Below are 51,316 nucleotides of genomic sequence, written 5' to 3' on the forward strand. Positions count from 1 at the left end.
GAGGCCAAAAGGCATTTGGTGATTACTGACTATGTCTTGTTCAGCATAGTCACTTTACTTTCCACCTTATTTTTTTTTTTGAGGAGTAAGCTTCATCCAACTTGAAGCCAAGAATGTTTGGAAGGGTGGGGTGGCTTTTTTCCATTTTATATATTGCACATTTTGTGGCAATGTTTTTCTTGGGTTTAGTATGTTTTTGATTGTAGCGCAGTCATTACTTCATTTTTCTAAACATATGTATTTAAAACCCACAAGGGCCTATGAAATCTGATACTAAAATAAGACATCATATATATCAAAACCATGGTTTCTTTTAAGAAATTCATTTTTTAACCTCTACTCCAGAGTTCCTTTCATGTGGCAGGAATTCATTTTTTACCCTTCTTTATAATTTTGTCATTCATGATCATTGGTATTAGAGTAGAAAATGAAAAATGTACAACTGCTTTTTAATGAAATCAGTTAAAACTATTAAAAGGAAATACTTTATTAAAAGAGGAAAGAAAAAACTCATATTCTTGAATAGGAAGTAGCTGTCAGAGAGAACTGTATTGTTTGACCAGTATAAGAATTTGTTGTACAAAGAAATCAAATGGTTTCTTTCAAGTGATGTTGAATGAGGAGGGTGTTTTCAGTGCGGAGAACACCTTCACTGTCATGACCATCTCTGACGCATGCTGGTCTCTTGTTCTTTTGAGATAATTTTCTTTGTGAAACATTTTTCTTAAAAGATGAATGATTTCAAAAGGTCCTCTTTAATCTTTGCCCGTGTCTTTCAGAAACACATTCAAATGCTCTTTTTTTTTTTTTGTTAGCACTGCTTTTTTCTTACTATTTGTACTACATCTAACAAAATGGTATAGATCTAAAGCGCAGAGGTGCATTTACTAGTATTGACTATGAGGATTTTCTTCACAAAGAAGAAAAACTTGAGGTTTTCCCAGGTGTTAGGGAACACAGAAAAGTGTAAACATTCTCTATAAAACTTGTGTTCTCATTTCCTTTCTGGTTGAGGAATGCTTGTTGCCATATGTGAATATCATTTAAGAGGTGTCATAGTGTTTCAAGCGTGCTTTTCAGAACATTCAAGATATTCAGGGAGACCTACTCAGAGGCATGGCTGGTGAAGGACAAGGGAAATCAGCAAAAGTAATGGGAAGGGATATTTTAAGTTTTAGGAAAGCATGTTTGTATCTTTCTGTCTGCAGTGTACAATGTGGCATTGTTATAATATGTTTGTATGCTTTTCATTTTTTCTTCTTATGTGTACTGCTAGCATCTTGTTTTCAAATGCACTGTAAACCCAGAGTAAATTTGTATCTCCACAGGATACTTTTCCTTCAAAAACGTTTTTGTGAATAAAAGATATTTTCAGGGAAAATCCATGGCAATAACTCTGTAAAATTCCACTGAAAATCCATGGCAATAACTCTGTAAAATTCCACTAAGGAACACTTTTAATTTTTATACAGGTTCTGGAACTTGTGTATGTGAAGATTTTCTTGTGAGAGAAAATGGTTTTAAAAAAATAAAAGCTTCACTGGCTTAAGGAGTACCAAGATTTGTGATGAGCTTTCATTCCCAGGGCTTTTCATTTTATTGTTTTTAGTGAGTCATAGTAAAGCTCTGGTTTCACTACAGAACTCCATTTGCTTTTTTATTTTTCTGGAATATTACTGTGGCCATTGTTGCCAGGTTTGACACCATCAGAAGTATTCCCAGGCTGCCAGCACCAGGAGATACAATCTACTTTGCTCTCGATATCAAAAGGATTCATTAACAGTGTTGTAGGGTGCCACAACTTTATACACCCTGGCCTGAGACCACAGAGTGTTCTAAAGGTAAAGGTGGAAATGCTGAACTTGACTGCAGTGTCTATCAAAGGCCATGGAACAGAGCAGAGGGCAGATCTTACGTTTTTTCAGTAGTCTTTAGCTCTGAGGAAAAAAAAAGAAAAACCAGGTATACCATACTGCTGCAGTACAGCTGAGAGGTGAAAAAACCCTAAGTCCGTGCCATCGTTTGCAAAAGTGAGCCAAACTCATGGCTACTGAGAGGGAATTAGAACAAAAATGTATGGGTTGTCATTGTCCTGGGTTTATCTCTAACAGTTATTTTTCTCCTTCCTAGTAGCTGGTGCAGTGCTGTGTTTTTGACTTTAGTCTGAGAACGCACCGATGTTTGAGTTGTTGCTAAGTAATGTTTACTCTGATCAAGAGCTTTTCAGTCTCATGCTCTGCCAGTAAGGAGGGATGTGGGAAGCCAGGAGGAAGCAGAGACAGGACACCTGACCCAAACTGGCCAAAGGGGTGTTCCGTACCACAGCACGTCATGCCCAGTATATGAACTGGGGGCAGTCACCTGGAAGGCTCAGATCGCTGCTTGGGTTGGGCTGGGTATCGGTTGGTGAGTGGTGAGCAGTTGTATTGTGCATCACTTGTGTTTGTTGTTGCGGTTTTTTTTCCCCTTCCCTTTTTAGTTTTATATTCTCTCTCCTTGTTATTTCCCTTATCATTATCATTATTGGTGGTAGCAGTAGTGGTTTTGTATTATACCTTAGTTACTGGAGTGTTCGTAGCTCAACCCGTGGGAGTTACATTCTTTCGATTCTCCTCCCCATCCCTCCTGGAGTGGGGAGGAAAGAAAGAGGGGAGTGAGCAAGCGGCTGCGTGGTTCTGAATTGCTGGCTGGGCTTAAACCACTACAAAGTCATGTATGAGAGCTTTGCTCTACCAAGAAACCTGAGTATCATCTTAGGTTGTGTGGTCACTTAGTCACTTGCATTTTGCTGGGGTAAATGCAACCAGTCTTGTAACCTCTTAAACTAAGAAACAAAACCACTCATAATTCTCGTGAGTGTCCCCTGTCTTTTTGTCTTGTTCTCCTTCAGCCAGCAGTTTCATTCACTTGTCCACCTTGGTTTTTACATGATGGTATATGGCTAGAGGTTTATTACTTTTGTGCTTTATTGCATGTACTCACTGCACACAATGGCTGTACGTAGGTGTACAAAAGGCCTGGAGGGAGATTGGTTCATGTAGGAGAACCTGCAGGTGCTAGAAATAGGTCTTAAGGGTAGTGACATAATCTCCAATATTTGCTTATTATGTATATATCCTTTCACAGAAGACTTGAATAATCTTCTCTGATTGAGGTTTGGTGAATTCAAAATTTAAAAACAGACTAGGTGAGTTTGTAAATGAGATTTCCCATTAAGGAATGAAAAAAAAAAAAAATACCCTCTCATCTTACCTGGCTTGAATTTAGTATCCGTATTGAATTTATCTCTGTTATATTGCTCCAGATTATTTCACATTTGAAGGACAATGAAAAGATTCAGTTTCTTGGTGATATTTTAGGCACTTAAGTCAGCTGTGATTCTGGCTGCTTCTAATGCCCTTACAAGCTACAAAGGGCAGAGTTCAAGTTCATTGCTATATTCTTCTGCTTTAGATATTTGGGATTCACTACTTGAGTTAACTTCAGTGAAAGCTGATGGTAAGTTCTGCTAGCTTGGGAGACAGATGCAAGGTATCTATGAATGGGTACGTTACATTTTAGCATGTCTGTAATGGTCCTTGTTTTTTCTATCATACTAATAATATCCTTGCCACTATCTTCATCTGGTTCAGAAAAACAAGAAATCTACGTGAGGGCTAAGTATGAAGTGATGTAAGTAGTATACATAATGGATCTTTTTTCCCTATCAGCTTCTGGGGTTTGGTTTGCAGTCTATGAGACTTCTGGGGTTTGGTTTGCAGTCTATGAGGCTATGGTCAACAACTATCTGTCTTGTTGCCTGATAGGTTTCTGGCTTACTCGCTCAGCTCAAGAATAGTGGCTGTGTTTGTGATATTTGAAGGCTGAAGGCCAGGTACCACATGTGAAGCATAAGTAGGACTAGAGATATAAAAATTTTCTTTAGGCTGGTGCCCAAATGAGAACAAAACTGATGTTAATTTTGGCTAACATGGATAAAATTTATTATGAATAAACTTTAAAAGTACATGTATTCCTTTTAAGAAATGTCTTTTAATCCATTAAAATCTATTTTAAGATCCAATTAAGAGAGTTTATATTAGGAATAAACCTTAAGTATAGTTTATTCAAACTGTATAAATAGTATTCAACCTGCGTGCGTTTAAATTCCTATAAAGCTTTAGCAAACAACTTCAGGCCTAAGACTTTTTTTATTATGACTTTATTATTTAAGTGGTTAAGACTTCAGAACATAAATAGTTTTGACAGTCACACCAACTGTAGGTATCAAGAGTATTTTATTTAGTTCTCATTAGTAATCCCTATAAAAATTCAGAAGCCAGTTGGAAGGTCAAGAAGTAAGTGCTTTTTTCTTGTTCCAATTTATGAAAAAAACTTTGTGTGAGAGGCTGATCTACCACCTCTACCATTTCACTAGTCTGTGTATAAACAAAGTAGATGGATCCCTAGCTATGCACTGCCCACATACCAAAAAAGATAATATTTTTATGGTTTAATAAATTATGTTGGATATGTAATATTTTGAAAAGTCTCTCTTTTTTCTTTTTATATGCAACACATCTAGTGTATTTTTTCATTCAACATTTAAAAAACAATCTTCTAATCAAATTCTAGTTTCTTTCTAAAAATGACAACAGAAATAAGTACACGTGTAATGATTTAGTAAATAAGATGTCATTGCTATTTTAAACATCAGAAAATATGACTTAGATTAATTTTTGTAAGTTAAAGTAGATAATTGATGAATGCATTTACAATCTCCCGATCAGCAAAAAAGTAATACTACATTAAAGCTCTATTTATTTGCTGATGGAGGTATTTTAATCATTTCAAGCAATGAATGAATTAACCTTGCAATAGGAAAATAAATGCAAAAAGTTCAAAAGCAAGATTTAAATTGATTGTTCCAATCAAGTTTTCTGTTTGATAATCTAAATTGGTTTATTTTGAATTAACATGTTTAGTCAATTAAAAGAAGGATGACTCTGAATGAAATTTTACCTGGACTGTGTAATCGGTATTTAACATTGGATGAGAAAGCAAATGTACTGCTGCTGGTATTCCTCTGTGTATTGGGTTTGCGTGGCAAGGTTTTTTGCGGGGGGAGTGTCATGCTATGACGGGTGGTTTCCCCTGTGTCAACAGAGCCAATGCCAGCCGGCTCCAAGACAGACTGTCCAAGGCTGAGCCCACTAGTGATGATTGTAGTGCCTCTGGGATAACAGATTTAAGAAGAGGGGAAATAAAATCCAGCACACTGGCAATTGCAGCTGAAGAGAAGAATGAGAATATGTGAGAGCAACAACTCTGCAAGCACCAAGGTCAAAGCAGAAGGAGGGGCAAGAGGTGCTCCAGGCACCAGAGCAGATATTCCCCTGCAGCCCGTGGTGCAGACCATGGTGAGGCAGCTGTGCTCCTGCAGCACGTGGAGGTCCATGGTGGAGCAGATATCCACTTGCAGCCCATGGAGGACCCCATGTCAGAGCAGGGGGATGCCTGAAGGAGGCTGTGATCCTCTGGCAAGCCCACGCTGGAGCTGTCTCCTGGCAGAACCTGTGGCCTCATGGAGAGAGAAGCCCGCACTGGAGCAGATTTGCTGCAGGACTGGTGACCCTATGGGGGACGCACACTGGAGCAGTCTGTTCCTGAAGGACTGCACCCCATAGTAGGGACCCATGCTGGAGGAGGGGAAGAGTGTGAGGAGTCTTCCCCCTGAGGAGGAAGGAGCAGCAGAGACAGCATGTGATGAACTGAGCACAACCCCCATTCCTCATCCCTGTGTGTCACTGGCAGGGGGGAGGGAGAGGAAATTGGGAGTAAAGCTGAGCCCAGGAAGAAGGGAGGGGTGGGGGGAAGGTGGTGTTTTACTTTTTTTTTCCCATTATCCTACTCTGATTTGATTGGTAATAAATTGGTAATAAATTAAACTAATTTCCCCAAGTTAGGCCTGTTTTGCCTGTGACGATAATTGGTGAATGATCTCTCTGTCTTTATCTTGACCCATGAGCCATTTGTTGTATTTTCCTTGTCCAGGGGAAGGAGGGGAAGTGATAGAGTGCCTTTCATGGGCACCTGGCATCCAGCCCACCACACTGTGTACAGATCTACAAAATAACCAGGGAAGACAGTGGAGTCTTCATCATCATGTCATTTGATTTGTTTAGATTAACTTGGAGGTTTTATTGCTGAAAAGTTTGTAAGTGGTTGGCAGCAAATCTTGCAGTCATCACCATTGGTTTCAGCCATGCTCTGTGCTCTCTACTTCCCTCTGTGCAAAGGAAGGATCTTATGCTTGTATCATTTGAATACAGTAGAGTATCTGGGGTTTTTCAGTCTTCTGTTCACTGGACCTCTCCCAGTTCTTCATCCTGAGCCTGGGCTGGAAGAGCTTGCCTCAGCCCCAGCGCTAATGACTGCTGCAGGGAGAGCAAGCAGTCAGTGGCAGTTTTCCTGTCTTCTTGTCTTGATATCGGTCCTTAGGTTCCTGGTGGGTTTGTGTGTCTGCCCCAGTTTAGGTCATGGCTACAGCAAGTTCAGACATTTTGCTGGCAAGGCCATGGACACACACTCTCTGAAGATTGGGGAAAAGCTGCTTCTTTGGCTTCATCACCCTGGGCATCTAGTACTGCATGCATTATTCCATGAAACACTTCAGCGAGGAGAGCACTTCTAGACATCTACTCAATTCTTCAGCATTTCTGGCTGCTGTATACATTGGAAAAAAATATACTTAGGGTGTATCGTTAACCGCAGCCTTACCCAAACTTTTATTTATTTGAGATGAAGAATCCTAGGATACAGTGCTGGACGTATGCTGAAAAGACCATTCAATACAAACACTATCACTGGGACAGGTTCCAGTATATGTACCAGCCAGGACTGGTATGTATTTGATCTTCTAATGAAGGTCATTTTTCAAACTTCCCTGCTCTGTTCTGGTGTTGATTAAAACATCAACAGCTACATTCACACTTTTAGATGATCTGTGAACTTTCTTTTTCTTCCCCCAGTGGCCGTGAAGAACATTTATCTCCTTCAACAGCCTTTTACATTTTTCTGAAAAATTACAATTACATCTTCTTTAACTTTTATGGACCACACAAATGTGTTTTCTACAGCCTTTCGCCATAAGTTTTATTTTCTTTATCTGCTATTGCTCTTGTGTACTCCAAACCCGGTGTAACTTACATTCATTATAAACATATTTTATTCTGTGTGACTTCATATTGAGTCTAGAAATTAGTTCTGAAGCCTTTTGGTTTTACTTCGTTTCCAGCAGTGTGTAAAAATTGTTGCTCCCTTGTGACTATTTACGGATCTGTATGAAATGAGCAGATGATTTCAAACAAATAAATACTGAGCACATTTACGATAGCTGAGTGCTTCTCTTGTAACAGTTGTTTTTCAATTTGGGAACATGTCCTAAGTTCTGGGAGGGGGCTATGCCATGTGCAGGGGAACTGAGTGGCCAAATGCTGCCTGCTGCAGGACCCAAGGTGCCTTGTCTGCATAGTGTCAGGGAACTTTCACTGTCTGCCACACTCCATTGGTTGGCTTTAGTCAATATATTTTCCATATTTAAAACATTTTTTTTTCCAATATCATAATCTCTTTCTCTTGACACGCAGTCTAGCAAAGACCATTAGAATTAGAAGTATGACCATAGAAGTTTTCAGGGGTTTTTTGAAACAAAATTGTGTTTGAGAAGTTTACAGTATAAAAATGAGTAGTGTTTCCACCAGTGTTTTTACAGATTTTTGTAGGGTGTTGGGAAAGGTGGCAAGGGAGAGAGTAACTGAAATCTGTGCTTCCTCTACCCGGTTTTTGCAGAGCTTTTCATGTAGAGACTGTCTAGTGTGGCATTTCGTTTTAGGTAACGCGGGCTGCATGGCCAGTAGAGGGAGCCCAGAATCACAAAATATTGGAGATATTTTTGACTGGGGGAGTTGGGGTGAGAAACTTGCTTTGGTGATGTACAGGAATTGTGTGATTAGATTTGGAAGGATGTGTGGAATACTACCAAAGTGTAGTGGTTCTGGGAAAGAGCATTCATTACACATCGAAATAACTGATGTCTTTGATCAAAGTGTATTAAAAATCTTATATTAGAAGGCTAATTATTTTTTTTTTTCTTTTTCCTATGTTGCTGGTTGTTGTAACTTCATATCACCTTTACAGAAAGTAAGTAACTTTCCATTTCTTAGATCTATTTTAAAGTGTGTAGGTGTGGGTATACTGCTTGTATGTATATATAGATATATAGGTATATAAAATAAATATATGACCAGCAACCTGGTCTAGTGGAAAGCGTCCCTGCCCATGGCAGAGGGTTTGGAACTAGATGATCTTTAAGGTCCCTTCCAACCCAAATTATTCTATGAATTGATGATCCTATAAAATGGAGCAGTCTTAAAGGCATACTTTGTCTACAGAGAGTGACTCTCATGTTAGAATGACTTTTAGAATACTGCAGTGGTTTAAAGCAATCTCACTTAAAAGAGGATAAATAGTGTGAAAGTTCTGTATCTTAAAGATGTAAATGGTAAACATATTCCTCATGTGTAGAAAACAAAAAACTTACAGGATATGAATTTAAAATATGGCTCTAAAAATTCATAGATACTAAGTTACAAAGTAGAATATTATTATATCCAATTTGATTTAACTGAACCGATGTTGAACTGACTTGAAATATTTCAGGAACCTAGGTTCTGCACTGTTTTTGACATCCAAAGATATCTAGCCTTGTATTTGGCAGGCTTTGGCTGCTGTATTTATACACGCCAGCAGCACTCAGCTGAACGAATATGTCCTTAGGTTGTGGGAGAATTTAGAAAACATGCAATAAGTAGTCTGGATCCATCAGAAACTTCTCTGTGATTCAGACATAAGACTGCATCATGGGATCTTTGGTTGCTGGCTTTTCTAATTGCAGTCACATGTGTTGTGATAGCATATGTTGCGAGCATTTCCAGCATCCCTTGTGGGTAACATCTGGGAATTTTAATGCAGTGTTTTAAGGATCCCTGCACTGGCACAAGAATATACAAGTCACTGGTTGACAGCAGTGATAAAGGACACCATGGAATTCCAGTTTGAGCTGCTAGCTCAAAATATATCCCACCCCACAATGTCCAGATTATTAGTTCATTTGTTAACTTTGTTAAGTATGTGTAGTTTGTTTTGTGCTCCTTATAGTCATACCCAAGTCCAATTTTTAAGAAGGACGGATATGACCCTTTGGTTGCATGCCTAATTATTTAGGAACTTCAGATATCTGTATGAAACAAGCATAACAGTAGTTGAAAGTACTCCTTGGCTCAGTAGCTGCTATGGATTTCTTTGTAAGTCAGTGAGTATTTTCTATTGTCCACTTGCCAGTTGGCTAGACTTTGAAGATTAAGATATCTGCTGTGAGCACAGTAGTGGTCATAAGAGATTGCCAAATCCTCTATTTTAGGTTCATTCATCTTGTATCATTTTAATTGGTTAATGATATGTAAAAATAAGTGTGGTGTCCAGAATATCTACATCTGAATAGAACAAGGATACAAACTGTGCATACATGCACACACAGTTTTGTTTCTTGTTGATACATTGAGTTTGTCTTCCACTGCAGAGTCAGCAAGTTCTTTCTATCTTGCAGAGAAAGTCTTAGTCTGTGATAATGTTTCACTAAAAAGATCCAAGACTGTGAGAGCTGAAATTGCTTCACGTTATATATGTTAACATATGGAAGGAATTATGCAGCCAGAACTGCTGTTTTAAACGCTTTGTGTCGTTGCTTGTCAAACATTAATACAATAAGGAAAATGTATAAAGAGAAGTATCCTACTTATTCCAAAACTGTTTTAAGTAATCATTAAACTCAATGAAATCTCTTAATGTTTTGTATGCTACTGCTAGCAGTATCATTATATTTCTACTCTATTTAGTTTTGTGTTCTGCTCTAGTGCTATATCAAAACCAGATGTGGAATTAGTTTTATTTTCATGAGGGAAAAGAAACAACAAAAACTCACTAAAGTTTTCATATTGCATGATTGTGTTTAGAATACTTCGTAAAATAAATATCTGTTAAATATGCGATGTGTTTATGTACAAGCAGCATTTTTATCTGTACTTTTTGATTTTAGATGTAGTAATGTGATACATTAGGTGACAAATAGTAAATAAATTATATTGGACAGGACTTCCTGTCCTGAGGACACTTTATAGTTTTAATTTTTACTGGAAGTGCAATTATCACACCCTTCATCTTGCCATGAAATTAATACATTTACAGTAGGGAAGAATTTTGTTGTAACAGAGCCATGGAAATCAATAAAAAGTGTTACCATATGAAAGATGACAATTTCAGTCCAGTTGCATTTGTAAAAAAAAATCAGTCATGCAATTTTCAACAAAGATTGAATGTTGTGTTACAGTATTGCATAATAAAGAATGGTAGTTTCTTTTGATAGACTTTTGAAGTCATGTTCCTGGTTTATAGTTGAGCATATAATTAATCCTGAAATACATAGCAACACACTTAATTTAATGCACAGGCATTGTTCCACTTAACTAAGTGGAATATATTTACGTGGCTAAAGATAAGCGTGCGTGCAGGCTGGGGACCCCGGGGAGGAAGCACAGTTTCAGATTCAGTCCCTGAGTACACCGTGTACACTAGTCAGTAAATGGGGACAAAGATGTGATAGTACATCTATAAACCTTGTACTTTAATTTTTAAATTAAAATTAAATAAAATAATTTATAACTACCTTCTTCCTCACCATTTTTTAGATCAACTTTTCTGAATAGTGTAAGTGTAGCAAGGGTAGAAACATTTGCTTTCTTTTTCTGATGTGAACATGTGTATACTACAAAGACATCTCTGTACAAGTACTCTTTTTATTTTTTCTTAATGTGTTGTGTTTCTTTTTAAATAGTCCCTTAACATGCATTCCACAGTGGTGTTACAATTACTACCTTGAATAGGTCAATCTCTTAATCTCTAAAACAACTCTAATTAGAAAAGATAGTGATTCATAGAAGGCAGAAATGTGCTTGTATTTATGTGTAGTAATTCAGGCTGTCCATGTTAAGACAGAAGAAGGCTTAACTATGTACCACTTTTAATTTTAAATGTGTTCTTCCTGGGCTCTTTATTATTCTTTTGTTGCCTTTCATCCTATGGGATGCAGCTGCCCTTGAACTTGGTACTGTTTTGATCATTCATGTGCAGCAGCCACATTGTCTGTAACATTTTAAAAACGAGGCTTCATGGTGTTATTTACGAAATAATTTCACATAAATATTTGGACTTTGGTTCTCTTAGAATGTGGAGCTGCTTGCTGTATGAAGAAAAGCATAATTATAATTCACAGACTTTTTGCCTCGAGCCTAAGGGACAGATGCATATGATTAAGTTTGAAACTGGCCTGTTATTGTAATGTAGATGTTTTCAGGGTTGAGAGAATTAAAAAAAAAAAAAAAAAAAGAAGGGGGGGGGGGGGGGGCAAAAAAAAGCCAGGCAAGCATGAGTTTAAAAAAAATAGAACAAGGGAATAGTTTTACAAGAGGCACTCAATCTTGGACTGCACAATTTTATTTTTCAGTGGAACCTCTCCATTAGCTTGCCTGAATGCAATGCTTCATACTAACACTCGTGTAGGTGATGGAACATTCTTCAAAATCCCTGGGAAGTCAGGACTCTACGCTCTCAAAGTAAGTTTAAATTTTGTATATGGAAAGTACATAGCACTATTAATCCGTTTTATGAATGTCTCAATAGATATAAAGGTAAACAGATAGATTCTTTGGAGAGGAAATGACCTGATAGTAATTCTAACTGCTTTCAGATGTCTTTTAAAGGATTTATAATGAAAGTAAACATTGAATGTTTTATCCTAGAAAGCATAGACATGTTCTTGAATTTGGCGTATGGTATTAAATGCATATAGTTTAGCTAAAATGCTGCTTTTTCAGAGTTGTTCACAGAAAGGCCTTTGTTTTATGGGCAGTGAGCTCAAAAGGATAACTGACTTTCTCATTAAATAATTATATTAATGTTTGATTTTTAAATAGTGCAAAATTATTTGCAAGTCTAATATAAATCAGCTTTTAGTTTACAGGTCACAGCATTGCTTTTGAGAACAATTGTAATTAAAATGATAGCCTTTTTGCTTTTTCTATGCCTCTCCTCTTTATTTTTCTTTTTCTGATATGCATATGATGACTACTTTGAGTGGAAATTTTTTGTTGCTGTACATGATCGAACTTAGAGTAGCTTCACAATAGGAGTGGAGGAATGTGAGGCAGAGGTGAGAAACAACAAAGTGAGAATATGTTTGGCAATCTAAACACAGTCAATTAAAATTTTAGGCTGGGGGGAAGGATCTTTTGTAATTTATGGCAGACTTACTTGATGCAAGGGTTTAAAAACTAATACTAAAAAAAAAAAAAGATTTGACTGCTCCAGATCAGCAAAAATTCTGTATCTGAGACTGAATTAATAGTTTTCAGAAGCTGTCTTTCCTAATTTACTAAACCAGATGCTGTTGTTTTTCTTTAAATCGGGAGATATTCTTGGCACAAATCCAGGTATTCACAATCACTCCCATGCTTGTGAGCTCCAGGTTGCTTCAGCTATTTGAATTCAGGAAACAGGCAAAGGCAGAAAAGAAACATTAAAGGATTTGTGTTTTGCTGCAGCGTTGCGGACACTCAACTGGAAAACTAGGATATTAACAGCCAAACAAGTCTGCTTTTGTTAAAAAAAAAAAAAAAAGTGGAAGTTCTTGCATTATTTTTTTTTTTTTGAGAGTATGTTATGACTTTACAAAATAGCTTTTTTGCCTTGCAGGTTGTTTCATGGAGGTCTGTTTTTTTGTCTTTCTCTGAAGTAACTCACAATCATATCAAGCATATTTATTCTGTTTTTTGAAATGTAAGCATGGGAGCACACTGCAGGAATCTATTTTCAGAGATGCATCAGGATCATGATTGATTTTTTTTTTTCCTGTTAATTTTAGTTTTCTTTTCCTTTTTTACCTGTAGAAAGAAGAATCATCATGCCCTACTGATGGAACATTGGATTTAGGATGTGAATCTGAGTTAGATGGCACTGACATGGCTGAGACAAACAATAACAATGGAGAAGAAAATGGTGGTAGGTGTTTTAATTTCAGTATAAGAGGGTGGGAAAAGAATAAGTATTGTTTACTTAAGATTTTAATAGTGTGATTACTAAACAGTATAAGTAATGTTTTTTACTCAGCAGAACTGGTTTTGAGTGACTCCCTGTCTTTTTTGGCCTTATAAAGAAATCAAGAACACCAACTACCTTTATTTAACTTAGATCTGTAAAAGACAGTGAGCAGTGCTGTTTAGTGTGTTTTGTGTAGATAATGTTTTGGCTTACAAATTTTTTGCTCTAGCGCCCACAGCTGTTTTCTAGTCCCACAGTAATTTGCCTTACCAGGCTTCAGACTTGCCATCGTCAGGCAGACATCTCACTCCTTTCAGTGCAGGCATGTGGGGTTGGTCCCTCAGCAGAGTTTTGGGCACAGGACAAAGGTTTGTATTTTTTTATTTCAGGCAGAGATTCTCCTGGGTGCCATGTTGACATAAAGACATGTTGAAGTATGAAGTATCAAATCCTGTGCATTTTTTTTTCCTCTGAGATAATGGCAAATTGAAACATTGCAAAAACTTAAAAAAGGAAACCTTGGAAATATTTTTTCTTTTTGAGAGGCAATAATTGCTCATGAAGAAAACACAGTTCTTCAGTCACCTACAATTACCTGCAAGTAATAGAAATTAATATTCTTCTTATTAAAACTACACTCATGTAATATTTATAAAGTAAATGTTTTATAGAAAAATCAAGGTTCACAGGACCTCTGATATTAACCTTTCCTTGATCAGTTTTCTCTTCTGCTGTCCTCTCACAACGTGCCCTACTGCTGGACTGCAGCCTGCTGTTTTGACTCACTTCATATCTGGTGAGAGGGTGTCCTGTTTACAACTAGAACATGAAAAGGCTCAGCTCACCTTGTTGTTCTTCTACAGACATCCCTTTTGATCTTACTTAGTTTCCATGCTGCATCTATGCAGGACTGGTGCTGCTGTTTCAGTATTGCTTGCTAGCAGCATTGAGAAAATCACAAAATGCTTAGCGACAGGAGTAAGAAAACTAGCTAAGACAGGTGGTTGTGAATCTGGTGGTGAAGTTTTGAAGCTTAGTATTAAAAACAAAAGTCAAGTACTATTAATTGGCTCTGTTTCTTCATTTTCTTTGATATGTTTATAATTCAACTGAATCTGCATGTGCAGTGGTTTTACGCTATGATGTAGTATAGACTGCCTGTATGAGTGAACATATATATTTGTAGTTCTTGAACAATTCCCATCTGATACACAGATAGTTTGCTGATGTACACTTCTGTAAGTCACTGGAAGAATACAGTGGTGAAAAGCAGTGTAAGTGTGTGGATAGGAAGGCAAAAGTTGGTGTTATTTGTCATAAACAAATAAAAATCAGGGCAAAAACCTGGCAATTATTTAGGAGTGGTAGGATGTAAATAAGGATGCCAGAATGCCAGAAGTAGAAAATTGCAGGGTTTTGATTGGGAGGAGGCTGCATGCTAACTTCACAGTTTACAGCAATAAAAATGATTCTAGCACTTGTGGTGACATAAAGGAGCAGCTGCTAAAATTAAACATTTAAAAATATTTGGGTTAGAGCAGTAAATTACACCTAGATCGTTTTTAAAGCTGAGAACTTTTCTTCATGTTTCATCTTTAACAAATCTTGGAAAACCGCAATATATTTAACTTTTTCAAATATGACTTCTTTTTGGTGTCATGTGGTGGATATATTTAAAAAGAGTAAATGGGATAGCAGTAGTGAGTCTATATGACATATAGGAAGGCTGATGCTGGATGTGATTAATAAGGAATTGTAGACAGCAGATCTTGTATCAACCCATTGATATAGAACGTAATTTTGTGAGACATGTTTGATAATACCTCTTCTTGAGACTGGAAGTTTTCTTGTTAAAGGTATATGTTGAGATATATGTAGAATTTGATAGGTGATATTATTTACAGTATAGAATGCTTGGCTTAAAAACAAGACCAAGCCTGGGAAACACAGCCAGTTTTATGTGGATTGAAAATTACTAATTGTGAGATCTGCAAAGGCGCAGGAATGACCATCACAGTAGGTATTGTTGCTGTTCTCTTAAGGATGTGTTGACCACTCTTCATTCAGTATCTTTGTCAATACTTTCTGAAAAGTAGAAAAGCCTTCTTGATTAAATTTATTGATGATATATAATAATGTTGAGGTCCCTCTTGATTGCCTTGTAAATGATTACAGTTCAACAGCATGAATTTTTTTTAGCCTTTAAAGTGAAGAAAAAGGGCACATTTGCACAGTGAAAACATGTATTCAATAAACCAATAAATCTGCAAAGCATTTAAGGATCGTAACAGAAAATGAATTGAACATGAATGAGATGCTTTTGCTAATTAGTCCAATGCAGTTCTTGGACTATAAATCTGGTAGTACTGATTAAAGAATATAGGCACAGTGTTTCCTTTGGGTATAGCACTAGTTAAATGATTAGTAGTGTATATATTGCATTCATTATAGCTGTAAGAAGAAAAATAGGGAAGGATTTAGAAAAGACATGCAAGAACTCCTGAGTAAACAAATACTCTGCTCTGGGAAATTTACTAGGGACAGTCTAGTTAGTTTATCAAACATGAGGTGGTGACTGGATCGGTTTGTAAATATTTGAGGAAACCTATCTGAAGAAAATATTTGGTCTAGCAGACCAAATCTAACAAGATGTCTATCAACTAAGCTTTGCCCACTAAAGCCTGGATTTTTTTCTTTCCAGGAAACTATTCTGTGACATAAAAATCCCGTTTCATTCAGTACAAAAAACGCATTATGCAATTCTCTAACTTGCCTTCTAGAAAAGGTCAATAGCTACAATGTCTCCTTTCAGCCTTAGTATCTGTGATACATATGATGATGGACATTGCTTGCACTTTGTATTCTTAATTGCCCAATTGATTGCATTTTTATTTGCTCTTGTTTCCACTATGATAGAGTCCAGAAGCCCCAGTTCTGACAGAGTGATCAGGAATTGTTTAGCAAGAGTTTGAAAAGTGACACTTTAAAGTTAGCTGGAAGCAGGGGATGAAACCCCAAGCAACCGCCTCAGTCGATTTGTGGGCTTTTAGATGATAGTCTTCAGCTTTCACTGTAAAAAGAACCAGCTGACACTCAGAGAAGAATCACATTATTCCCCAGCAGGCACATTCTTCCCAGTATAAATGCAGGCTACTGAACAATTTTATTAGCATAGTAATATAAAAATTCCTCACAGTTATAAACACATGACTTGGCAAAAGCTGTTACTCCACATCAGTGTTGCTAAACTGACAACTGGAATGATAACACCTCAGGATTTTTCAGATGCTATAGAGAAACCTTTCTTCCCCCACCTTCTCCAAACTCTTATGTTAAGGAAACTCTTTATGCTACAGCTGGGTTTTTTTTGGAATGGCATTTCTATAGAAGGTTTCCAGCAGTCTCATATCTTTTTCATAAATTCCATTTCCCTCAAATACACTGGCGGCATGTAAAGATGCAGTCAGTTACAGAATTAAAATCCCAATTACTATTGCCTGAGAAAATGATGACTATAATATCCTTTTGCCCATCAATAGAATGTTCTGTTCTCAAAAAGCATTTGTCCCTAGGGTTTCTGTAGCCAGGGCTAATCTCTCAGCCATGGAGCGCAGTTGATTAAAAATTATCTTCATGCAAGCCAATGGAATGCACAATGATGTAGCAATTCCTCTGTAGAGTGATTTCCCTCACTAACCCAACCCAAACATAGGTTCTGATGTTTGCCCAAATATGAGCAACATATGTCTCCTTGCTGAACCCAGGACACTCCTCTTGAGACACTTTGGTTTTCAGCACTTCCTAAAACTCTTAAGATCTTCAATTGCGAACATGAAATGGCAGAATTAATTTCTTAGACAGTTTTCTTAGACATAGTAGATGAAATGATGAACGATAGCGGATCAGATTCATGCTGAATCCTGAATTTCTTTCTTTGTAGCTACTCTGCTCTTAACATCTTGTGCCTTGTGGAATAGGAAGCCACTAGGATAACTCCTCTAGTGAGGAATGATTATTCATCATTGTTTGAAACCTGAGTCCACATTTAGAAGTTCAGTTCCTTTCTGCAATGGAACTTCAGGCAATTCAGGGAAACCTGTTATCCTTACCATCTTGTTTCTTGGGAATAATACTACATGATTCTGCTGAATATGACTGTTGCATGTGGCAACATCTGGATGTGGAATAGGCTTTTCTAAAAGCAGGACAGTAACAGAATAGCAGCTCGAACATAAAGAGGTTTTGATGACACGTCAGAGAGATTTTTTCACTTTTTTTTTTGTTGTTGTTGTTTGTTTGGTAGCTTGAGTTTTTTCATCTGTCTGCAAGTAGCCATACAATAAAAATACCATACCCAGGATCAAGTTTAAGTTCTATTTGTTTCATTGTCACTGGAGGGGAGTCATAAGGATGAGAGAAGATACTGTGGAGCTTGAGGGAGAGATCTTTCTCGTCTGTTTTTGAGGTTTTTTTTGCTGTACAGTAGAGTTAATGAGGCCTAAGAAATTGGTGGCTTAGTGATGACAGACTGTATATTTTTAGTGGAAAATGTTGACTTACTTCGGAACGAGGTTTCACAGTTTTCAAAGCTTTGTGAAACATCTAGGCTCAAAAGCATGCCAAGAATATAATGCAATTCAGTGGAAGCTACCAAGCTCATGTGGAATTTGATGTCTTTTTCCAAATAAGACTATTCAGTATTATTTGTCATTTCACAGTACTAGTATTGCTTTTCAAAAAGAATATTACACTCACAGTAGTGCCCTTGCTATATGCATCTGGTTTTGCTTTCTTTGGCAAACTTGTACAATTAACTAACTCTCAAACTGGTTTTCATTTTCAAGAACTGATGGCAATAGTCGAGTTCTGAATTGTTCAGATTTTGCAAGTTGGGCTCTAGAGATCAAAGAATGATGGAGGCGAATTACTTGATACATCTGTGTTGGCAGAGTGTAACTGTTTATGTCAATACAAGTATAGATTTATGTCACCCAAAGAAAATATTGAATTTTATGGATATTTTAGAGAGAGATTTTGTGTGTATGTTTTCCTGAGGGAGATCTCTCTGAAATTTTCTATCTCTAGAGTGTGTGTGTGCATTTTATGCTTGAGGTAGACTCTATTCTTTAGCATATGGTAGCAATATTAATTTGTGTTTTGTAATGTGGCCATTAGTAAACAATCCTTCTCATCTGCTGTGGTTTCTGTAACAAAGAAGGGAGTGAACTGCTGTTGATTTTACTGGTTTGATTTTAAATCAATATGGTCTGTCCGAAATGAGAATTAATTGTGCTATATATTTTGGGAAAATCAGCCGCCTAAAACACTCCAACAATTCTTCTGTCCATCTAGTTTCATAAATCTGTTTATAATTATTCCTAATAACTTTCAGTGGCAGTGAAACAGAATTTTAAGTTGTATTCTTATAAAAATTGTTTCTTTGAAGAAACACGTCCTCTAATATTTTTTGAGTAGATGTCATATTTCTTGGGTGGGAAAGGTAAAAGGTAATAAAAAATTACAGATGCAATCTTTTCATTACAGAAATTAAAACATAGCATTGCTGATTTTTATAAAGGATATCCTTTTATAGGATATCCTTTTATAGCAATTACCAAAACTGGTCTTGGAAAAATGAAAGAGAGAAAGTTATTTTAAATGGAGGTTGTTGAAAACATTTTCAGTATGCTCTTTTTGCTAATTCTAATTCTATCATTCAAGTTAACACTCTCTGAACACTCACTAAGGAGGTCTTATCTTCAGAAACCCAGCTGCTCTTCCAGCTCATAACCTAACAGTTTATGGCTTAATAGTTGCTTTTTGCTTTATTCCTTCACTCAGTCCTGGCCCTAGAAGAAGCCGATTTAAAGAATGGAGCCTAATTATTCTCCACTAAGTGGAAATGCCTCCTGTAGGCTTAAAACTGCTCTTGTTCACTTTTTCTGTTGTAGCAATAATGGTGAATCCTCTTTATTTGCTACCCAAATATTTTTCCTTCATCTGTCACATTCTTTCAAGGTTCTTTTTTTTCTCCCCAGCATACAGTTTATTTTTAGCATTCTTTTCTGATAAAGCTTTTCAAGCAAACATGGATCTGATAAAATTCATACCTTTTCAGAGCTTATGGATAAAGTAGTTGCAGATTTCCAATGTTATACAAAGACCACTGGCTCTTCTTCAGTTTGTTTTGAGGTTACTGTGTTCTTTGGTTTCCATAGCAGAAACGCCTGCTCTGTTTTTAAGGCATCGAATTTTTCACTAAGATCATCAATGTTTATTTCAAACACTTACATGTTTTCCTGTGATATTTTCCTCTTTTTTTCTTCTGACCCATTCAGAGAAAATAAGTTGGATGTTATCCATATAAATGAACCAATAAATAAATGCCATATTCTGTGGTCATAGGCATTGTAGTTTAGCACAGATTGATTTAAATGACTAAGTTGCAGAAGTTTTAAAGAATAAATTTATTCATCGCCACATATTTGTATTTAATTTTCTACAGAAAAGTCAATTCATGTTGTTTTGTAAACAATTAGTATCTTGGTTATCCTCTAAATAAGGCGTGTATATTAAATATTATGTAGCATTATTGTTTGCTAATAAAGTTAATAAACTGTATGGTATTAAGCAATTATATAAATTAACATAATGTATTTAGATTTTTAATGTTTTTATCTTCTACTTTTGGAAAATAGGCAATGACATCTCTTATTTACTAGATGGTTAGTTTTATAGCCATGATTTATATCAAGCTGGTTTGAAATGGAAATTTAATTAAAACATGGAAAACAATATTTAAAATAGCTTCTTACTATTTTAAGCTACTTGATTTATAAAGGAAAGTATTTATAATATACAAAATATATTTTAGAAAGGAAGTATCATTTGTTGTTAGTTAATGAAGTTGGCTTTCTTTAGTCACAATGTAATTTTAAAATTTTTAAATAGCAGATTTCAGCCTCACATATCTATTTCTTTAATCATAGACTACAGAAAAAAGTTTGTTTTCAAAACTCTGAAAGACCTCAGTTTGGGTTGCTCTAAACTGAACCAGCCTGAACCAGTGAGGTTTTTCTTCTGTACCTGCGGAAGAGGTTGCAGTGACGGAAAGCTATTTATTGTTTCAGTGAGTTTCATTTCCAGTTGCTTCACCGCCTAGAACAATCCCTATTTCTTGGTTTAACTTTGTTGTCAAAGCTTTAAGGAAACCAAACACTGATAATACTTTTATGTAAAACTGAAGTAGTGATAGAAATAAGAACTAATGGGCCCTGTCACAATGTCACAGTTTATTGTTAAAAGAAAAATGAATGAAAGCACAAAATTAATCTAGAACTATGCATATTTTTATTCCTGTGCTGTATCATGATTTTGACATTAAATATTGTGGTGTTGAACATCATCAGTTAGTGTTGCCAGACCTCTGCAAAGTGAACTTTACCACCAAAATAAATAGGACAGACTCTTGGAAAATGTCCTAGATCAGAGTAACGAAAATCAGAATTTCGCGTTTGAACAAGAAGGTGATAGGAGGGGCAGTTATCCTGGAGAACAGGATTAGGTTTTTCATGACAGGTCATGTTATATCCACTCTTAGGAGGGACAGTTAAGTATGGAACTGTTTCCATTCTTTAGGAATTTTAAAATTTGTTCTCCGATCCTTAGCTCTGGGGTTTGTGTATTCACACTATTTCTTTTTTTTACTCAGTTCTTTGAGTCTCAGACCTTTGTTGGTAAAAAAACTCTCTTTGAAGGAAAAGACAAAGGCTGGGTAATTTGAAATGTCAGGTTTTTATTTTGGTGTAGTTGCTCATTGTCTTGGGAGCTTAGCTGTTGCAGTGATTTAGATTATATAAACCAGCTATTGTTTGTTTTTTGCTGGCACTTTGCTTCTCCTTTAAGTTGTCTTTTTTTGATAGTAAGCTTTGCTCACCATGTGGAAAAGATTGATCCAAACCAGGTGATGCTGTAAACTCAGAACCTGGTTTGTGTTGGAGTTTCTTTGTATATTTTGACAAATCCTTCGTGTATAAGGGAAAAAAGTGACAAATATGAGTTAAAAATATTTTGACAAAATAGGATTTGTCTTATGTGCTAATGAAATTTTTTAAGGTAATATGAAAATCATCTTGACATAATGCCAATGCCATAAAACAGAGTGTATTCTCTGTGAGGCAAGTATTAATTATTTTTTCTTTCAGTGTGAAAACTAATGTTTTATATCACGTGCATCTTATGGTGGCTGTTAATTATTGATAACTAAATTGTGTCTATCTTTTTTCCTTACAAACGCAAAATAGAAATTCATTACAGTATTTCTCCTATGAAACATTGCTGAAGGCAAGGGAGTTAAGAGTGCTACTTCAGGTGTCTGCTTGTCCCAGTGAAGGATGGGAGGAGAAAACCAGAAAACCGTAGACAGAAACATTGGGCTAAAATTGTTTCTGGGTTGTGCCTACAGCTGCTTTGAGTGTCATTGAAATGTTCTGGTAGGTGTGTGAAGTGTGGCAATCCTTAGAAAACCATATACAGCTGCAGAGATTATAAAGAAGGTATGTCAACATGCAAACCAGCTTTGTGCAGTGCTGGAAGACAGACTTGAATTGAGTCAGCAGAGGAGAAAGAAAAAAAGCTGCTTAATTTCTGGATCCATGCTAATGCTGTTGTAGCAGAGCTGTCTTAGAACACTGGTGAGAGTAATAGTAATGCAAGGCATTAAGAGTGGAAAGGTTTTTACAGCCCTTTTAGTCAAGCTTGCTGACTACCAAGACTAATAGGATCCTCCAGCTATTTTCACAGCTTTTATATCTATTTAATAAAGCTGGTTTTTTAAAACAATTAATCATATTTCCTTTTATTTTTTAACAACGGGACTTTTTCTGTCTCACATAACCCAATGTATAAGAGGATGTTTAATGCAAGTACTGTAGTATTTGTTCATTAAAACATGTATTATTTAGAAGGATGACAAGTAGCAGTGTGTGTTACCTGAGAGACCAGAATTCCTCTTTGCAGAATATTATTCCAGTGTACCTGTTAAATAGGAAAGTGTGTGTTCTTAGCTTTACGAAGAAGTATTTATAAAACAGATGAGTCTGGCTCCTAAGAAGCCATTACAGTCTGGCATGAAGTTACATATTTATAAATATTTCTAGAACACAGGGTCATCAGTGTATTTTGTATAAATACACACTTAGACACATACTAATCCATTAAAAATGTCTTATTAAGGAAGATAATTTTTGTCTAGCTAATGTATGAAAACCATAGTTAAACTATTTCAGTTATCTTTCAGGACCTGAAAAGTGAAATATGCACGTCTTCAGAACTGCATAGAAAAGGTGTGATGAGGTACAAATATTTGTGAAGCAATGCATTTATTTGGAATATGTCCAGATTTCCAGCTCATCTGGACCTCAAGATTAGTTGAATTGCTTAGAGTTACATTTTTGTTTTCAGGCACCTTTCTGTCCTCAGGACTTTCCAAGATACAGGGAAGATAACCCCTAGAACAGTATTCTGATTATTTTTTTTTTCTTTTCCTTTTTATAAAGTTTGCCCAAAGCAGACATCTGAAGAAATGTCTTCCAATCGTGATTCGAGCCTTACTAATGCACCAGTGCAAAGCAAGCTAGTATCTTCCTTCCAGCAGCACACAAAGAAAGCACTTAAGCAGGTAAGCTTGTATTGACTGATAATCAATTGGCTTCCCTCTAGCATGTGTGTCAGTCCTAGATCTCAGCAGAATTTCAAGGCATTTCTGAGGATTTTTAGTACTTTGTTTAGTGGTGTTTGTTTGTTGTTTTTTTTCCACGATGGTGCAGTCCTTCTGACTATTGTGTTTAACAGTTCTTAACTGCTTTTCACATAAGCAGAGTTGGTTACCTTGTCACACCCACACTTTTCCTATATAAGCATTTGTGTTGGAAATCTTATGTGAAGCTTAAAAAAAGATTTTGAAAGAAGTTCTGCAGATAGATAAGAATCTGGGTATACTTGCTGTTCAGTTTTTCTTTATGGTCTCTTAAGTAATTTTTGTTTCATACTGTATATGTCACTACAGTTTATAAAAGTGGGGTAGATTTGGGGTTTTTTTTAATAACTTACAATTTGGATGATTTAGGTTCCAATAAGTAGTAAAGCCTGGCAAAAGTAGCTGATTATTGAAAGTCAGATGTTAATGAAAAGCATAACAATGTGAAAATTATTTTCCAAACAGTGCCAAATTGGTTTACTTTACAGCTGGGCAAATAAAAAAGCTAAAATATTAAAATTAAGAGGCGGTAATGAATTTTTGACTATTTTTTTTTTATTTGAGTGTATAGGAATTCTTTTAGTCTTGTAAAGACTATAAAAATGAAATACAACTTTTCTAAAATTCTAGCATAATGAGATGACGTTGTTTTAATTTTTTCTCATAACTGCTCTCTTAGTTACGGTTAATGGAGGTCTAATATTTCATGGGGTAATTTGTTGCTGGGTGGTTGATTTAGGCTTAAGTTAAACAAAGCCTTTCCACATCTCCTCGAAACACTTCAGTACTTGTGCTTAGTTTTTCATCGGGTTTGAGTTTAAGTTCACTAAAATTAAGAGATCTTTATCATTCACGTAAGGCGATCTTGTACTTAAGGCTTTGAGGACTGGAAAGGATTGTTGGATTGGGCTCTCACATCTGTTTGGTCAGGAAAATTGATCAGTGGGCACATAACAGCTTACTATCTGTGTGGATAATTGTGAAAAAGACACACTTTTTGGAAATTCTTCTGTACAGATCTTTTGCAGTATGGGAACTTTCTTAGGGCTGGGGGGAGCAGGCAAAGGGAAAGGAGGGGAAAAAAAAGAGCAAAGCCATTAATGTTTGACCTTGTGTAACTGTTTAAGCTGTACCATTTGTCACTTAGCAGATGTATAGCATCAAGAATAATTTTTCAAAGGGCAAACCAATCAGAATAGCTTAATTAATATAAAAAGTCGTAACATTGATGGAAAGCTTTGCAAACATCCCCTAAGGCAGCAGGGTTAGAGCAACATCAGAAAGTTAAGTAATCAATAAAAAGAAATCAGTTTTAATTAAGTTAATGGTAATTAGATCCTGTACTTCAGAGTATGAGAGTATTATTACAGCTATCAGTAAAATGTTTTCTCTATGCACAGTGACAAATGGACATTCGTATTGTGGAATAGTAGTGGATTTTTGCTTTGCTTTCTCAAAGTTTCAGGTGTTGGCTACTGCCATATACACGCTGTAGATTTGATTTAATTTGATATTGTAGTAGTGGTGAATAAATCTTAACAGTGATTTTATTAATAGAATTGCTGTTGGAAGTTTATTCTTTCACTTTGAAATCTTTCTACTGCTTTTATGGGTACAGAATACCTAAAATTTGAACAAGGAAGAACCTGTAGTACCTTTGAATACACAAGAAACTTCTAGACAGCTTTATGAAACACTCCTCCAACTCATGCTAGCTTACTAGTACCATGCTAAAGTAATGGAAGATGAGCCATCATCATGCTCTCAGCAAGTGCTTAATCTATATAGACATATATATACTGGATGTATGTTGTAATGGGGTCTAGCTATTGCTTTTTTATTGCTAATTGGTCTTCAGAGGATTGAAAACCTGCAAGACAGTCTTTCAAACAGTTTCTTACTCAATTTCTTTACAAACAGTGGTTTCTTCACATTAACTTGATCTTGTGTGTATTTGTTTTGCAGTCCATTAAAATTAAAGTGAGAGGCAAGTTGGTTAGGTACAGTACTGTTTAAAGATCTGAGCTAGAATTAGAAGATTTTCTTCATTTTTTATCTACTTTTTAACCTCTCTAGTCATATTTGATACTCTTCCAAGTATTATATGCTGGATGTACATATGATTTGATTTGTAATGAATTCTAGAGTCTGTGCCTGGGTTTAGATTGCAAACAGCAATCTCACATTTCCTTGTAATAGCCTGCATTTTAGGATGTTCTCATGAATCAAATTAGTCACAACACTGCATCTCTTGAGCTATACTAGGAGCTTAGAGGAAAGGGCATTTTCTGAGCCCTGGCTCTTGGTCCTGATTTCTCTCAGGTAACAGTGGATCTGGGGTACTTTGCAGGGGCTAAGAAGGTTTGCAGTTGCAGTGGACTCTCCAAAGGTCTGTGGCACATGTCAGACCTTATGTCCTCACCTTTCAAAGGCTTGGCTGCCATTTTGGTCTGAAAACTTTCTGGGTTCGCTGCCTTCCATAGTGTCCTTATTGGGAAAAAGGTTTTGAGTGTTTTACCGCTGTGTATTTCATGCTGCTTTTTTGTTTTTGAGGGAGTTTCAGGTTTGCTCTTGTAGAGTGTATGAGTGTAATGTCCAGCAAAATAGTTCCCATTCATGAGGGTTTAGACAAAAGAGTCTGTGGTGTAGAGCTGCCTTTTATGCTTGACTTTCTGATGGCAGATTTTACAGATTTCTTTTTCCCTTTTGCTTTTGGAAGTGCATGGGTATGTGTACCCAGCTGTTGGTGATCTAGTACATTTGACGTGAAGGTTAATGGCATGCTGTCATATGCTGAGTCTTTATCAGTACCGATCAGTTTCATGCTAATTTACCTCATTTTCACACTCGAGAGTTTTGGCATGCAAACCCATGTAAGGACCTCTTCCTTGGAAAGTACTGAACTACATCTGCATCTGCTAGCAGTGGTACATGGTCACACTACTGTGTGAATTATTCTTTCTCTGGACAAGGCTAACCCAAATATGGACATCAATTCATGGCATAGTATCTACCATGCTCCTCTCTGGTCCAGTTTCTGTTCCTTTGACTTGAGGTGATACTTTTTTTGGAAGTCTTCGCTATGTACAGATTTGTCTTTATCTGTCAAGAGGTTCTTGGAACATTTCTCAGAAGAACGATCATACCTGCAAACTGGCCTCACGTAGGTAACACTGAGCATATGTGAATATCCAGGACACTGAGGTTGTATTAGTGTCTGTTGGACTCTGATAGCCAAATATAAGAGCACCTTGTCCATCAGTGTACCAGTTGTTTCCTGGGGCAGTACCAAGAGAGGATAAAGAGCTTGAAGATGCACTATAACGATGTCTGGGATAATAGTAGACCTCCCAGACGTGGAAGAAAATCCTGCCTCACTTATGGCATTTTGGAATCAGCAACAAGAAGGGTACCCATAAAATTTCTGTTGGGAGAAGAGAGGATACTCCATTCAGAATCAGGATCTGAATACAGACCAGGACATGTCTGAGACTGTGCTGGGCATCCAGATCTCTTTGTAGAGACAGAAACTCCAGAGACAGCAGCCAAGTGGGTTTGGGATGAGAGAAGCTCAGGAAATAAGGGAGTCTACACAAGGTATGTTATTGCCATGGTTTGTTTTGTTTTTTTTTTTAACTTTGGGCTTTGTCTGCATGCTTGGTGGCTGGGTTCATATATGTGCCACTGTTTTATTCATAAAGTGGGTAGATGCAGTTTTCTAAGGAGAAGGATGGCACCCATGCATATGATTTGGTCTTATAGTAGAAGTGGAAACTCCACACCCCTTTTTTTCCAGTGGATGCTGTCAGGCCCCAAGCAATAAGAGAGCTGTGGGGAATGATGGTTTGGCTCATCTGTTGCTTCTAAATTATAGGACATGAGACTATACAGCTCCAAATAACATTTCGGGCTGATTTTCCTAGCACAACTGTAATTATTATTAGAAACCAACCCACAACCTGAAACAACGAGACTAAATTTCAGAGCAGAATGGTGAACAGTGTAAGTTAGCCCCTATTTACCCAAATTCACAGGGCTAGTTTATCAAGATTTCTTTGGGTTTTTTGTTTGTTTTTTTTTTTTTAAGGACACAGTCCAAGTGCCTAGGTTGGCACTGAAGGTAGAATCCTGATCTCCCTTGATGCTGGTGCGGATTTGCTTTCCTGTCTTCAGCTCAGGCACACTGCTTGTCTTGCTTTGAGAGAAGAACAAGAGCAAACTCACCAGTGTTGCTCCCTCCACACTCATTCTGTTAGGACTTCTTTTCTTGACTACAGCCAGATGTGGGTTATCTTGAAGCATTTTGCTGTTCATAGGAGGTAATCCAGTCAGTCTGTCTGTGGTGTCTATCCTTTGACTCATTGAGCAACTACTCACATGTTCTGATACAAGCCTGGTATATTTGCCTGCCCTTCTCACCCTTCCTCGCCCCCTGAGAACCAAAGGTGACAGAGAAGATTGTTATGATTATGTCCTTGTCACTTAGAATTTGAGCACAGGGTGTCTTCCTGAAAGACTCTGAAAATCCACTGTGAACTGAGAGGTATTTTTTTGTACTGAATTCCTTGGTATAGAGAGTTTGCTGCAGTTTCTCAGTGTCTCTGCTAACCATTTTCCTATGTTTCATTTCAGATGCTACAAAGTTACCAAGGCCACAGTTGGAGAATTCTGGCTCCCTAGCTGAAGCATTTGTTCAGATGTCTGGCAACATGAGTGATGATTCTTGACAATTTTTTCCTGTCAACAAATGGAAAACAAGGAAAACATGTTGCGTTTTGACTTCTAGAGAGACATGGGAAGGGACAGTGGAATTTACAAAATGCATTCAGGAAAATGGAAGTTCGAAGATGATAATCTAAACTGATTTTCTAATTGCCAAGACAAGTCTAGGGAAGAGGACAGAGAAACTATGGCAGGGAGACTGCATAATGGGGAAAAGAAGCTGGAAGAGCAAGAGTTCCAGCAGGAGCTCTTCAGGGAGTACATGCATTGCCCGAAGGCAGGCTCCACGGTATGTCCCTCTAAAGGTCCCTATGCATGGGCAGCATGTACCAGCTGCTCAACACGGTGCTTTGGTAAGACACAAGACAATGTTTATGAGACTCTCTTCTGGGTCATCCCTGTGGTCCTCAGCCCTTACCTGTTACGGAAAGAAAGGGATAAGAATCCACACAGTCCCTGTATTCTTTTTGTACTGCTTTTTAATAACTAGCTCCCAGCTGCTGGGGCATTCTGCTTGTTTGGTTTTCCCCTGGGGTTGTTGGCATAGCATGCTTTTTGCAGTGCTCCTGCATGTTTTCTGTTTTAATAAATGTATTTTCCACAATTTCTTACTCAGAAATAATTAAGAATTTTAAAGCAATATTAGAACAGTACTGTGTTGAAGTGTAGTTGCCTCTGTACAGTGTCCCTCACTTAAAATATGTCCTCGCATGAAATTACCTTTGGTTAAATCTACCACTGCTATGTAGAGGAATCTCCTTCCCAAATATAGGCCAAAAGTGCTCTTTGTTCTCTTCTGTAGATGCAGTTGCTTGTCCCAAGTCTCAGACAATCAAGCTGATGATAGCGGCCTAGTTCTAAGCGCTGCACTTCATCTGATAATGTTCTTCTTTATGTAACCTGGGGAACTATTTAAGGTGAATTGGTCATTGCTATTCTATTTATGACAAGTACCATCATGGAGATGAGAGCCGCAGTCAAGCTTTTCCAGTGATGTTACATGATTTTTCCATATAGTGGCAGTGGATGTCTGAGTATCTTCTTCTGGGCCAAATGAAAATAGCAGCTTTTGATTTGAATAGTTTATAACATGAAATTATACCCAGGTGAAAATGAATCATGTCTTGATTTTGAAGTGCATCCTAGAAATGGTTGGCCTTTTCAAGGAAAGACAGGAGTTGGAACAGCTCACAACTCCTCAGAGCTCTAGGAAGCCTCCTACAAAATGCTGACAAGCAGCTATCTACAAATGCTGTTCCAGGAGATGTTGAGTAGGTCTTCAGAAGGCTGTGAGCTCAGGATGTGTGGGCATATGGCAGAACCCAGGCTGAAACAGGATGTCTGGCAGAAAGGCATTACACTGTAACTGCTTACACTGGTGCAGTTTAAATTTTTGCAGAGGTAATATGACAAGATTTTTTAACTGGAGAATGACAGTCCGGTCCTGAAGCCTCCACTGTATGCTTTGTACCCTGTGCAGAGTACGTTTGCAAATTCAACCTAATGGAAAATGTTGATTACTTTTTTAAGGGGGTTGTATTCTTTATTTGTTATCTTTATTTTGTTGCTACCTTTCTTTTTGTTGGCTTTGAAATTGCTTTCTACATACTGTTTCCTTACCTTTATGTGTTTTGTTGTGCCAAGAAACAGATTTCCCCATAAAGCACTTTTCAGATGATAGCTATTACTCATTTAATACAACAAAAAACAATACATAAAATAAAATAAACACAAACAAAAAAAGAAACCAGCAAACACTCTTTGGAAAGAAGTGTCAGTGAGTCGATGCTTATGCCATCGTCATTCCCACTCACATGCGAGGCAGAACAGATGTTGAACACATCACATGGTTTTTTGTCCTTCTCTTGTTTCTGTGGCTGGGAAAGCAATAAAAATGTTTATTTTGCAGTCTATCATGATCTGCAGCAACTGTAGCTGTGGATGCGTTATTGTAATCCTATGGGAGATGGTGCTGGCTTGCAGGTGTGCAGACACTTATGTGAATACACACCTCTCTGTTGCTGCACCACAAATATCCAAGCACTTTAGTTCAATGTTGGCCAACGAACGGATAAATGTACAGTTATTAATGTATACTGTAGTTGTACAGAAAGACCCAGACCACTATGGGGACTTGAAGAACAAATAAGCAGCCAGAAATTATTTTTGTTCCAAATAAATACAGATAATGTGTCACAGGGTAGGATGATGGCATGGAACAAGAATATTTGTGGAGTTATTAGCAGAGTTTCAAAAGAAACCCTAGGTCTCCAAACTTCCAGCCTGGTGTTTTGCCATTACTCTTCATCTCAAAATGAGATGACACCAGTACTGTTATGTTTGGTGTACAAGTCTGGTTGGAAGTAAATTTATTTGCTCTATGCTTTGGAAATGGCACTTCTACTTTGTAGCTGTTTCCATAATACATCTTTGTTATTGTTTTAATTTTATGTTTGCATGCTTTTAATGTATGTTTAGTACAAGAAGTGGTGGCATCCTGAAAATAATAATGTGTTTATTTTTCATGATTTGTGGTGCTTACTGTTTTATTTTAACTGTTCTATGTATTCATGGAAAAGGTTGCCACTGAGAAATTTTAATTTAATAGAGACATGGGAATTAAAGGCTGTCTTAATTTTACTAACAAAATGAGGGTGAGAGAGAGGACAAAGATTGAATTTTATGGTGGTGTTAAGTGAGTCAGTGATAAACTATAAATCTGTTTCATCTTTGCCAATTTGGGAGCCATGACCATGATGTAGAGTTGTCATTTATTTTGTGCAATAGACTTTTCTCAGTGTATCATAGCTTGTGTTTTTCACATGGCAGAATGGAAGAATTCCATAGCTTTACATTTCTGATCCATAATGTGTGAAATTTCAAAGGTTATGTTTCATGATATGAGTTTCAGAATGTAGCGTTGACATTTATGGAACAAACAGAAATCTGGGACGATGTTGCTTAATGCAACCAAGTGTTACATATCTTTGTTGTTAATAACTTAATTTTTAACATTCTCAGCATGTCATACATTTAAGCTCAAATGAAAATGGTTTTCTGCATTAATGATTTATCTGTATGCTGCATGTTTTCATTCTGAGTTGAAAAGATGTGGGAAAGAAAAATAATAAAAACATATCCCGAGCAGCAGTAAAAGCAGAGCATAGAGCTTGACATTTTGGTTTTGGTGCTCTTTTGGAATTGTATTTTTCCCCTCTCTCCACTTACCTTTTAGTTTATGTTGTTTCCTTTGTTTCCTACTTCAGAGATGACTTTATTAGATTTTATGAAAGAGAGTCAACCCTTTTGTCACATTGGTGAAGAAGTCTTTCCTGTGTTAAGATCAACTAAATATGAAATGATTACTCCTAAGAACAGATAATGGCATTCATGAAACCTCCAACACACTGCTCTACTCCAGCAGGGGCATAAACTCCCCAAAAAAGAGGAGGAGACTTGCTCTTGTCACCTCTTTATAAAAACCTGCTTGGAATTAGAAGATTGCTGTTGGTTGTGTGGTGTTTTTCTTTTGCCATCTATCTTCAGAGTTTGTGTGTTTTCAATACTCATCTTTTTATGTTATTTTGAGTTCTTTGGGTGAAAATGGATTGATAGGTTACTTAAAGATTTTGGCAAGAAAAATAATTTCATTAAACAAATTAATTATGCCAAACTCTTTATATGACCATGGCAGTGTTATTCAACAGGTGGTCACAGGTTCATTTTTATGAATGAGAATATTGGGAATTCTCCATACTCATTATGTGCGAGAGATTCACAGATGTCCTTTGCAAACCTGCTTGTGAAAGGCTGGATGTAAGTACTATATTTTGGTGGTGATTTTAAGAGAGCTTTTAATGTTTAAATTGTGTACCATGTGAACTTTAATTTTCTCTCTTTGTTTATTTATGTGCTGCACAGATAGGATGGTAGTAATGTTTTACAGAATATTTCAACAGTGATCAGTTCTAGGAATTTACAACTTGCAGCTTTTTTAACTGAAGCATTTAGCGCAAAGTGATTGAATACATTTGAAATGTAAACATACAGTCTCATTGAATATACGTTATGTAAGCCATTATATGTGCTATATGTGTTTCTCTCTTGCTTTCCATAGTAAAAAAAAGCATCTTGTCCTTTGGTAAAATCATTGGCTCTCTCTTGCAGATCTGTAGGAAGCCCAGCTAGCAGGTTATGTATCTCTAAATATGGATGAGATGCAAAAGGCTGTGTTGGTAAAAGATGCCAATGTAGTTCGTGTTAGTTACTGTTTCTGTATCTGCAATGAGATCTGGAACCATTTTTCTTTGGAATGAGTTACGAAAATTCCTCGTTTTCTTCAGTTACAAATTTGGCTCATCTATTTTGTGTTTATTCCCTTCACCAGACGAGCCAAACCTAGAGATTTATTCAGTTGTAGTGACTAGGAAAACACTAAATTAACTTGGTGCACTAAGAGCTCAATATAGCAAAGCCTTTGGTGTATGTTTCATTTTGAGTAATCCCATTGACTTCCCAGCTAAGTAGAATTAATCTTTGGATACAAGATTCTTGTCTTATCCTACAGTAGTCTTGTTTCCTAAAATTAATATCCCTCAGGCCACGTGTAGAGAAGTTATATGTTCATCCTTAGCAGAGATTGCTCAGGGTGCCCTTGGTTTATACTTAACTCCTCCTGGTGTTTAGCTTTACTGGTATCTAGGTGTCAGTCTGCAATTTCTCCCTCTGCTGGGCTGGTTCTAGTGTTATCTTGCAAAGACTTGTCTATTGAAAATTTCAGACTTTGCAGCTTTACATTCAAAGGAAAATTTAGCACTAAATCATTGTGATTAGCTGGGAATACTATGTCCCAGTAAACAGGATGACTGAGCAAAATCTCAGCTATCTCTTTACTGTGCAAAAAAACTGTTAGATTATTTGCTTGATACTTTTGTATCCTCCTCCTCTGTCTCATATTTTCCTTAGGCAAAAAAGAAGATAGATTTAGAAATGATATTAGGAAGAAATTCTTCACTGTGGGGTGGTGGGGCACAGGCACACTCTGCCCAGAGGAGCTGTGGCTGCCCTATCCCTGAAGTGTTGAGGCCAGGTTAGATGGGGCTTTGAGCAACCTGGTCTAGTAGAAGGTGTTCCCACCCACCTGTGGCAGGAGGGTTGGAACTATATGATCTCTAAGGTCCCTTCCAATCCAAACCATTCTATGATAGAGAGGCACAGGGAAGATCAATCATTTCTTCTCTGGGCACAGTATAATTCATCGGCACTTTGTGTTAAAACTTTGACTTAGATTTTGATTCCCACATGGTTGTGTTTAAGTTTTTTGGTTTGGTTTTTTTTTTCCATTCTACAACCTGTCTTTCAGGTGTCCACATGTGTAGCTTCACTGTCAGCTTGAGTCATCCCACACAAACTGATTTCCAAACTGCTTGGTGATCATCAGTGCCTTCCATTGTGAAACTGGCAGAGATGGGGGTGGGGCTGTCAGTGAAACAATGGATGTTAAGGGAAACGAAACCCTGAAATTCAAATGTGTGTCAAAGGGAAATGGTGTATTTAAGGTTTGTGCTTGATCCTCACATGTTGGGGTGCTTACCTGTAGCTCAGAAGTGGACTGTGCCTAAAAGTAAATAGTTCTGGTAGCAACACTTGCCTGCTCCCAGCTGTGTTCCCTACTGCTTGTGGTTCTGATTGCCAAGAGAGCGCTGGGATGAACTGTGCTGTCTTGCAGTAATGCTCTGTGAGCATGGGGTGGCCTCTGCTTGGAAGTGCCAGATCAGTTGCATAAATGTATGCTTAAGGTCCACAAGTGGCCTTCCTGTAACATGAAAGAAGGTAAGTGGTGCACCTAACAAAGATTGGGTATGGCTGCCCTCACTCTGACACACTGACATGTGTCACCTAAGGTGTACAAATGCTTTCTACCTGTCATTGATGGAGGATACACTGCTGCTTACTTTCTGTCATTCATGGGAGTTGTGTCTAAAGCACTGAAAATCAACTCTGAGGCTTTACAAAGAATCTACCTTTGTCACAGTGGCTGTATAAGTCATTAAAATGGTATTTCCTTATGGATGCTGGCAACAAGGCTGTGGTCCCTGGTAGAGGTGGAAATTGTCTTGAAAGGGCAGGAGAAGGCTAGAGGAGAACATGGGACATCGTTTGGGCTCTTACTCCTTTGTCTAGGGGTATGACACTGAGGATGGAAATTTCTTCTCTTTGCTCATCAGGCAAATGAGGCCATGGGGCACAACAGTGCAAAGTTTGGTTTGTGGTTATATTGGTATGCTGTTGGTGCAGAAGTTGGCTGTCTTTCCAGTTAATTTTTAGTAAACTATTTGTTACTGTCTGAGTGGCGTTACTGTATAAAAAAGGATCACTTTGTCTGACACTTAGATTGTCAGGGCTGTGCACTGAGGGTGGTTTTGGGAATTTTGGGGAATTTTTGAGGAATTTTTGAATTTTCTGTCCATAAGTCTGGCTGTGCTTGCTCAATACCAGTAGAAATTTTCTGTCTTACAAATATATGAATTATAGGCTGTTCTTTGTGGCTTTCTGCTTGCTTCCTTGGTTCAGTGCAGCTTTGACCAGCTTCCTCTCTTTGTTTGATCTCAAGTGTTCTAATTTGCTTTTTATTGCATCGTGCTTATGTCTTTTAAGAAGTGTGCTATAAAAAGGGTTAATCAATGAAATTGCTTTTGTGTGGCTTAGTATATTTTATGTTGTGTAGTGTGTTATTTAGAGCAATAGAGTGACATCGATTTTATTTTCAGGTTTTGTTGGGTTGGTTTTTTTTTAATTTAGCTATGTGAACATTTTGGCAAGATATTACAGATTAATTGAAGTAACAGACTTAAACCTTACAAGGCATCAGTCATTCGTGTTCATAAACCTACAGGGATAATTCATATAAAATATGTCCCTTGTTGCTATAGTATTACTTTAATAAATCCCTCCCTAGATCATAACACAAATCACAGTTATAAAAAGAGTGCACACAGTAATATTTGAGAAAAACAGACAGAAGGATAGGAGAGATCTATATTAAGCCCAGCCCATTCTGATTAACTCCAGAATTGTAATGCTTGCAGATCTATTAATTGGCAGATATTCATATCTGTATGTTTTAAAATCTTTGGAATCAGATAACATTTTCTATATAGGACAGTCTGACAGGTATTTGCTATTTCTAATCTTTAAATATTTGGTATTACATTATCAACCCTGTATTTGATCCATTTATGAAACACAAAGCACTTCCATTTGTGGAGATTTATTCTTGTATCATTTTTCCCCAGATTTGCCAGAACACCATCATGTTCGTGTTCTGAAGGTTAATGCCCAAAGTCAAGCAGACAGAAGCCAAGTGCTGCAAGGTTTCCAAGATTAGGACTGATTCCCTTCACGAAAATAAATGATTCCTGCCATGTTCAGTGATTTTGTGCAGCACTACTCACGGCTGAGTGAGTGCATCAATACTGTAGTCCTTACATGCTGTACATACTGATGACACTCTGTGTTAACTTGATTGACTGAGCAGTATACTGGAGAGGATGCACCTGCAAGAGATGTGCAGACATATATATTTTTATTCTGGTTTTGAAACATTTATTTTACATTTTCTTTACTTGGAAGTCTTAGTTTCACATTCCATGGGTAATCATGTTATACTGCTAAGGTAGAGCAAACAGTTATGTGCTTCTTTGTTGTCAAAATTATTGGAAAATGATCTAAGGTGCATCTTCTTTCTCTTTATAAAAAAAAAATAATCCTGATTTATATTTAAAAGGAAAATGACATAAAGGGGACAAGTGTGAATTCTGGCAAGTCAGTAGCTGTGTACAAAATGTGCTTATTGTAAGAGATTCAGTTTAATGCTATAGAAATGTCTCATGTAATTCACTTATAAGCATTATTTTTTGTTACATTTTTACATTTTGTTATCATTTTTGTAGGCTTTAAGACAACAGCAGAAAAGAAGAAATGGAGTCTCAATGATGGTAAACAAGACTGTTCCTCGTGTTGTTTTGACACCATTAAAGGTGTCTGACGAGCAGTCGGATTCTCCTTCAGGTAAATAGCTAAAGGACCTTTTGCAAGATCAGCTGGAGGCACAGAGCCTTCCTCTGAATCAGCTGTGTAGCACACAGAATTTGGAACTGCTGAAATAATATTTCCACTTGGTGGCTTTGTTTAATGTCTGTATTTCCTTATCAAATCCGGTGTCTGAAGATGAAGATGGAGATTTTGCTTTAATATAGAACGAAAGGCACGCAGTAAAATGACAATTGATAATAGCAGCAGCTTTAAAGGAATGCAAAGTAACATTTTGTTTGGCTCTGGAACTCTAGTGGAGTACCACATGCTGGTATTCAATGCCATGAAAAAGGGAGGGGGGGAAAAAAAGACAAGCTTCTCTGTGAATGTGCATTTGTGTCTCAATTCTGCATTGCAATACTCAGATCCTTTTGTTAGCTTTTCTTCTTATGGTACCATGCTCATCACTGCAGCATAACCTTGACCTTTAGTTCTGGTGGTTAAGTTGCTTCATTTAAAGAGATTTCTATGGCTATGTTTAACACAAATTGACAATTGTATTTCCAGGTATCTCTCTTCTAGAAATGTTTCTTCACAAAGAAATGATCTTTTTTCGCCTTTAGATTGCTTTAGTGCCCCATAAATTGTGGTTAAAATATTTTTAAAGCTATCTCTTGGGCATTATAGGAAAATTTTATTTCTATTAGATCAATGAACATTTTTATTGACTGCAGTGTTCAGTAAACTTTAGTTTTCAGCACTTAATTGATTTATTGAGCTTTTACTTCCATTTCCTCTGATGATGAGGAATCATATTGTAACCAGAAAAAGGTGTATTGCCTTTCAGCAAGTAGATGTCAATTTTTTTTTAAATCCTGTTTTCATAGGGGGTGCTGGGGGGATTGTTGGTACAAGTGCATCAGTATCATGCTTGGCGGGTTTTATTTTTTCCTAAGGATCTGAATCTAAAAATGGTGAAGCAGATGGTTCTGATAAAGAGATGAAACATGGGCAAAAGTCTCCAACTGGAAAACAAACGAGCCAGCACTTAAAGAGGTTAAAAAAATCTGGTTTAGGTGAGTAGGAGTAAAATAATTATCTTACTTGTTATTGTAATACTGATCTTTTTCTAAACACTGTGTTCTTTTTAGTTGTTTTATTTTTCTGGTTTACCTGTCCAGCTGACTCTTTCTCAAGAAAGCATCTTTCTTTCTGGCTACCTGGAAGATCCATGGGCAGTTTTTCTCCCCCCAGAATGCTTTTCCGTAGTTGCTTTTTAAAGTTTGACAGACCTAAGCAACTGCAGGCAGAGAGGTCATTTAGCAATTAGCTTCTCATTGCTGCATTATGATTTTCTGGGGGATGGGGGCAAGTGTAGCAAATACTCTTTCTTCCTGTTAAATGTGCTTCTAGTCTAGCACATATTTATTCCTAAAGTTAATAGCATATTTGCTCACATACTGCTCTATTAGAAGTTTACCTTCTTTTCTTCATTTGTATTATTCCATAACATATAGAGACTTGGCATATAATTTTTGTTTGATTTCTATTTCTTTGTTTCTTCAGTTGGATCCTTAATTATTTTGAAGCTACATCTCTTGAGGTGGTAGATACAGTTTCTGGTTTTATTTTCTTTGTTTTTTAGCAAGATTCATGGATGATGATCTCTAATTAATGAAGAATTTTCTCTGAGGAGATGCTAAGAGTAAATTCTCAGTAGCTCCATGTGATAGGCAGATTTTCCCGCTCTGCATGAAATATAATTGGAAATGTTCCCTAAGGAGAAGAAAATGTAGTGTTCACTAAGACTCTTGTCTTGGCTAAAGTAAAGTAGAATAATTACATAACTGATTCTTTATCTTTACAAAGGACTTCTTGCATTTAGCAGACTGCTGAATCATTTAGAGGAGTATTTTGCAACGTGGCCATATTGGAAAGTTAGCAAACAAGCTTTTTATAGTGGCTGGATCATCCAGCCATCTGTCTTGATGGTGATAAGATTGTTCTTCTTCATTAATGATCAGGCCTAGTCCTATTTTTATATGTAACTATCCTGTAAAATACCTTGAAAGTATTTTACTTCCTAAATGTCATAGCTTGATTGTTAAATATGCTATTGGCAGTTCCTGGTGAACTGTATCCTGCAATCATCATTGGATCACAGCCTTCCATGAAGGTGCACTTCGTTTTCCTATATGATCTCTCTGCAGATTATTCATCAGTCTCAGATGGACAGTTAATCCTTTATGTTCATCCAATGGCATTATTCAAACCCGAAAATACTTCTTCAGTGTTACAACTTTTGCTATGCAAAGATAATGTTCGATTTTAGATTTCCTTTAACTTTTCTCTATATTCAAGGCTGAAATATGTTATTTGATATACACATTCCTCCCCATCCCCTGCTATTTCAACAACTTTTGGCTGATGATATCAAATGCAGAGTGAATTCATTAAATTTTTTTGTGGATTTAAAAAAAAAATCCCCATGCCTTTTGGAACACCATTCTTGGAATGTTGGGAACTGTGTATAAGTTTTAACGGTTTCTTTTCTTGTACCTACTGAAATGTTTCTCTTATGATATGCATTTATTTCTTGGGATACTGGTACAGCAGTTGTTGAACATTTTTTAAGAATAGGTTCAGTGTCCTATATAATGCACAATTCAGTTCCAGACATTGTTTGGTTGTCTGAAACTCTGCTGATGTGCTCAACATTCACCGTATGCTGTGTTTAGTAGACTTTCTGAGCTCCCATTAAATATGATGATTTTTTCCCTTTTTAGTTAACTGTTTCTGCCGACTATGTGATTTCTATCCTTTTCCTGTTTTGATTTTTATACTTCAGTGTAGAACCATAGTGCTTCCAACCTTTTCATAGTTAATTCTCTATGCTGGAGACTAATCTAGTCTTTTCCAAGGCTGTAAGCTTGAGTTTCTCTCTCATCTTCGAGCTTCTATTTCTGATCTGAGCAGTGATTCCCTCAAACTCTGGTAGTAGCTATATAAGGATTCAGAATGTCTTTTTCTGTGGAAAATGATGTAAAAACCATTGTCATACGTTTTGTCATAAACTTCTCACAGAGTTATTAGCTTTGAAGTAGTGGCATACTCTTGTATTCCACAGAGCTACTGCTTTCCATGCACTCCAAAATACTTTGCTAAATCTGATTACAAACTTGAGAGCTGTATTAGAGGCCCTAAATTAGCCATAGCAAGGGTGAGGAGGGACAATTTGTGCTGCTTCTGAGCAGTTTTTGATTTTTTTTAAAGTATGGCTATCCTGGGCATCCACAGTTTGTTACTGGCATACCATCCTAGGAATAATACATGTATTTGTTCTTCCAAAAGTTGATAAAACCTCCATAGTAGCCTGTAAACAGTAGTACTTGAAATAAATTAGAAAATATGTGACCCAGACACACAGAATTAGGTTTGACTTTCTGATACTGTCTTGGGCTTTTCACAGTATTTAAATATCTGCCACTGAAGGATGTTACTGACTTTGTAGTCATATGTCTTGTTTTAGTTTGGATCATCTGTATGTGTATGTTTTTCCATAGGATATGAAGCATTAGCTAGGGAAAATGTTACTTCAGTTTAGAGTCACTTAGAAGATGGGGATGTGCATTCTGCATTGATTAAAGAAAAGCATATACATACAGGCATTAAAATCAGATACATAATACTACTTGTGTTACACTTGGGAACTGTTTTCTTTTCGCATTTATATTTAGTGGGTGGAACAGATGGTGAGGACAGTTTATTGTGATGCATTCATGAAAATGAGCACTTCTTCCGTACAATTGTCCTTTAAACCATGGCATTCATTTGTTTGTAGTGCAGTCTTTGCTGTACTGAAATACAGTATGCTGGAAGTATGTGTTGGAAAAGGTTATCTTGTGCTGAGTGCAATGTAATCCTTGTCTCATTCAGTCAGTATTGTCTGCTGTAGAATAAAAGGAAATTGCAAGAATGTTTGTGGGAGGCTGTGGCTGAAGGGAAGCTTTTAGAATTTACAAATCTGCATTTTCTTTGCTTTGTACATTTTGTGGGTGATGTTACAGCCTTTCAGGGGAGCCCAATATAGGCCTTGCAAGAAAGCTAATGCTTAAATGCATGAATTTTATTGGTGTTACTGTTCAGTAGTTTGTAGCATTTGAGAAGTTCCTAATAATGTTTGCTCAAATTCCCCCATTTGTAAAATATATTTCTTCTTAACGTGTCAGTTGCAATCATTACGGAGAGGTCCTATGTGAATGCAAGATGCCATCATTGCTCCTAGCAGTGGAATAATCTTTTCAATTGCTTTTTTTAGAGATTCTGCTGGAGGTCGTGTATTATTTAGTTATAAAATAATGTCACCTGTTTCGTAGCATCTTTAAAATTTTCGAAAGTACAAAATTTGGAGAAGTTTCCTGAGAAAAGTTAGAAGCTTTCAGTTTGTCCAGCCACCTGGACTCCCCACTTCTTCCATTAACATATTGAGTATCATAATATGTTAAGACTTAGAGGAAAATAGAATCATAGCAGTATGTATGCACCCTGAAGCAGGTAGCAGTAATTGCTCTTTAAGGAGATTTAAAAGGCATCTTTTAAATTTTATCCTAGAAATAATAGCAAAATGAGACCACGTGGGACCTGCAGTGGTCATCTAATTCGTTCATCAGTCATAGGGCAAAATCAGTTATACATCAGTCATTCCTGAGAAGTATTTGTCTAGCATATTCTTGAAGATTTCCACTGATGGAGACTGTATTGCTTCCCTGTGGGTCTAATCCAGTGTCTCTTTGTCTTTGGTGGTTGAAAGCTCTCTTTTCCCAGTATTGTAACAGAAATATTTCTTACTGTGCAGGAGTTACATTGCTATCTACTGTGGACAGTAAGAAGACATAGTTCTTTACCCCTTTGCATAAACTGTTTGTGTATTTCCCCTTCCCTCTGCTGAGTCTTTGTCTTACTCATGCCGAGGTTTCTATTTTTCCTCACAAACCCTGTTTTCTAAACCTCTGATAATTCACGTGCTGACCGTTTTAGATCATAGATTCTTAAGAAAATGCTGATAAATGCATGTTTTCAGACACTCATTTAACATATTAAATATTCTCATCTCTATGATCACTGTCTGTCTCACACAGGTATTTTTTAGCAGACGCTGTGGGACAAGTTACATAGGCCATAGTGCTCTGCAGATGTGGCACATGGCAAAAGAGAAGCTCTCTGTAATGATTGATTCATATCAAACTCATCAAGCAGCCTTTTACTTGGAAGTAGATGCTTATAATTATGTGATAACAAGATGGAAATTTTCTGCTGCTGCTGCTGAGTTGAGTTGGTCTCTTGAGCTGGAAGCAAGAACATGTCAGCTGTGATATTGACTGGAACATGGGTCCTGTTCGAGCTCAAGAGACAAATACAGGGAAGATAGAAGCTGTTAATACACCTAGAAAAGGCTGTGCTACCCTTCTCACAGTACTGTTTCTCTGGAGCTTACTGTATTATAAAATAAATGCTAAAAACTTAGAAAGAAGACTTCTTATTCTCTTCCTTTATTTATGTTTAAAGTTATTTCTGTTTATTTACTCCAGGACATTTGAAATGGACCAAAGCTGAGGATATTGACATAGAAACACCAGGATCTATTCTAGTGAACACTAACCTGAGGGCTTTAATAAATAAACACACCTTTGCTTCTTTACCTCAGCATTTTCAACAATACCTCCTGCTTTTGCTTCCAGAAGTAGACAGGCAGGTAAGTAGCATCATGCAATATTTCTTTCTTTAATGAGATTTTTTTTACAGTGTGTATGCATAGGCTGATTTGATTGACAAGGAATTGTTACTGTAAAGAGTAAGAAGTTTTCCATACTTAGCCAGAATTATTAGATATGAGATGACTAAGGTTTATCTAAGTGTCAACCAGCTTCTGCTTCTATTCTTTCTGAAAAGTGTGCAGGTCCCTGATTTGTCTAAATGGAGGCTGGCCAGTAGATCTTCTGAACTTGCCAACTCCCTTAATTAGCTTTCCTACCTATGTTTTTTGAAGGTAACTTCTCATCCTCAAGACTTTATTTACATTGAGTCTCTTTTCATCTGTGATCTTCCTGGGCATTCTGCCAGCAATGTCCAGGTCAATATTAGTTCTGTTGTTAGTTTCTTCTCCTCCTCACATTTCACACATGCCTACTTACGTATTTGCTTGGCTCCAATGCACTGAATCCATTCATTCACACCTTTTGTAAGGAAGTTCTTGTTCAGACCTTACAGTTGTAGGCTCATAAGGCTTATTAAGCAGTTCTGTTAAGGAGAATGATTTGGGGAGTAACAGTGTGGAAATAAAAGTTCAATTTCACATTGTTTCCTACAATATCTGGTTCTTTCTGCATTTGTTGGCCAGATTGCAGGCTTCTTAGAGCAAGAAAAAAATCTTTCCAGCATGTTTAGCAGTTAAAATACCAGAAAGAGCCCAAACCAATAACATTTACTCACTTGCCTCACTTCCAGATTTAAACAATCTTACCGATTTCAATGGGGAATACTCATGTACTTAGCTCTGACATATTAACTGGCCCAAATAAACTTTACTTTTTTTTTGCAGATGGTCAGTATCCCTCTTCTTCTGTAATAACTTAAATAACTTTAATAGTCACTTAGATGACTGATTAAAACCTTCATCTTAAATCATTATGTCAAATTCCATGGTTTCTTTTCTTAAACAGTTCGTAGTTAGTGTCTACCACAGTAACACAGGGGAAAGCAGTACAATATGACACAATATGACACAAAAAGAGAAAGAAAAAATGTATTGATGTACATTTACTCAGCCTTTTATCAAATTAGACACTGTATGTTGTGGACTAAAATGATGCACTTTAGTAATGGAATATTTGAAAAAGAACATTAAAACCAGAGTCGTAGGTGAAACAATGTAAATTTACTTATTCGTAGGCTCCCATGAGGCAGTCAAATTCAGTATTGACAAATTCTAAGAGAAAGTTTTTCCCTGCTGTAGAACGGAGTTCGACTTAATGGCCAGCAAATGTTTTGGGTTTTCTTTTTACTTCTAGGTAAAATTATGTTTTCTCTCCAACCATCAAAGTGTTCGTGAATTACGTTTCAAGTGCAGGGTCTTATTTAGAAGTTTCACACTTCAAAATTTATTTTTAGAAATGGAAGCTCTGGAACTGGCAAGTCATTTAACTTCTTATCAGGGTTCTTACAGCAGAGTTTTTGGCAAAAAAATCAAGAGAATATTTGTTGAATTTAATCACACCTCACTAGTTAAAAGCAATGCATTTCTTTTTCATTTTTATTTCAGAACGCATTCACATAATGCATAAAATGCAGGTATTATTTCAAAGGCCCAACACTACATATTTGTACATTTACTTCATAAGTAAAGTAGTCACGAAAAAGCATGTGCTGTGAGACATTTACATGTGTCCTTCTGTCTTGTCATCTTCTCACAGCATTCTGTAGATTTGTGTAGCATACAATTTTTTAATGTGTGTTTGGTAGTCAGGAGTCTCCATTCATCTCTGGAAGGTTAATAGAAATGTTTGGCTTCCAAGTGTGATAGTTTGGGGATTGTTTTCTGTTGGGAGTGAAATAATCTTGAATACTCAATTTGTGGAGGTCTTCATAGAGAAAGAACTGCATCCCTTTCTTGATATCTGAGAAGATGTGTTCTGCTATGCCTAAAGGGTGCCATCTCTGATACCGACTGATGAAAGCAATTGAACTGATACTCCTTTCCTTCCTGTGGCAAGTGGAAAATGCCAGTGTAGTGCTCAAGGATCAAGTGCGAGGGAGAGAGAATTCCAACCAAGGAGTCTCTTGTGTTGGTCACTCCAAGCGGACAAGGCAATGATATTCAATCTTCCTCTTTCATTTCTACTAAGTCAAATGGGGCATTAGGCAAGCAAAAATGGTGTAAAACTATTCTTTGAGTTATCTGCCCATCTCTAGGGATTCAGTTTGGTTTATATTGGCCTTTTCTTATTTTACCTGAGAATTCCTACTCCTGCTCTTCTGGCTCCAAAGTGTTTCCTGCCTGTGTACTGCTCTGCAGTTGGCTGCTGCTGTCTTCCCCAGAGAAAGCTGCATGTCTGTGTTGTCATGCGGATATAGTATGTGAAGCACTGTAATAAATGGCACTATAAAAATGTAATAGAGTTATGCTATTTGTGTATATATAGTGATCTGTGAAATAAATTACTAATGAAGTGCAATCTCATTTAGGCTTTATTACTGCTTCACATAGGAAAACCCTATGATGAATGATTCTTTGTCATTTCTGTCATAAACACCATTTTCCTGGGTGGTATAACTCCTCCTCCTTAAATCATACTGAGCTGAAACTTGTCATGCATATGCCAGTTTGAATAAGCATTTTTAGAAACTATTAGTGAAGTGAGTTGAGGTTTTCCTTCTTTGTGTGTGTGTGCAAGTGTTTATTATAAATAAATTATTTCCCTCTCAATGCTGGCTAGTCTAATATGTTTAAAAAAAGTTCAGGGCCAAGTCAGAAGCTTCATGGAATATGTTTCCTGATTTTATTTTTTTTTTTTTTTTTTTTTGCATATGGGGTGGTGTTCAAATTTTATGTTGGTTATCAGGGAGCCATGGGAGCCCCTTATGGAACAGGAGCCATGAGAGTCCCTTACAGAGCAGAAGGCCGTAAGAAAGATGTCCTAGAATGAAACAGGTTGAAAACAACTCTGTTGTTGGTGCTGTCATTTTTCCTACTCCAGCTAGATTTTTGTCAAAATGGAAGTGCAGGATGATTGCCTTTCTTTTTTTTTCCTTAGGAAAAGATAAGTTATATGAACAGTTTTTCACTCTTGAAAGTGATTTCAGCTTTTTTATTAGTTTAAATTTTATTTCACTAGTAATGAGACCAGTGTGTAATTTTCTGTATTCAAAATGCTTATAAAAGAAATCGGAGCAAGTAAGTTGTCAGTTATGGTAGATGTGTCTTCTCAGTGATTTTATTTGCTTTCATTTAAGTTCAGAGCAAAATATGTGGATGTTGTTCAAAGAAACAGCCGTGTCCCAGACTTGCGTCTGTTTAGCAGGCTGCTCCAAAACATTGCATCACTGGATACCAAGAATATTGTGTGTGAAATTTAAACATCCAGATTTTCAGCTCTTTATTAACCTATAGGGAGTTAAAGCTTAAAAACTTTGAAGTTCAGCTGATACAGAAGCCTGTTGGGTGATCCTCCAGAAGACCTAGATGTCTAAGCTGGCAATAAATGAAGCATGTAAGTATAGAAACTGTATAGAAAGGAAAGTCTCTGCACAAAAGATTTCAGTTGTCACAAATCCCAGCAAAGTATTTTTCTTTTCAGCTCTAATTAGAACATTCTACAGGTGAAGAACAATGGAATTTTCATCAAAGAATTTTAATATTAATACATCAAGCTGATAATTACATGTAACAGAAGCCTTCCTGACCACCTCTCAGCAAATACTCATCTTCAAAGCAGGAAGTTTCTCTGTGTACCTACATCGCTATACTGCATCAGTGTCTCTTTAAATATTAATTAAACAACTTTTGTTGTGCAAGGATGAGTGACACATCTATATGACAGGATCCTGAAAAGGAATGGCAGCTGATCTTGACTACACGAGCTTTCCTTGTTGCTGTTACTGGGGAGTCAAATTCCTGCTGTTAACACTGGGGTATGAGCAAAAGGAAGGGAAATATACCCATGTAGTTAGTAAGCTTCCAAGTAAAGAAGTGCTGCCTCATCTGAATAGTAGCAGAATGTTAAGTACTTTTACTCATCCTTGGAGAGCTAAACAAAATATTCTTTCCTGAATGCTCTGAAAAAAAGTGTCTTTACAGGCTTTAGAAATGCTTGACAACTTTCTGGTCTTTGAGGATTTAACTCCCTGTCCTGTGTTTTCTCTTCTGGTAATATTGGGTTCTTCCAAGCCTCTGGTGGTTTGCACCTGCCCTGCCCTGCCCTTTCACATAGGATGCAAAACACCCATGAAGGATCTCAGAGTCTCCTCAGATCTGTGTGTTAGGTTGCAGTGCCATTTTGTCTTTTCGAACCTACCCGTGAAGAGCATTTAAAACAGTAGAAGATATCCTAGTAAAAATTATCAGGTTTTAGCTTTACTTGTTTCATGAAAGAAATTTAGCAATCCTTTATTTTATTCTCTGAACCAATCTACAGTTTATAGATAGTTGAGGTAGTTACTTAAATTCAAAATTCAAAACTTAAAAACTCTTATGGCAATACTTAAGCCATGTAGTATTGCAGAAGTGCCTGTGAATATTTCATGTTTATTGTAAACCAATCTACTACAAGGAAAACCATGACTTACAAATCAAAAGGCTCTAAAATGGGTCAAACCCCACCTTAATCTCTTTCTTGTAATTTCTAAATCAGTGAATTCCAAAATAATAACTATTTCTCAGGTCAGTGCCAGTATTGTTGTTGTGTAACAACATTACAGCATCCTGTCACTTCCAGGTCAGTGTAGGTTTTGTGTTTCTATCTTGGTCTGTTCTATTTACATTGATGCTAGCACTTCCAGGTTGATTATACCACCTTGAAAGGATTCCCTCTCACCTTGCATTGAAAAAGGGCACAGGTTGATGTCAGTTAGTGATTTTCTCAGTTCTGTTTAAAATAGAAGTAATTGTGGGGAGGCTATCTACAGAATTCCGTTTCAGAACCTCTTTGTTTTCATGTGGTATGAATCAGCTTAATTTCTGTTCCTACCATTTCAGCAGTGATAACAAGAGGTAACCATTGTTTTCATTGTGCATGAATTACTCCTACCCCCAAGCACATCAGTTGAAGTTCTGCAGTGAAGAGTGGGAAAGGAACAATACACAAAATTCTTAGGCATGTAAAGACAAGGAGAGAGGTCTGGTGTCTACCATTCTGACACTTAGTATTTGTTTGACTCTTTGTAATCAAAAGAATAATATAAATACTATTTAGTATCTATCTTACTGTATTTTAGTTTTATATTAAAAAAGAGTAAATGAAGCTTTATTTTCACAGTTCCTTCCTTGTAGTAGTGTAAACATCTTGTTTGCTTTCTTAACTTTATCAGCATTTGAGATTATATTTGCCATTGGAATTTTTCAGCATTTTCTTTATAAAACATCAAACTTCAGAAATAAGTCCTGTTTGTATTATTTTCTCCCAGGTTTGTTTTACATTTCTCTCAATGGAATTATTGTGTAGTAGCAGCTAAATGGTAACCTTATCTTACTTAGCTGTCTTTTCTGCTAATACCGCAACCTTTTAGCTGTCCTTTTCAATTCTCTATCACCAATAGCTTTCAAATATTTATTATTATGTTCCTGTAAATGTTTGAGTTTTACACCAAAATAGTTGTCGGGTTATGATAAAAGCACTTAGTTCAGAGGAGAACATTTGCAATAGAAGGTTAAATGTAAAATGTCTTGTACACCTAAGCATATTTAAAAAGCTGTTAAATTGGCACCCCTGTGTGAGTAAAAATTGAAGGTCATTGTATTTCACATTTCTCCGTTTAACTGACATTTTTTCTTTGATTTTATTGGTTAATATGGCACTGTCGTAATGTGCTTTATTTGTACAGCTTTAATAGGGTAGTTTTAATATAGGTATATTACATACTAGATGGATGAAGAAATTCCAAAGCATTTAAGCTGCCTATTCAATAAGATTCTGGAGCTCTGATTCCTGACCTCAGCTATCCAGGGGTGTTCAGAGAGATTCCTACTGGCGGCTGGCCCCTCTGTCCTTGTGCAGGAAGTTAATACCTCTTTTACCAAACGCAGCTGTCTGGATGGTGTATCTGCACATTTCACAGTCATGTATTAACAACAAACATCAGTTTCACTTTACATGACCTGAAGGCTGAAGGATTTTACTTCAAAACCCCTGTTGGCTTTAGCTACAGGAATATTCTTTTGGCTTCCCTAGTGCAGTCCAGTAAGGCTCACCGCAGTTGCATTGCAATTTCGCTGCTCTGATTGATGTGGTAGTGGAATTCTTCTTTTCTTTTTTGCAATAACCCTTAGAGGTCCTCCTCAGTACTTCTACATATGTGAATAGGAAGATTTACATATTTTATTAGATGTCTTTTTTTTTGTATTTTTGAAGGCTTCAGCACTGTATTTCAGAAGTACGAATCAGTGTTTTCCACTATGCTGCATCCATGTTGTGGAAGTTCTTGTTTAATTTCTAAAGCCCTAGCTACAAGCTCTCATCACGCTTAAAGCATGTCTTACCTTTATGAACAAGCTTTGTGGAGTTGTTAGCAGAACTATTGTCGTTGCTTTTGTCTGTAGCAAGGCTCAACTCAGAGCATCTTGTAGGACATTGTGCTGTGCCCACTGAAAGCTGAAAATACAAGAGCCACAGGACTTTCTGTAGCAATCTTTTCCATAAGTCCTTCTGGTGTGTGAGGGGCACGGTGCTCAAGGTTCCTCTGGTACAAACTAGTGAAGATTTGTTCCCCTTTCCTTCCTTCCAAACAATTTGCATCTGACAGAATTATTCGTACTTTAAAAAGAGGAAAGAACTGATAAAACACCCACTTTCCAATGGGAAAGTACTTGCACAAGTGTCTTTTTGAAAGACTGTGCTAGGAACTGTGAGAGGATAACTTATATTTGGACGTAAATGGTAACATATACGGACACAAGGGACTGAGATGCTTCAGCTTATGTGGCTATTAAGGATGCACACTATACTACTGCAGTGTGTAGTTTTTCAACTGTTCCTTCCTTGCAAAATGCTAATAATTTAGTTATATAAATTGGTCTGCAGTGCCACCAGTGTTGCCACTATAGGGCTGAACTGGAATGAGGTGGAGAACACAACATTCCTTACAGTTCTGAATTTGAAGACACCCATGGACTTGAAACAGGACATTGGATGCAGGTGCAGCGAAAAGAAGAGCAAGCAGAAGTGATCCATCTGTGCTTCTGCCACAATCTCTCTCTCTCCCCACCCTTTTTTTCTCCTCTATCCCCCCTCCACTATTTGTTTGCTTAAATAAAAAAGGGAAAAAGAGGTTGAGGAGGGTTTTTTGTAATTATTTCAGAACATTGCTATTCTTTGTCTTTGAATTATTTAAACTCAGTTTTTCTTTAGCTTGTTCTCTCTTGTGTTAAGGACATAGCAGCTGATTTTGCATAGGAATGCAAAGTCTTCTAATACCTAGAGAAAAGGGATTGGATGCAGGGCTTTCATTTATGACACTCATCAGAAATTTCTGACTAATTTTAGATGTTGACATGTAACATCCCTTCACCTTTTGCTTCTCAGGGTCAATGGCATATGTCTTGTATTTTTATCAACAGCCAGATGAATAGACCCTGGCTGTTTATATCTCTTTTTCTGTACCTTCCCCAACATGTGAGCATTGTTGACTAATTCTTTTTTTTAAACAAGTTTCATACATGCTTGCTTCAGTCACCATCTATGTATGTTTTTCTACTTCTTCTTTTTTTTTCCAGGCTTATATGCCCCTTCTAGTACCTTTACAAATGCCTGCTGTTTGTTATGTGGTCTCATAAGCTTGGGGTTGGTACTTGTCTGAAGGATGTCATAGAAAAATAAATATTAATTGTAATTTCTATAATTCGAATATAGTTAGAAAGTACTATTTGCTGCATATTCTGGTTTTCATTCTATTTTACTTGGGTTTTGCTTCATTTTAAAACATGCTTTATCTTTTAGTTTTGATACATTTATTATTCTCCTTAAATTCTTCATTTAATTTCTTGCATCTGAGCTCAGCCAGATTGGATTCTATTGTCTTTTTTGACACTACAGTGTATTGGAATGAATATAGCTATCCCACTTGTCTTCTTGATTTAGACAAGGTCTAAATTAACAAGTCACATTTCATTTTGAAAACATATGTTTGCAATTCTTCAGTCTTACTTGGCATATTTCCCACTTCAGTGAAAATGGAAAAGGTCTTTGTTTCTTTCTTTAAAAGGCTCTTCTTCCTTTTCTCCTCTTCTCTGAAGCAATTATTCCTCTAGTAGTAAATGTTTTGTTTTTCATCCTTTGATGTTTTACTTCTAAGTTTAGTCTGGTTATTTTTTAAAGGACTAAAGTAATACTCAGAATTACTTTCACCATCTGTTTCCAGAATCTGTCTTTTTGTTTTGTATTCAAGGATGAACTGTTTATGTTATATCAGTGATCAGCTGGGAATGACAAGAGTTTTTCTTGTAAGGATTCATAATTTAGGACTAAACAAAACAGCTATATTCTCCGTGTCAGGTTATACTCTACTGCAAGGAGGTGAGAACCCATGGAAGAGAGATTATATAGAGTCAACATTAGCACTCAAGTTGTACTACATCAGAATTGCTGTGAGAGACATAGTGTAAGCGGGTATCTTTGCACATCACCTACCTAAAACATGAAGTTGGGGTGGCTGAGTTTGTTGTTCTGGGAGCAGCTTTTAAGTCAGATACATGTATTGCTGTCTACTGTATTCCTTTGTGTTGGATGTATCTGTGTCATCATTCATGCGCTTCTCAGCTTTAACTGTTTTGTGGTCACACAGCAAAAAGGTCCTGATAGTTGTATGTTGTTGGAAGCTTACCTACTTTAAACTCAGAACCATGTTCCATGGCTTTATATACATGAAAACTCTTTAAGAAAGGGTAATTTTTTTTCTTCACAATCATAGCATTGTATGCAAATGTGTACATGTATTTTTGTGTTTGAGATAAGCCTCTATGTGTTCCTTATCTTCAGGCAAAGAAGCAGTTGCTATCCTTTTGTCTCTGTGGTGTTTTGCAAGCCCTGTTTTTTTAAAATGTTCTGTAGCTTCCAACTGCATTACTTCTTCCACGCTCCCACCATCTGTGTTCTGAAGACCTGAAATCAACATTTTGTATTAAACTTGGTAATTACCAACTCCTTTGCTATTCATTCCCCTCCCTTTTTTTGCTCCTCTCCGGTATTATACTCTGCCTTTCTCTGCATGTTTCTCTTTCTATTTTCTCTGTATGCCAAAACCATTGACAAAAATTTGCTTCACTTGAGAAGGGCAGTGGTTGCCCTCAAAGGGAGCAGCATATGGATGTGGAGCTCTTCTATAGGGTGGATTACACTTTGGTTCAGGTCTTAGGGATGATGGTTACAGAAGAGGCAAGTGGATGTCATCGTGGTGGGAGTTGCTATACCATCCAGTGTAACTTCGCACTGGTAAGGCCATACCTAGAGTACGTTGTCCAGTTCTGGGTACCCCAGCACAGAGAGATGGAGGTACTGGAGACTGCAGGGTCACTGAGAGGATTAGGGGACTGGAGCATCTTTCATATGAGGAAAGGCCTTTGGGAGCTAGAATGTAGCATAAACGTGTTAAATAGTATTAAGTCATCATCTTGAATGTTAAGCATGGTCAGTTTACTTCAGAAGCTGTGGAAAGTATCTAGAGAAGGGCACCGAAATTTGCATGAACCATAAAAAAAAAAACCAAACCCAAAACCAAAAGAAAAATTACTGGATTGGGGCTTTTTAATCTACCAGAACTGAATTAAATGTGATGAGCAGCAACTTTAATAAGAAACAAGTACTGTATTTCATACAATAGCCAGCATGGTTTCACTAAGGGGAAATC

At 36.9% G+C, this 51,316-nt stretch overlaps 1 protein-coding gene across 1 annotated transcript; it reads left to right on the plus strand.

The window, feature by feature from the left end:
• Positions 1–5,116: 5,116 nt before the first annotated feature.
• Positions 5,117–41,456, plus strand: LOC104403737 (putative Polycomb group protein ASXL3; the record flags this gene model as incomplete). The annotated part of the gene is made up of 7 exons (XM_010011973.1): positions 5,117–5,292; positions 11,600–11,708; positions 13,041–13,152; positions 22,749–22,870; positions 35,623–35,740; positions 36,661–36,780; positions 41,293–41,456. Coding segments are annotated over exons 1-7 (921 nt in total), but the record flags the coding sequence as incomplete, so codon positions are not given.
• Positions 41,457–51,316: the final 9,860 nt, after the last annotated feature.

This window comes from Nestor notabilis, unplaced genomic scaffold (assembly GCF_000696875.1).
Source record: "Nestor notabilis isolate BGI_N333 unplaced genomic scaffold, ASM69687v1 scaffold4813, whole genome shotgun sequence".
In the NCBI taxonomy this organism is placed as follows: Eukaryota; Metazoa; Chordata; class Aves; order Psittaciformes; family Psittacidae; genus Nestor; species Nestor notabilis.